Below are 62,233 nucleotides of genomic sequence, written 5' to 3'. Positions count from 1 at the left end.
AATCCTCCTAGAGAGGCAACCCCTACGAAGGTGATAGGTAAAATCCCTTATCATCATGGAATCACAGGATTGTTGAGGAGGGACCTCTGAAGGTCATCTACTCTAAATCCTCATCTATGATTTCCCTCTAGTGAGTAGACAGCTGGAAAATACTGGACAATGCACACACCTAGAAGTTTCTTAGCAAGGGTCAAAATTCATATTCCTTCCCAGCATTGTAAGAAAAACTTCAGGAAAAGAGGTACATGCAATGAGCCATGAAGGAGGAGGCCCCCTGCCTAGGCTGGCCTGTGATATTTTAGTAGTAGCTGTGGGAAAATGTGGGATTTGAATCCACCACATTTGGATTCAGATGTGTGCTCAGCTTATTAAGGTGAGGCATCTTTTGTTCTCTGTTCTAGGAGGCAGCATCTACAGGCAGTGATTGATGGGCCTGGGTAGCACCAGGAAGGCCTTTTTGAAGTGCCTGCTGCTGCTTTCCAGGAGCCCTGAATAGATCCCAAGGTGCCATTGCTACAGGACAGATGAGGCACCCTAAAAAAAAAAAAAAAAAGATTATATTTTCCTAAGGAGTTGAAGGGGGTTTAAAGGATTTTGGTCTTTTTTGGACCAGCATCCAAACACATTTTATGTGATGCTAGGTCTGAACTTGAGAGCAGTTGTTAAAAACATGTTGATACATTTTACTCTAGTTCTGTTCCAAAATAATTGTGTGGGCTCTAAAAATGCAGTATCTAGAATCAGAGCAGCTGTAACATCATCTGTATCATGAGCTCCATGCCCATATTCATTTAAGAAACCCATCTATTTTGCCTTAAGAATGTTTATGGTCACATGTGTGTGGTACTGAGCTAGCCTGGGAATCCTGCTGCTAGGACTGGACTGTATGCAGAATCAAAAATTTGTTAGCTCCTCACTACTGGACTTCACACATCTTCGAGTTTCAAGGTATTTATTTCTGCATTAGAAAACACAGGTCAGCCAGATTCCTCTTTCCTCTCTAAGGTCTTTCTGCTCCAGTTTATTTCAAACACTGTGGGATGGTGTTTGCTGCCATTACAGGACTGGCACCAACATGCTGGTCCAGCTGAGGTGAGATCCAAACTGCTTATGTGACAATTTTACTTCACCACAAGACAAGCAGAGGCTAATTGCACAGGGCAGATATACAGCCTGTGCTGCTCTCCTCAGAACCTGCACATGGAAAACAGGATTTGATTTACTTATTTCTAGGTATCAAGTGATAAACCTTGTTTCAAATGATGTAAGAAATTTTGCTAATTCTGTATTTTGGCAGTGTGTTCCTTCCTCAGAAGTTACAGACAGAGTGTCATGCAGGAGGAGTTAAAAAAATACCGGTAGTTAATGACTGTGAATGTAACTGCTCCACCTTTTCTTTCCATGACGCAACATTCCGAGAGAGACTGTTGCATAAGAAAGTAATCAGAGGCAGGTTAAATTACAAGGATATTACAATCTTCTCAATAAAGTAATGCTCTCCTAACATGGCTTCTATGAGTAGATTTGTTGTAGGCATTGGACACTGTTTACCATTCCTCTGCACTTTTCTGATTGGGTGTTTAGGATGGTTTTCTTCAGGGTGTAGTTTCTTGTTTGTTGGTTTGTTGTTTTTTTTTTTGTTTGTTTGCTTTCTTGTTTGCTGGGTTTTTTTTCCCCTGTGCAGCCTTTTCTCTGATTGAAAATATGTTCACATTTTGCTGACCAAATGTAGTTGTGGGATCAAATACTACTGCTTTTTAAAGTTTTTTATGGCTTTTAAATGCTTGCAATAAAGTTGAGAACTCTTAACATTTAAGTATCTATGCCTAGCTGAAATTATTTATAAATTCAGGAGCAGATTCTATTTGCAAGATCTGCATTCATGAAAAAAGGGAAAAATAATATCAAATATAGTACTGCTTATTAGAGCTAATTACATGGAAGATATATAAAATATAAATAAAATTATACTCATATCTGCATTTATATGTGCATGTGTGTTTGTGTGTAAATGTATTGATACTAAATATATATAAAAGGAAAAGATGCTGTTAGTCATTGAAGAAACAGTAAATTTGTTCTCTACTAAACTATTAGCATTTGAGAATAATCAAAACCAGGGTATAGATAGTTGAAGAGGGTATGGGAGACAGTGATACTGTGATTTCCAAAGGATTGTCAATACTGAAAATGTTCATCAGATCTTTTCAGTGGTATGTATATCTTGCATTTAAAAAAATTGTCAAATGCTGAGAAAGTTAACTGAAATAATTTCACTGAGACAAAGAAATCTGACATCTTCCTCATTATGCCAATGTGTCCAGTTTGTTTCTGTACCAGTGAGCAACCATTAGTTTGCTAATAAAAAATTCCACTCTTCTCAAAGCTTTCCAAAGAAGTGTCCACATTTGCCATTCCTGAACGCTCCTGTATGCATCTTCCCAGTTTAAAATGCCATTTAAATCCTTTTAGAAGTTTTATAATATCACCAATTTGTCCTATTACTTTTTTTTTTTTTTTTTTTTTTTTTTTTTCATTTGGAATACTCTGAAAATGAACATGTTGTACCTATTTCTTGATACTGTTAAATGAGTTGTATGGTTCAATAATACTATCTTTGAAATAATGAGAAGGCTCTTTCTAGGGAAAAAAAAAAAAAATTGATGCCTGGCTGCTGCATGCTCTAAGCACAGCAATTCGCTCTCTTAACCCCACATACTGATGCTATTCCACTTTGGAAGTGCTAAAATCCAGGCTGTAGGCTGGGGAGGGTTTCTTGTGCAGCTGAATGTCATACCCTTTATCTCTGGAGTGCAAAGGCAGAATTTAACAGCTGTCGTCCTTTTGACTCTAAATTTAGGGTGTCTTTGATTCAGAGGCTTTCTTCTAACAGCCTCACTGACTGTTCTACCAAACATGCATCTTCTTTAAGGAGCAGTGGGAAGGATGGGCTTTCCCATGATATGTCTTACTAATGAATAAATAAATGATTTTCTTTAATTTCTTACCTGATTGTTTTGTGCTGACTTTCCCAAGGATGGGATTAGGTGAAGAAGATTTATTTTTACAGATGAATCACAGGAACAATGAACTGGACTAGTTTTTATTGAGAACAAACCACACATAACATTCTGTGTAAAATCTAAAGCCAAACTCAACCAAATCAAGTGGAAAACCTAAGTTCACGCCAGCTGCCTTTTGGTCATAGAGCCAAGCAGCTGAGATAAGCACTGAAAGATTCCACAAGCATTTAGGAACCTTCTGCAGTGAAAATATAGTGACATGAGAGATGCAAGCAATGGCTAATTGACTTCAGTGGGTAAGCTGGATAAAGAGAAGTAATTAATGGAAAACTGAGTAGAGATAAACAAAACACAAGCCAGTGATAAAATGGAATTAACCAATTATTGAAATTTGTCTTTCTGAATCCTAACAGAAAGTTATATATAGTCTATAAAAATTACCATGTATTCTAGGTTAATTTTTTTTCTAGTTAGCAAATGCTTACTATTTAAGTCCTGCATACATGGTATCAGTGTACAGACAATTCATTGACAGACCACTGAAGAAATTCACAAACTACCTTTCAGTGCAATTCAAACTGCAAAACACCTTCTTTGTATTGGGGCTACTTCAGCTGCCAGGAACACTTCCCTGGCTCTGGTGGGATACATACAGCATCACTCAAGACAGAGTCAGCTTTGAGGTTTGTAGAGAATCTAAGGTAGTTTTTTACACCTTTGCTAAGGGATTGATCCTTGTAGCTGGTGATGGTGAGGAAACATTGGCTGCATTTATTTGTATTTGGCAGGTGGGTTCTTGGGATAAGGAGGTGAAACAAGAGGGTGTCAGAAATAAGATACAGATGAGAAAGGGGCTATAGGATGAACAGCTCCCTATACCACATATTAATGCTGTTCCAGCTACTGTCATCAACTGGCCTTCGTCACTGCCACAGGATGGCATTCTGTAAGCATCCCAGAAGATATTTCTGGACTCCTGCTTCAGATCTGAGTCCTCTTAGAAAAGTTCTTATCAAGGGCCTAAATGTGACCAGCAATACCTATTCAAACCAGCTCATGTCGGTGAAAGGGGAAGCAGAGTTTAGGCTGGGCTTAACTGAGGATAAGGTGGAAGTTTATTTCCTTCAAGACAGAGCACAGCCTCGACACATTTTTTGCTTGCTTCAGAACTACTGGAGAAACATTGTAACTGTTTTTTAAAAATGAAACTTCTTCAGGGAAAAAATCCACAACGCGCCAGCGTTTTTGAAAGCAGCCCTTGTTCACCACACTTGTGCCATTAATCTAGTGGCAAAGACTGAGTTGGAAATGTAGCTTAGCAGGACTGGGTCAGTCTTTACCTTGCCCTTTGCAAACAGAGGTTACACCTCTATGCTTCAAAGGTTGTCAGAGTTGTAAATATGGGCTGCAGCACTAAAGGAATCACTTCAGCCTCCAAGTTCAACACTTGAACTCATGGAAAAGCATTAGAAAATATGTTTATCACATCTGCCATGATCTATCAAACTCTGCTTTCAAAGGAAAATTCTCGTTGTTGTTGATGGCACTGTAAGGTTAAAACTGGAGGCGTTCTTTTAGTCATTAACTTTTTTTGCCCCCGAAGTTAAACATTTAAATCAGTATTTCTGTATTCATGGCTGTGACAGGTGCTAAACTTGAGAACAGTGGCTACTTTTGACAGCCAGCGTGGGGACACAGCCCCAGAAATCATTCAATGACTAAGTGTCCTGGTGCAGAGTGAGCTAAAGAGGGGATTTACTGTTTAAACATTAAACATGTTGCTTAGCTATTAAACAATTAGATTGTTCTAAGCCTTAAGAGAAGGAGGCCAGCCTGTAATCTCAAATTCTAGATTTTCAGCAAATCTGCTGAAATCTGCCCAACACTGTAATTTTTCAGTCATATTCAGACCACCTGAAACAGAAATAATAAAAAGAAACAGTACAACCACTCTCTGGGCAACTCCTCTTGATTTTGCCTGTCTTATGAGCAGAAGGGCACTTTACTTTGAAGTAAAAGCAGAAATTAACTACATGGGTTATTAGTCTTCCTGGATTATATATGTCCCTCTGGAGCAAGAAACATCACTTAGATCTCCTGCAGTAGTTTATGACAGGTCCCTTTTTTGTTCTTTGGGATGATATTTAATTCTGATGCCCTGAAGTGCTGCTAAAATCTCTCTGTTATTTGATATGAGGCACAAAAATCTCTCCAGAGCTTCTTGGCTTAATCTGCTAGAGATGCTTACTCATGGTGAGCAGAGTGCTGTGTACACACCTGCTGGCTGGGGAAAGCTTTAGGAAAAGCCTTCAGGAGAGTGTTCACATGGTTGCAATTACTCTGATACTCAGATTAGCCCTGGCTTTGGGGAGGTGGTTGCCTGTAATGCACAGAAGCAGCAACACGGTGCTCCCTCAGGGCTTCACCCTGGAATAACTGTGACTGGTGCTGTGACTGATGCCGAGTGTGGAGACCCCAGAAAAGCAGAGTTCATCACTCTGAATTCAGCACTTCCTTTATGGGGCTGCTTCTGAAGATTGAAAAAATGGCTGTGCTCCTTCCCTCATGTTCTATAGCCAGGCAATCTGCTGCTTCCACCATTCCTGGAGTCCTGGAATATTTGGTGGCTGAGGGTACCTGTCCCCTTTCTCAACTCTTTCCAATTAAATAAAACAAGTAGTGCAGACACAACAGCTAACAGAGCAAGGGCCTTAAAATGGCTAACCAAAGCTCAGACCTGCAGAGCTAAATTGCTGCAATTAAAGTGCCCACATGAGTATGGTATAATGCCTCTGGTGGACTTGGTTTATGGGGGCGGTTGCTAAGCAGTCCTGGAAAGGTCTATGGAAAAACACATCCTCAATGGAATATTGATTTCAGATAATAAATCATTTGATAGTTGAGATAGTCATTCACTAATTAATGGATTTAGAGACAGAGTTATTCAGCCAAGGCCCTGATGACACAGCCCTTATAAAAACAGTCAAACCCCTAATGGAATAGGTTTTGAGAAATGATTGTTAACATAATGCATGTAAGTGAGCAACCAGAGAAAACCATTCTCCATCAAGCACGTTTGTATTTTATAGTCCTTAAATCTTCAATGAGGCTACTTCTACACAAGTTAAAAAAAAATAAAAATCCATGTCCCCTCTGTGGTGTATGTTTTCACTTAACTCCTGGAACATAACATTGCATGTACTAGAGGCACAGGCTTTCCTTGTGTAATTGTGATTCCCATACAGCTGCAAATGTCAAGAGGAACCACCTCTTTGCCTGATACAGCCAAGAAACTTCCTTCCTTTTTCTAATGGAAATACTAGATTTTTAAACAAATTTATTTTAGTAACACACTAATGTATTTCAGGAAGGTGGTCTGTGTTTAAGACTCCTGTGCCTTAGGGGAAAATACTTTTGGGGAAAACTGGAAAAATCTTGGGCTGTTTTGGAGAACTTACTACTAAGAAGAATGGTGAAATTAATACTTGTATTCTGAACAATGAGCACAGATTTTATAATACTGCAATATGGACTGTGTCAGGGAAAGCTTAAGAAGTATGCAAGAGTAAGCTTCTCTGCACTGGGCTAATTTCCATCAAAATAAAACATCAGCAGTTGATTGAAATTGTTGAAATTGTCTGTTGAAATGAAAATTACAGACATATATTTATTGATGTATTTTTGATTTTCGCTCCAGCCATTTTGATTTTTGATCATATCTAACAGAGAAGACCTATAACATTTCTTGTAGGGAATCCAGTTACTTAAATAGTCATGTTAACATTCCAGAATGCTTCTCTGGTGTCCAAGAAAGGTCAGAACATCAGGCATGAAAATATGACTTCATGCTTTTTTAGGGAATCCCTAGAATATGAAGCTAAATTTATGACACAGTGAAAATACTAATTTTTTTCCAAATTACTTATTTTTCTTTTTATTGTGGAAGCAAAAATTTTGTAATGGCAATAGATTGATCTTTCTTACTAAAAAGATAAAGCTGGATTAATAAACACAGACAACATACAATCTCGGAACTCAAAGCCATGCTTAACAATAAGAAAATCCCAGTGCCTGCTCCAACAAAAGTAAAACTAAACTGTCCTAACACCTGTATGAACCGCTCAAGCTGCTGCAGCCTCGTGTGGTGTATCTGCCAGTGCCTCCCTTTCCCAGGCAGCGCTCTGTGGGTACCCTGGGCAGTCCCTCGCTCTGGTAGCAATTTCCAGTGATAATCAATAAACGGATTAAAAGGTAAGCAAACTGAATCATGTGAGTTAGCATCTTGATGTATGAAGTCGCATGCACTTTGTCACGTGAAATGCTGTTAGCGCCGTGTCTGCTGGAACAGACGATGCCTGCGAGCGGCATTAGGGAGATGAAAGTGGCCCGGGCGCAGCTGGCAGGGCACAGCGCCGGGGGCACTGCGGGAAGCTCCCCTGGGGATCAGCTGCGATCAGCAGGTGCGGCGTACGTGCTTGCTGTTTGTGCTGTCGCTGAAATGGTGCGGAGCGACCTGACAGAAGATTGTTCTCAAGTGGAAGCAGATGCATTGAGCTGTCAGGCGCAGAGCCATGACGAGACAGCGCGGCGCCAGGAACACACCTTCACTTCTCCTCAACAGCCCTCCCGGAGCCCCCTCCCTTCCCTTCTTGGGCAGCACTGAAGCTCTGGGGTGTTTTTCTCTGTGCGGTGAGGTGCCCAGTCATGGCTTCAGGAGAAGCTGCTTCTTGCTCAGATACCTGCAGGGCTGGGCACAGTGCGAGGGGCAGAGGAGGGGAGCGAAGCTGCTGCTGCTCTCACACAGCCTGCCTGGGTGAGGCACAGCTAATAGGAATATCATACCCCACTCTGCTGTCTTAGGCAAAGCTCTCCCTGGATTCAAAGACCTCCCACCCATGGTGAAACCCTCAGCATCTGTGGGACCAGGGCTGGTGGCGATGAAAAGCGGCATGTGTCAAAATATCGACAGAATCTTCACAAGCACTTCAGTACCTCGTACCATGCTGAGCCCCACTGCAACCATTTCAGCTAGGTCCAGAGTCAAATAGGGTCCACTCCCCTGCTGCATCACTCTGTTCCGTAAAGGCAATTCCCATTCAAATGGTGGACATTCTTACCTACACAATCCATCCATTAAATATATTACTTTGGTGTAATAATATACTATCGTCTCTAAAGATTAATCTCAATTCCCATTTTCTTTATTTTCTCAGTGTTTTGGGGTCTGTGTCAATGTGTTATTTCCCTTTTACTGGCAGGTAAGTCTCCAGGTTCAAGATTAATGACATCTTCCCCCCAGTTTTTTTTATTCCCATTTACCAGCTTCTCATTTTCTTAATATAAAAAGAGAGTTAGCTTATTAACCAGGCCCAGAGCAGTGTCAGAGGTAGAAGGATTTATGCTGTCTGTGCCCTTTTGAGTTGAGGAGAGTAAGAGGACAAATAATGGCAAATATCTGGATGGTGCCCCAAGGAAGTGTCTGTTTTCCCCATGTGTGGGTGAAAGAACATGACCTGGGTGCTGAAGCATCTCTCTGTCCCTGCCAGAACTCAGCAGCCGTGTTCTGTCAGCCTTCACTGCCTGTAATGAACAGGGCAGCAATGAGGAACATTTTCCATGAGAAGGGACCTTCCTCCACTTCTGTATGACTCAGTCTTTTCCCACTCAAAGTCTTCCTTCCCCTCTTATGGCAAAGTCAAATTCCTCGGCCTCTCACAAATTTCCAAACATTGGTCTGGCGGCTGGTGCACCTGCAGGGCTGTTGCACAATGGCTCAGTTGCCTGTTCTACAGTGTATTTTGGCTGTGTTATCCAATGGGGGTATGAATTCCAGCACAGAGCAGAATCATGAGGTGGTATTAGAGAAAAGGGCTGATGTGACAGCTTGCTCTTGCCGATGCTTGACACTACTGAAGCTAGGTCTCAGTTCAGTGCAGCATCCTGCAGGTAGATAACTAGAAAGGATCCTAGGAGAGCAGGTATTGATGCTCTCATAACTGTATTTTTCAGAAAGGTTTTCTTCATCTACAGAAAAGGTCATAAAATGAGGCATGCAAGTACCATTACAGATCTTGTAATTTTAGACTGAATTAAATTTATTATTTATAATTAATGGTGCTATCAACTTCACCTGAGGGTTAGACTTCTCTTCTTGTGGATAGTCTGACTGGGACAAGGAGATTCAAAAATGAAAGGGCATTTTCTTTTTGTATTCCTTTTCCATATAAAGGAAATGTCCTCAGAATTGGCAATATTTATGTGTTTCTCCAATATCAGGGAATCTAATAAAACAAATAAAAGAAGACATGAAGATATTGCATTGAGCTAGAGAGTTAGATGGTGTGTATACTGGTTTGATATTAAAACATGTTTTCCTGACTGAATTGTAAATAAATAAAAACATTTTTTTTATTAATATCATGTCTTAAAATTTGTCATTAAAACCACAGGCTTAGTGCCCTTTTCCCAGGTTCTGAAGATAAATGACAACTGCAGATACTCAGCTAAGTGATTCTGAACTTTAACACCCTACAGAAACAGTAGCCACTGACAAATTTGTGGAAAAAATAAATCCTGCTTCCTGCTTTGGTTTTATTGGAAGGCAAGAAAGACATGCTTTGCTATAGAGGCATGCAGAATGGTCTGCTCTGAAGATTTTATGAGTTTGAGCTTTGGAATACTGTCTTACTCATAAGTGGTAAAGTCATGAGTAAATCACAGGTGAGATTCCATTCTTTCAGGAAATACAGAAACCTGGTGCTCAGCAGAATCTGATGAAATCCGATCCCAGTGCTTTCAGAAACGGGATTTTGCCAGTCATATGTTCAATATTTGCAACACACACTGACATATACATAAATGTATTATCAGTCGTATATTTATATACACAAATATTAGAATATATGTATGAGAAATCATATATGCTTACACAGTGTGCAGTTTTAACTGCCTGAATTAATAGAATATGTATCTCTTAATTAACAGAAATGGGATTGTGTCTGTCACGTGTTTGAGAGGGGGAAATGTATAGAAAATATATATTATTTTATACATTACATATATAATATACAACCATATAGAATAGAATATAAAATCTATATTCTATATCAGGCATATACATACATACTTGTATACAGTGTGTATCCTTTTAACTCTCCAAATTAGCGGAGTTTTAATTAGTGTGAAGAGAATGCTGTCTTTCATATATGTGGCAGAAACACCTTTTCTGTATTTGGTAATAGCAAAATATATATATTCATACACGCACATAGCTATGTAAAAATTACTTTAATTTTATATGTAATATATATTATATACATACACATATATATAACATATACATTCAACGCACACGCACATGTATATATACAGACATATATACACACATTTTCACGTATGTGTATAGATGTACATGCATGCATATAAAGTCCCTAAATTGCTTTTAGATACATGTATTTAAAGACTATATATGTATCCACAGGCGTATCCATACAGAGTGTGCAAACACTTTAGTGTATATAAATACATATGCGTGTATTTATATGCCTGCACACACATCCCTCTCCCAGAGCAATGTGCAGTTAAAGGAACGCCCCCCGGCTCTGCCTACACCTGTGCAGCCCCGTTCATCCCCGCAGGTGACGGGTGGCAGGGGCACAGGAGCAGGCTCCGGCCCGGGCCCGGGGGCGGCTCTGCCGGGCGGGGGCGGCCCCGGGGGCGGCCCGGGGGGAGCGGAGCGCCGCGGGCAGCCGGCGGCGGCCGGGGCCGGCCCGGCACGGGGCAGGAGGCGGGGCGGCGGCGCGGCAGGTGTCGGCGGTGCGGGGATGGTGGCGGCGGGCGGAGCGGGGCTGTAGGGCAGCAGGGCAGCGCAGCGGGGACGCCATGGGCAGCCGCGGCCCCCCGCGCCCCGCCGCGCCTCTGCCGCCCGCGCTGCCCGCGCTGCTGCCCGTGCTGGCGGCGCTGCTGCCCGCGCTGCTGCCCGTGCTGGCGGCGCTGGCGGCCGGCGCGGCGGAGGCGCGGGCCACCTCGGAGGGGCAGCTGCCCGGCGCCGCGGCGATGGGCACCGGCACCCCGCCGAGCCCCAGCGGCACCGCTTTCGAGGAGACGCGGCTCCACGTCTTCACCCTGGACTACCCCCACGTGCAAATCCCCTTCGAGATCACCCTGTGGATCCTGCTGGCCTCCCTCGCCAAGATCGGTGAGCGGGGCCGGGGGGCGACCCTCCCTCCCTGCCCGAACCTGGGGCGCGGGGGGCGCGGGGCGGACGGAGCGGGGCTGACGCTCCTCCGCCGAGCGGGATGCCCGGGCGGGATTCGGCTGGAAGAAGTCGGGGTCCTCTCAGATAGGAAAGGTGCGGAGGAGGAAAGAGACGGGCAAAGCCCGGGCTAGGAGGACCGTAAAAACCGGGAGTTCAGCCGCTGCGTGACTGACTTTTTCTTGATCGCTGCGCTGTCATTTGAGCACGGTCTTCTTTTTCTTAAAATAACGCCGGGTATAATGACGGTCTCAAAGCAGAACAACGGATCGATGAAAAGCGAATATTTATGAGGGAAGAGTATGCCTCCTCCTTACTCTGCTTTTCCACCGTTCACTTACCTCCCGAGAAATATATAAAGACAGCACTGTGAGACTAAGGAAGGCCACCTCTTCCCTCATGTGGAAAACATTTGCATTGCATAGTTTCACTGAGTTTTGTACAGCTTATATGTCATGTTTTTAAGCTAGCTTCTATGTACCAAACAGAAATGAGGACAGCGTAATAATCTAAAGAATGTCAGGTAATGGTGTGCTAGATAGCTATTTAAAATCCAGTAAATCTCTGCTGAATTATGAACTTTGTATCTTCTTACATAGAAGATAATGTAAGGGCTAAAGCTCTGGGAGCAAAATAAATAAGTTTACCCACGCTACAGTTGTTTCATTCAGAACTCTGACTTTGCAGCACAGAGTATCATAAAAAATACCATCGTGCTCATTCTGATAAAACATTTTTATCAAAGTTAAAACTTTTAACCTCTGCTTGTGACACTTAAATAGACTGTGTCACAATTTGGTTAGTGATCGGGTAATTAGGACTCTGAAAAACCAAAAATTTGTACTCACCTCCTGCCATGTCTAACAATGTAGTTGGGGGCCTGATCCTTGACCCAAGTAACTTGGTGTGCTATCATTACTTCCTGCAGAAATCCTGTGTTGCAGCCATTAAGCAGGCATGCACCCTGATGCAAGTGTCTTAATGCATTAAAGGCGCATGCTTGGTCTGAAGTATGCATCTAGGTGTTTGCAGAATCAGGACATATCTTCGAATATGATGCACTTAAATATATCACGAACTGTAATAATCAGGAAATGGGGAGTTTGGTAGAGAATTTAGCCTGCTGAGTACTGAAAATTGCTCTGGCTGCTGAGTTTAGATAAAGCAAGAACTCTTGAATGAGCTAAACCTGTTGAAAAAGTTTCTGTTTTATTAAAGTTTTTTATTAAAAGGGAAGCCACTTGAAACATGTAAACATATACAGACACAATAATATATAATTTCTGTAAAACTATACATTATGACTATCATGGTATTTTGCTAGTCCATAGGCATCTAAAAAGTTTTTTTTTTTTTTTATAAAAAAGTTGCCTGACTGCTTTAATTTTCCAGTCTGATTCTAGCAAGTAAGCAAGCAAACAGCTTGAACAGGTGAAGAAACAGCAAACAGGTGAAGAAAAGCACCTACAATTCTAAAATCCTTTCAGTTACACCAAATGAAAGCAAGCGTGGCTAATCTAGGGCATGCTGTTGTCAGTGCGTGTGCGCGGAGCAATGAGGGCCAGATCCAGGAGTGGCCCTAGGTGTGGCAGTGCTCAGCTTCACCACACCTATCTGCAGGCGCCCTGACTCCAGGACTGGAATTAGGAACATCCAGTTCTTGCTCCTGGAGCTCTGTCTGTGCTTATCCAGTGGGTGCATCAGGTAAACCTTCCCAGGTCAGGCTCCCATTACTCCTAAGTCACATTCCACATCAAATTTTCACTGGTTTATGCCTTCTTTTCTATTGAAGGTAGCCCAGATTGGCAGTTTTGAGCCACCAATATACCTGAATGATGCTCTGCCACATCCTACTGGTTAATAGGAGTGAGCCATGTGTCTTGATTCAAAAGGATGGTGATGGGTTTCCCAGCCCATCTCACGGCCTGTGGCCCTAAGAGGAGCCCTCTGAGAGAGGAGGCTCTCTGACGCCTTCCTTTCCTCATCATTTCCTGCTGGGCAGCACAGGCATCATGCCCCTGACATGCCAGGCCCTGTGAAATCCACCTCAAGACTCCTGCACTGCCCAGGAAACTTCGGTGTTTAATCTGGCATCAGAAATTCCTTTCTGGGGCTAGGCACTGAATGCTTACACTTGGCACTGCCAAGTTTCAAACCTTCATGAACCGATCCCTAAGGTCTTTTCAGCCATGAGGAGCTGAGAAGATAGGGTCCTGTGTAATAACAGCTCTCTCAGTGTGTGAAAGATCCCAAAGAATACTCAACTGCAGCACCTGGTAATGAATCTCTTAAAAAATATGTTTTCACAGAAGTGCATTTTCACCAGAGCTGAACTGTTCCAGCACTTGCTAATTTTTATAGGGAATTTACCTGAAAGGTTTGTCTGATCCTGCCTGTGACCATGTCACTGTAAGCTTGGTTTAGAGGGAGCAAGAAAGACAGCTTAAGAAAGGAAACATGAGGCTGTCAAGCAGAACTTGAAAACTTTGACCAAGGACATTTTCACAAGGACTTTAGGAACATGGTGCTTTTAATTCCAGTATAGGAATATATGAGCACAGTTTGAAATCTAATAGATTGCTTTGAGTGGAATTATTTTATGACTACCTCTACTTATTTTGTGTGTTGGTACTGGAGGTGTGTTACTCACATGCTGATGGACTCCATGAGTATATTAGATGGGACCATTGCACCTGAATATGCTGGAGTCTCTAAGCAGTGACACTAATCTACATAATCCCCATTTGCTTAACTTTCATTCTCCTAAAACTCCAAAATATTGTGTAACTGATCCAGATTCCCATTATTTCTATGTTTAATCAGAAATGCACAATGAGAAGTGTTTCTTCTAGCAATTGAGTGGATACCCTTCCAGCCCCGCTCTCCTGAAAAAAGGTTTAAGCTGTTCAGAGGTACTCAGTGGCATTTCTAGCATCAGAAAGCACTGGAATTCACCCAGAAAAAGAAGGAAACTGTGATTCTAAGGACTTTCATCTTGAAACATACTGAACTTGACTTTAGATAAGTGTCTTACTGCCATTTTTGACATGATATATGAAGGATGCTTATTCAACAAGCATCTTCCATGCTGTTGAAGCTGAGTCACTGCATAACATGCAGCCCAAGGACAGGGTCAGAGGAGAAGAAAGTAGCTGTAGTCTTGCATTCAGCATGAAAGTCTCAGTATTCCTGTACTGCAGGGGATCTGCTCCCAGGGTGATCCTGACCCTGTGAATCCATCAGAGCAGGGAAGACATTCCTCACTGGACAGGGCATCTGCTACTGATTTGACATGAACTGGATTCTAAATCCTAGCTCTCTGCCTTAAAATCAGGAGCCATAGCCTGTCCATAATCACCCTTGAACACTTTTCATATAGGCAGGAAGTCTTCCAGGAGTTTTGATGCTGTTTACATGAATAAAAAGCATATTTAACTTAGTGGGAGGCTTTTCATTACCTTTAAGAATGTGGTGGTATCTCAAATCTCTGAGAGGCTATGAACTTTCCAGAGTAATTTCTAAAGAAGAAAAGATTTAACTTTTTATTTTATTCACAGTAGACATTTCATTGCCATTGTATTACAACTGGTTGGGATTTTCTTTTATTTTTTTTTGTCAAAAGCTGCATTTACAAAATTTTCCTTCTCTTGAATTTTTTATTGAGGAAATGATCTAAAATTTAATTTGATGGGTTTAAAACCTACTTACTCAGGGGAAGCTTCCTGACCATTGTATTGGAATTGTATTTTTGCCACTGCAGAAACTAAGGTGAATCATAAAATGTTTATATGGAAGCGGCTGAAAGGTGAAGAGTCAAGTCTCCAACTGCAAATCCTTGGTTTTTTCAGGATCATTACCTGTACTGCCAATGTAGGACATTGGTGATTTTGGTTTTGAAGAATGGCAATGAGTTTGACAGTCCTTCTAATGAATCACATAGGCTCTTTCTAATTAAAGCAGTCTGTGTTCATTCCATAAGGAAAAAAAAATGCAGCTTGAGCTGCTTGCTTTTAAAAGTAGCTTTAATAGTTACAGAATATATAAGTAAAAGATCCATAGATTAAAACAACTTTCCTCTTGCTCCTTCTTAGCCATTTGTTTTCCTAATTACAAGGTCAGGCTTTCTCTTAACAAGGAAAAAAAAAATCCATGGTGGAAGGGGAATTAACAAAATAGATGTTACAAGATACATAACTCTGAAAGTGGGAAACTGGATGTAAACTATACCAAGATAGCAGTAATTTAACTCTTTCAACTACAGGTGTGATTTTTACTGAAATAGTTCTACTGAAATAGACGCCCGTTATTACCACACCCAGTGTTTCCATGCAGCTCTCATTTAAAATAATTTAAATGCTTTTTAGTTAGGCAGGGATTGTGGGATCTTGTGGGTGTGGATCAATTTCTATATAATTATGTGGGCCAAATATAGATAAGGAGGAGTCTGGAAAAGATTGGCATCGCTGGGACCTGGAATGTGACCTTGGTGCATAAGGTTGATCATTCCATTAGATTGGCCAGAGTAAGTTCCTTCAAAACTTTTCCCATTCATTACCAGAATTGTCCTTAAAACAGCTATCTTCTATAAGTAATTGGAATGTTTAATTCAAAACTGCATGGCTTTGAGAGTTTTAGAAGGCTAAGTAACATTCAACCACTAAAACCTCATTTGGAACCTTTAAAAATTAATTTCTTCAGTACTTTGCACAGACTTTTATGAGAGAATCCTAACTACTACAATTCATATGATACAGAAGAACGAACATAATAATACAGGCTACAGCTTATTGTCACTTTATGGAAAACATGTTGATTCTTGTGAAATTTATTTGGAGGCTCCACTAAAAATAATAATTCTGTCTGTAAATTCTTCCTCCTGGTGCTAGGGGAAGTGATCATGGGCAATGGGGTGGAGGTCACATGTGCTAGTTCCCTTACTAGCTTTGAGACTTTAGAAGTAAAAATTAAATTAAAGTACTCTTTAAACTCCTTTGTGAAGCAGTCCAGAGAAAAAGCAGTGGTTAGTATGATGGTTTTTTCCTCTATCTAGATGTAATTTACCCTAGAGAAGTGTTTGGATTGTGTTTCTGGAGGATTCCACATTTTAATAAAAGCCCCACTGTTTTACAGAGAGAACCCTTGCACACAGTTGTTCCATCCAGCCTAGCTGTTGAGTGGAATGTCTAGCTTTTAATTTCTCTCTCCATCAAATCAGTTGAATTAACTATTCTAGCCAACATATTTGCCTTGACCCATTGTGGATGTCTAGTTCAGTCTTTGCAGTGAAAATGAAATTGCCCTGCAATTGCTGTTTGTTTAATATAGAAATGACAATAGCAGAATCCAGAATAATCTTATGGATTCTGTACAAGTAACCATTTCCCTTTCTTGTGTTTGAATTTCCTTTGAAGGCTTTCATCTCTATCACAAGTTGCCCTCAATAGTACCTGAAAGCTGTCTCCTTATTCTGGTTGGATTGCTTCTTGGTGGGATTATTTTTGGAGCAGAGGAGAAGTCCCCACCTGTAATGAACAGTGATGTGTTTTTCTTGTATCTGTTACCACCTATTGTACTCGACGCTGGATATTTTATGCCAACTCGTCTGTTCTTTGAGAACTTTGGTACCATATTCTGGTATGCTGTTGTGGGCACACTCTGGAATGCCATCGGCATTGGAATTTCCCTGTATGGAATTTGCCAGATCAGTGCATTTGGTTTGACTGATATCACTTTGCTGCAGAATTTGCTCTTTGGCAGCCTCATTTCAGCTGTGGATCCTGTGGCGGTGCTAGCCGTCTTTGAAAATATCCATGTCAATGAGCAGCTTTATATCCTGGTGTTTGGAGAGTCTTTGCTGAATGATGCTATAACTGTGGTAAGTTACTTGATAAATGATTAATTGATAAAAAAATGATGAATGATTGTTTACATGCCAGTCCATTGTATCTCTTTGTATCTGGTTATTACAGTTTGCTACTAGATGGAAGTCAAGGAGTGCTAGTGTGTCTAATCCTTTAAACTTTAGATTTAGAAACCACAGTAGTCTTACTATGTGAGAGTAATGGGAGCATACTTACTGTAGGGATTTTACTATTGGTCACTCTAGTTTCTGTATCTTTGTAATTCTATTGCTTCTATAATTTGAAACTATAGGTTTTCCTCACCTGTAGAAACGTTGCTGGACAGGAAAGGGAAAGGGCCAGTTGTGGTGTGTTAATGGGGAGGATGGAAAATCATGGAGACGGCACAAGACCTTACTGGGGTTAACATTTTGCATATGCCCATCCGCTTGGAACTGCCCTGGAACCACCAATACATGTATCCCAGGCTACAGATGAGATAAAACAGCCACCTGGAGGCAGTAATTTCTAATCATTAACTAGCTGAACTGGGGTTGTGGTGCTGACCTGAGAACTGCAATCTGCAAATTCCATTATCCTCCCCAGTGTCCCTCATATGTACCTGATGACACTGTCTAGGGTATTACTCCCATTTATCCATGCCTTGAAATCCTGCCCTTGCCAACTGTGTCCACACATTGCTTCCTGTTTTGTGTGACACAGAAGTACAGTTTTTCATATGCTGGAAAGATCAGAAAGATTAATGAATTGGGTCTGCACTTTCCTGTCTCTGTCCCTGGCTTCTTACTCCCAATTCTATGCAAAATTGTCTTGTTTTCCCCTTGGACTTTGCCTCACCTGTTTTTCCCTTTCCGTGGACTTCCCCTCCCCTGCTTAACACATGTCATAATTTATTCTGAGCCTTGGTATTGATAAATTCTTGTGTGTCTGTGGGAATACTATATTATTTTTTTCACTTACAGTGCATGCTCTACCTGAATCTGTTGCTATCCAGTCAGCTCAATCACATCTCCTCTTACAGGCTTGCCTTAAAGTCTAGCTTTTCTCCTTAGCTTACAATTGGAACTGCCTGCCAATGCCAAACTGGTACTTTAATCCAGTCCTGTAAATAAATAAGTGTGCACACTGAGATTCAAAAGGCTTAGCAGTTCAGTCATAGCTGGGTTTGTCTCTAGTCACTCTAATGGCCACTTGTGCTATGGATGCCTATTCATACTTTTTTTTTTTTTTTTTTTTTTTTTTTTTTTTTTTTTTCTGGGGGAAAAGGATCTGGTTATTTAAAACTTGTTATTTGGTGAGCTTTTACAACCAAAATCGCTTTTTTCAATGACAAAGTCAGCCACTGGGGCAGCAATTAATGCAGCATGATTTGCTAGGGAAACTCTGCATCCTGATCACTGGCATATTCATATGTGCTATTTCCCAAAGGCAAATTTCTCTAAACCACCATTTTTATAAGGGCTGGCATGGCAATTTAATGTGTTGCTTTCCTGTAGGCATCAATATTGCCTTCTCTGGAGATTTCCTTATGGCCTGCCTCCCTGGATGCCCTAACTGGGGGAAGATAATCTGAGCAGTCTGTAGGGACAGTCCAGTAATGCACTGGCCTTACATATATTTATGAAGGAGTGGAAGGAACGTAGAGTACCTTTGGTCTTACTTCCTATCGCTTAAAGGTAGCACTTGGACAGAGATCAAGTTGTTTCCACATGCAGAGATTTGGTCTGCTAATGGCTCCATGTTATGTTTTTGCACACCTGCAGTCATGTGATTATACCTAAAATGTGACCCAGGCTGTCACACAGATTCCTGGGGCTGTCCTCAGGGGACCTTGCCTTCCCTGCCCACAGCAGATGCTCGCCCTTGCCGGGCCACTCAGCCCTGTGCTTGGAGGAGGTGATGTTCTGTACTCTGCCTTCCCCTGCCTTTCTTTTACAGGGAGCTGACAAGATCACCAGTGTTTTCTCAGGAGTGTGAGTTCTGCTGCCTTTTTCAGGTTGTCTGCCATGCCTAATAGTTTTTATGATATGTCTGTGCATTTGAATATTCTTTTTCCCCCACTGTTGGAATTTGGGAACTTGAATTTGGCAGAGGACAATGTTTGATAATTGGATTCTTGATCAGAGTTGGTGCTTTACTGAAAAATTGAGTCAGATATAATGAGCAAAGTGGTAACAAATTATAAGATCACAGCTGAGTGTTAGCAGTTTAAACTCCAATTCTGGGCTTAAAATCAGAAAGAAGGACACAATATCATTATAATAATATTATGCCTATGTTAGAAAACATTACAACAGTACTTTGTACTCTGAATCTGCCGACATCATTATTTTAGAGTGCTTTAAAGTAATATTAGAATTAAAAACTTAACTGAGAACTGATGAAAATAAGCAATTAGTGTTTCAGAGATGCTCTGAGACAAGATTAAAAAGTGATAGTGACAATATTTCTTGGTGTGACCTTCAGTGAGTTCAGCTGACGGCTATTGAATAAATGAAAATCTAGAACTTCAAAAAATCCGTCTGTTCTCACACCAAATACATTAAAAATGTGACCAGAGTTGGTGTTTGGTGCACCTGGAAGTTTAGAGAAAGCTCAGTAAAACTGAACTGCTGTAGAGTAAAAGGAAAGTGAACCTGATTTTGATCTCATTTGCAACAGTGTAAATAAAAAACAATAGGAATGAGGTTAAAGTCCTGTTCGTGACATTCCATAGTTGTAGCTGCTGCTTAAACCATGGCTGAGGTACAAAGGAGAAAATTGCTTTTCTTCTTTCAAATAATTTATGGTGTTAGACTTGATATTTCTGAGGATGTCTCCATGTGGAGCAGCAGGCTCCATTGTATGTGCTGGGTGAATACTTTGCTGTGAAGATGAAGTGACATTATGGAAAGGCTTGGATAGATCAAAATGTTCTGCTTCTTTACAACAACCTTGCAGTTTTCTTACTTAGAGACTAGCCTGGTATATTTTATATAGTTACTTTTTTAAATATAAAAATGACTATTTAAAACTCTAATTAAATAAAACAATAAGCTTTCCTAATACGTACCAAGAGAGTATTCTGCCAGGTCAAGTTCTGTAGGTGTCTTAGAGAAAAACACAAATCTGGGATTGTCCCAAGTTTCAACAAATGACTCAGGGAAACTCTGCACACAACACAAGTCAAAAGTATTCTTCAGACTGTGATTAATGGAGTCCTGGGCGTCTGTGGAATGAGAGGTCCTTGTAAAGTGACCAGCAGAGGCACTCCTACTGTCAGTAGGTTTAATTCTGGTATACTTGTCTCCATGCAAATCCATAAGATCCGCAAATCAAAACAGGTGGAAAAACTGTGGAGCCTATGACATTGCTTTCCCGTCCTGCACACTACATAGTAACAAGGAATGGGGGAAAAAAAGACTGGGAGTCTGCCTCAGAGCAGCAAGGGGTTTGTCCAGAATGAAAAACAACACTTCTCCCAAGTGGACTCATCCTGAGAGCATCATTATTATCAAATAAATAGTTCATGATCCTGCTCTTACTGCATTTGATGCTTTGTAATGAAAATTGCTGGTGACCGTTCTAGGTTTGATTTAACCTTCTGTTTTCATGCTTGCTCTGGAATATATTTTCTCTTTTCTGTTTCAGTTCTTTCCTTTCACTTAGCCCAAAGGACCCATAATAAGCCTTGTCTTTGCATTAAAATTTTAGTTCTGTAAAACTTACCCAGTTTTGACTAAGAAGGGCTGAACAGCTTATGTTCTGTCCTGTGAGAGAGAACAAGACTGCAAACATGAGAAATCCTTCCACAGTCACTACTTGAACACCTACTTTATTGGCACAGTGCAAGTACTGATAAAACATTGTTCTCTCAAATGGCATTCCTGATAGAGAAACCTGTTTGGTGTACTAAGAAGTCCAGAAAGAAAGCAGATATTTAACTCCTGCAAGCTGTCTAAGATGACTGGGCTTTGCTGGCTTAGATCTGTGAACCCACTGTGATAGGAATAGGTGCCTGTGACCAAAGTTAGCTCTGTACAAGGGGACAGTGTAGCCACCCAGGTACTGCAGGGCTGGGAGCATACCTGCAACCCCAGGGAATGATTAAATCTCCCAAATGGATCTGCAGATGGGGCAACCCTTAAAAGATTCTTTAAGAGTAACTGATTCCATCGGTTTCTGTTTTGGAGAAACTAAAATACTGGATATTAGAGAAATGTGGAGTTTAGTTTGTTCTGTTTCCTGTATAAAACAAAAAGAGTCTCTGGCTAAGAAAATGTGATAATCTCATTGACCTAGTTTGTTTTGGAGGATGGTTAAAAATACTTTGAAAATTAAACTGGGAAAACACATGGCAACAGGTTTTTTAGTGGCAATGAAATCCAAATCTCTAGAAATACTCAATATTTTGAACAGTCTTTAAGCCATTGGGTTCCTAATGGTCAATAATTTTGAGAAAGAACACTGTCTTAGTGAATATCACATCTCTTTTACTCCTTGAGGTGGTCACTGTCCGTCCCCAGCCCCCTCTACATCCCCTCCTCCCCTAGCAGTTCAGATGAATCTGTGGTCTAGTTCAGTACTCTACCTCTCAGTGTCATGTAAAACAAACAGATTTGAAAATAACCTGATTTTTCACTGGTTATGAAACTGGGTTTATTTTTCTCCTTTTGTTTTATCTTTTTAGTCTGGGGAAAATCTGAGTTGGACATTTGTCGAGAAATCAGGAGCTCTGTAAATAAATGATTTTAAATAAGAATTAGGTAGATTTATGCTCTTGGCCCCCAGAGTAGCACAGGTTAAGAAATCTGTCCCATTTGCAAAAGTGGGAGTAATTATATTTATTTGTCTTTGTGTATCTCCCTGATATATATGGATCACAAGTAATATGCTAGACATAAATAACAGCATACCTAAAAAGCAAATTCAAGATAGATAGAGAAATTAAAAGTTCAGCATTTAAGAAGAGGAACATAATGACATGAAGGGAAATTAAGAATAGTTCAAAAAGATAATGTGCTTTCTTTTTCCTCATAGGTCCTGTACAATTTGTTCAAGTCTTTCTGCCAGATGCGCACAATTAAGGTTATTGACATATTCGCTGGGATTGCTAACTTCTTTATAGTGGGGATCGGTGGAGTATTGATTGGAATCCTTTTGGGATTTGTAGCAGCCTTTACCACCCGTTTCACCCATAAAATCCGAGTGATTGAGCCACTCTTTGTCTTCCTGTACAGTTACTTGTCATACATAACAGCTGAAATGTTTCATCTCTCGGGCATCATGGCGTAAGTACCCCAAACTTCAGTAATCATAGCATCCAAGTAAGAATGCCAAAGGAAATTGGAGAGAGGATCAAATTTTGCAAACCTTGCCATGTGGCATTGTTCCACAGTGCATGGCAGAGTTGCTGGCTTGAGGATTTCCGGCCTCTTCCCTCCCGCTTCCACCCCATTCTCTCAGCTTGCCACCACACCAGCTGTGTCACTAAAACTGCTCATGGCATCTCATCATAAGCAGTATCTTTGAAATGTTCCAAGTTAAAAATATTCACTTGTATTTTCAGTGGGCTTATTTTTAACCCAGGTCACTTTGGTGACCTGTGTCCTAATGTGACCCTTCAGCTAGTCATAAGGGCATGGGTGAGGAGTGGCCCATGGTGATGTAGGGGCAGTGGTGGCAGGGAGGGAGTGGCAGTGGTAGCAGGGAACTTCATGAGCTGCCTTCATTTCTGATGCCAATATATTGTGAAACTGTGTTTAACAGTTAGTCATGTGAGCAGCCAGTAGGTACCATTCAATGAAGACAATGGATGTATATAAATATCATTAAGGCAAACTTCTGCTGGATTAGAGGCACGAAAAGGATTGGGTGAATGTAAAATTTGCAGTCTAATGGTAATATAATCCTATAGTTTAGTATCTTGATATGTGTGCCTGTGTGTTACAATGTTCTCTGTATACATCATCATGTATAAAATAATATTTTTCTTCCCACTTCCAACAGATATAAATATTTTCACTTCTGGTTTTCCACTCCTTGGCTTCAGTAAAAAAAGAGCACAGCCTCTCTCTTCACTCTGTTTATACTATAACAACTTCAACATTAAAAAGAGCCTTTATGACATTCGATATAATTAAATGTTTTGCTCTGGTTCCAAGCAATATTTTTAAAGTCAACTTTCTTTAATGAATTTTTATTGTTCTAGTGGCAAATATGAGTCATTCAGTCATGAGGAGCAGAGCTTTTTGTGTAAGCTGAGATGTAACTGCTGAGTGTCACTAATACTCGATAATACCTCACCTGATTATTATCTTTCAGGCAAATGAAGATAGGTTTAATATCACAGTCATGCCAGTATAAAGTTTTCTGGGGCTGGGAAGCAATTTACAAGGAAATTTATGGGTGATGATTTCAGTAGTATAAAAATATGCCATGAAACAACAGGGGATGGAACTTTAATGTAAGTAAAAAACTAAAGATTGCAGGGGTTTCTTTCTCTGATATGAGCCTAAATAAAGCAACATATGCATCCACTTTGACCGAGTTCATAAATGTGCCATCTCTTTTCATAGCTTCTATTCATAGCATTTGTGTGGTTTCTAGTTTCCTCCACCTCTTAAGCCAAATGTCCTTGACATCCTATGATCAAATACTTAAAGGGTTTCTAAACCAAAAGCGTGTGGCTAAACTGTACATGGAAAAAATTGTGGCAGTGTTTATGAAAATACTGATTTGGACCTGCTGCATCCAGGACCCAATGGAAAGGGCATGGTGGATCTGCTGGTGGGTCAGTGGACCCACCACACGCCAGTGCCTGCCACCAGCACACCAGTGCTTCCCACAGCACTACCAACCTATTCATTTTCGTTTGTGCAGTGGCCTCTGAATGGGTGCAGAACAGAAGAGTGAACACAAAGTAGTTTTGCCCTCAAGCAGCGTGATAGAAAATGAGTTGTCTTTAAAATGTTTTATCTGTTTTTGTCTCTAAGCATAATTTATAATAGCTGACAGAACTGTGTACAGCAGTAACATCCCAGCTGGGAGGGAAGGGCTATCTGCTGCCATGTAGGGTCTCAGCTGCTATAAGCCACAAAACTCATCCCCTTCCAGCAGTGCTGCTGACAGCCTTGGAGCTCCTGTGATCTCTGCATCCCCTTGGATTAAATCCCCCATTCTTGTTACATTTCTTTGGCCTTGGAACTACAGAAAGTAATTTGCTCTGTGTCACAGTGCAAAAACACACACCAGTGTGGAGTTCCCTGTTGTTTTTTGCAGCTACTGACTCATGTAAGGATTGCTTGAGTCCGATTTACAAGTCAGCCCTCCTTTGAGCAGGTAGTTGGAGCAAATGACTTTGGAATGTCCCTTACAACTGAGATTATTTATTATTTGCTTCTGTGGCCATTTACAGTTCAGCCTATGAGGAATAATTGCCTGGTCTCCCCTTTTTTACCCATATCCACATTAGTTTGTTAAACTACTGGTTCCCCCTTCTTTCATTACCAGGTTTATAAAGATACTCAGTGAGACCTTGTAGTTACATGCTGTACCATACTTTAGGGGAAGGACATGAGCAGGAACATACAGTGTTACCAAATAAATAAGATACTTACACAGATTGCCTCATTCCTGAGCAAGTAGGAATTCACTGCCAGAGGAATAGAAGGGAATGAAAGGCACTTGTCCCTCTTCTGATAAGTTTGTGTACTCATTCTAAGGACAACTCATTCTGGAAATGTCCGTATATAACCCCTGCACAGGTTACTTGGCTGAAATAGTGAAGGGACTGAACCATGTCCCTGTGAGCTGCAGTGAGAAAATCCTCTTCAGAAGGAAAGAGTTTCTACTGTAACTAGAGCTGGGCATGAATGAGGATCACAGATGTAAAATGTACAGACCTGAATCTGGACTTTTTTTGCTTGTTTCCATTTCTAATTATAATGGTGCATTTTCTCCTTGCTAATTTCTCATAAAGGCTGTGAAGTAGCAGAACTTTTAATACTTTTTTTTTGTTTTTTGTTTTTTTTTTAACAATGAATTAGCTGGCAGAAAGGAGCAAGCATTGAAACTACTGTAAATTTAGTAGGTCAAGGAAACTTGAGGATTGAACCCAGTGGCCTAGTTTATTGCAGTCCTGACAGAAACAGTACTGTTTATACAGTGAGACTTTTATTCTTCAGAAGTACAGAATGTTGCAGGTTAATTGCAATGAAATGTTTTTCCCTTCTCCTTCTTGACCAAGACAGCTACTCAGGTCACAGAATTGGAAGCCAGAATTAATGCATGTGGATAAGAAATGTAAAATAAAACATATCTAAGCTTTGGCTTTGATTATTGTGACAGTAAAAATGGAGTTTGTGAAGAGCTTACTCTAATAATGTACATGAAGTCTTGTATACAGACATTGATTTTATATTAAATTCTAGCACTATATCCCCACACAATTTTCAAATGAAGGAGACTTCAACTTTTTTTCTAATGTAAATAAATACTCTAAAGAGATACCTGATTCAAAGTGAGCAGTGATTAGCTGTGGAATATTACTTACCTGAAGAGTAACATATCATGTGCATCTCAATTTCTTATAGCATTGAACCAGCTCCTCAATTGCTTGAGACTAATTGAATGAATGCAAAATGTGACTGAAAATAAGAGTGTTGTCCCTTTAAATTCTAGTGGTTAAGCATGTTTTAAGTTACAGCTTACAAGGATTCTGATTAATCTGGTGACAGATTCTTATCAGACATCTATTTACAGCGTCTCCATTACCTCAGGTTCCAAAAACAAACCATGTCCAGCCCATGATTCCCCATTCCCCTCGCTGCAGGGCTTTCCTAAATTACTATAATCATGAAAACGATTTTATTTTAAGAAGGTAATAAAGAGTACTGTGTGTTTTGTTGTGCCTTTGATGCAGACCTGACTGTCCTAATGCTTCAGGGCACTAAGCTGCTGCTTCAGGACTCTAAAATGACCGTGGGCCTAGAAATGGCTGTTTTCCAGCCCGCCCACTGCCTTCTTGCTCTTTGGCGTTTGCTGCCCCTGCACTTGCCAGCTCCACTGAGTGTGCCATTGGCTGGAGTAGCTGGGCTGCATCAGACTTGTTACGCTTGTGCAGATAAGCAGTGTACACACGGGAGAGCTGTCAGCGCAGAGAAGAGATGGTTTGCCACTGAGTGTGAGGCTTTTGGAGGGTCAAAGTGCTAAGCAGATTTGAGAAGATTTGCACATGTACTTTTGTGGTTGATCGTCAGAACTGTGTGCAATCTGAGGAACCTGGGAGTGTTTGACAGCTTCTGGGCTTGAGTGTATGTCCTGACCAAGTTGCTGCTTCTTGTCAGAAGAAAATCCATGTGGTATGGCAGGTCCTGTCCCACTTTCTTGCTCAGGCACATAATGTGGGATCTGTTGTAAGTCCCCAGTCTGGGCGACTGTAAGATCAGAAAAATGAGGAAAGCTGTGAGAAGCATCATCAGTTTGTCAGTATTGGCAAAAAATTCAGGACCCCTGTTATCCTAACCACGTACCCAAACTACAAATGTTACCTTAACTACTGAGTGTTTCAGGGAGAAAGCTTACATGTTCATGAAATCTACTTTATATCTTCCACCGTTTATCCGTGCAACCAGGATGAGCTCTGCTCCCCAGGCAGCATGCTACCTGTGGACCACAGAGGATTGTTCTGCTCAGGACTGTGCTGAAAACAGCTGACAGTGAGGAGAGGGCTGACAATTATATCGGTACTAAATGTAGATGGGGGTGTAGGATAGTCTTAGTGAGGTTTTTCTCTTTCTTAGACTTGGAGTTTGCTTAGGGTTAGAGCTAGTCTTTGCATGTCAATAGACATTTTATTTTGTGCTGACTAGATCCTTCCCCATCAAGTATAGGTGGACAAAAATGCAGGGTGAAGGTCAGGTTAAATGCACTATTCTGCCTATATTTGTAAGACACTGTCTGCCCCATCAGACTGCATCTGTCCCCATATCACATCCTCTTTCTTGGATTTTATTCACTCTGATGTATGTTCAGGGTCTCTGCTGCTTGGGAGAGGTCAGTAGAGTACACTGTGTCCTCTCCCAGTGCCCACATGTCCTCCCAGACTTGTCCCTCGAAAGTATTGTTGCCCAGCCTCTTTGGGGATGTAGATGTGGCTCCATGTAAGAGAACAAAACTTCTAGACAAAACTAACTTTAAATAATCAAGGGAAATGTGTTCAGTCTGCCAGTGACTACAACCTGAGCTTCTGCTATGGAATCCCTCTTGCAAAATGCAAAGAGAATTCACTGTATGAAGGTCCTTTTGAAGTTACTGCTGCTTCTGGGATTCCTCCTGCTTTGAGAATTTTTTTTAAAATCCCTTATTTAGGAGAAAGAACCCAGGCATGTGTGTTCATAATATCTGTGAGGTTTTTCTGAGCTCTGCCCCAGTCTGCCTTTCCATGTACATTCACATTCAGGGATGTTTGCTTCAGAGTGGTTCAGAGATGGGGCTCTTGTCTTAGAGGCAGGACATGCTTAGCAGAAGAGTTTCTGCAGTGAAATCTCCCCAAAACTTGGGAGATTTCAAGAGAAATTTTCAGAGATGCTAGCTAACCTGCCCTTCTCCCCCATGAGAGAGAGAAGTGTAGTGATTTCAGCATTGAGAAATATCCCTTGTGTTAGCAAATAATTATATCTGAAAACCTCGTGTAACTGGAATAAATAACCTTAGACAAGTTGGCTATATTCAGAAAGACAATGTAAATGCATCTCTGTTTAGGTTTAGTGTCTGTTTGGGTTTGTTTAGTTTTGACTGAAACCCCATACATGGATGTGTATAATATTTTTAACTGGGAAATCAGAGCAGATATTGTTGCCTGAGAGAGTAGAACCAGGAATGACAGCTGTTTCACAATGTACCTTTCCTTAGTTGTCTTCCCTGATAGTTATTAGACAGCCCAGACTGTCCTTCCCTACACTGAGACACCACCTTAAAGTTATCCTCCAGCCAGCTCTGCTAACTACACTTAAACTTGTAAATGTGTAGCTGAGTGGTCCTCAGCCATCCCTGCACTGTAGTAATGCCATTCTTTGCTTTTCCTGAGGATTAACAAACTGTTTACTAACACAGAAAATGGACCTGTAGATGCATTTGCAGTAAGCCCTTTCTTTTCTCTCATGTGTCAGCTGAGATGTCCATTTCATTCATTTGTAGATGCTTTAAATGTGCAGCAGCAGCTGTGTGATTTCTGGTGGTGTTTTCCTCCTATTCAGCCTTATCTGCAGGCAGAGCAGGCTTAAACTGGTGAAGGATGACAAATTGTCTGTAGCCTTGCTGCTTACTTTGCTTGGAAAGAGGAGCTGGCTACTGTCACTGCCATTGAGGTGGGACAGCTGCTGGTAGGGAAGGAGGGAAGTCCTGCCCTGCCCCAGGATATGCATTTTCCACCCTGTCTGACATCCCTTAGCAGCAAGAGATGCACCAGCTCTTGTTTTCCAAGGCTGCACCTGTCTCTTCTCATCTCTGCCCCTTGCAAAACAGAGTTGGAATAATTTCACACATTATTATGTGAAAAAACTTGCCATACACTGATGTCTTCTCAGAAAACTTCTCATTGCAGAAAAAAACAACATTGTGCCCAAAATTGTAGGTTCACCAAGCCTGTAAATTAGAGATTTTTTATGGAATAAATTATGCTTTGCATTTTAAAGAGAACTATAGAAAATGAATAATATTATGTAGATATAAGAGAGGCTAAAAAAACCCCAAGACAATGAAATATGGGATAATATTTGCCTTTCAGGATTACATCTTGTGCCATGACCATGAATAAATATGTGGAGGAAAATGTTTCTCAGAAATCCTACACAACGATAAAATACTTCATGAAGATGCTGAGCAGTGTCAGTGAGACTTTAATCTTCATCTTCATGGGTGTGTCTACGGTTGGGAAGAACCATGAGTGGAACTGGGCCTTTGTTAGCTTCACCCTCCTCTTCTGTTTAATCTGGAGGGCACTGGGTAAGCAAGTCTCAGACTATGGGTCAGTATTCTTTGCAAGGGAAATATTTTATCTCTTTTCATGTAGAAAATGCCAAAACTTAGACAGAGACCCATTAGTTTCTAGCATGGTTTTTGTATTAGTAACATGCCCTATATCACAGGGTCAGCTTCCACCTTTCCCTGAAATGGAGCCTAAAAATCAGTTTTGCCCTGATCCTGCCCACCTAAAGCAAGAGGCAGTCTGCTTGTTAATCACAACACATATATTTAAGTATACACTTATTTACAAATAAGCAAATTTTGGTAAAAAGAATTGGCAGTCATACAGTAATTAAAAAGGTCGTGTTTGTTTGTTTGATTGTTTGCTTGTAGGATTTTTTGTGGGTTTTTTGTTGCTTTATTTTTTTTTTGCTTTTGTTTTGTTTTTAATGTATGTTTACTAGCTTTGTGATTTTCACAGTCATTGACATGAATAATATCAAACCAGGAAATGCTGTAATTGAAGTGTAAAAAAAAAAAAACCCTGTAAGAAACTGATATCCCTCCTGAATTTACAGTAGTGGCTCTTTTTCTTTTACCTAGAGAGCTAAGTGCAGGGCAGGCTGGTAGGTCTTAAATTTGCTCCTCTCCCCAGCTTCATCTCTAATAATGATTCAGTCCCTGCATGTGTAAAGGTGGGTCATGCTCTAACCCATGTCCAGCTCCCAAATCTCCTTTCAGAGCAGAAACCTGGGCTTTTTTCCTACTGCACCTGCAACCCCACAATCAATACTTTATACTGAAAAGCAGCCAAACAGCCTGCTTGCCACCCAGCTCTGGAACCGCGTGCTTGCTCCCTTCACCTGCCTTTATAACTTTACTCCAATCTGCCACATTCCTGGAACGTTTTTCCAAGGTACACCAGCATGCACTGGTGTCTTCTCCCCATATCCCAGGTCCTGCATCCCTCCTGTCTGTATGAGTAAAATTGAGTGAACAGGAGTTTGCAGGGCTCAAAGGACAGATTGATGGAGGGGGCAGACCAGTTTTCAAAATCACCTCAAATTCTGCTAAAAAGCAAGTAGGGATCTTGGTCTATACTGACAAAGGGAATTATTGCTGTTCTAGAGGTGTAGACTAGCAGATAGCTGTCTTGTGGTGATCTATTAGCTGCTTCAGGTCCTAAATCCAGCTGACCTGAGGTGCTTAGCTCACTAAGTATGTTCAAAATGATGTTCTTAAGGCTTTTTAATGTAATATGGTATTTCAAGCTGCTAAGTAGTGTTTAATTTCTACAATAATATATATTGAAGAAGCAAATAAAAGGTAAGAAGAAAATTGAAATGTTTTTAAACAAATATTGGCATCATGTGTAAGCTGTGTAATTTAAGTTTCCTTTTTTCCCCTTCCTCTCTGTATTTCTGTTTCTTTCCCTCAGGTGTTTTTGTTCTGACTCAGATCATTAATGTATTCCGGACAATACCTCTCACTTTTAAGGACCAATTTATTATCGCCTATGGAGGTCTCAGAGGAGCAATTTGTTTTTCACTTGTATTTCTGCTTCCTCCTGCTGTGTTTCCCAGGAAGAAATTGTTCATCACTGCAGTTATCGTGGTGATATTCTTTACCGTTTTCATTCAGGTAGTACCTTCTTCTCCTGAACTTCTTTCTCAGACAGGTCGTAAATAAGCCATGGGTAGAAAAACAAATGTTCTAACTTACTGTAAGGAACATACTTGAAGGTACTCACCATAGTCAGAGTAGAAAAAATTGTTATGCATACCACAGGCAGGTAGCAAAAATATGCCAGAGATTAAGTACTTATGCTAACATATAAGTAGTATTAAGTATTTAGGACTAGTGAGGTTGGAGTAGAGACAAAAGATAATCTGGGTACAGTTTCAGCACTAATTCCTTTCTCTAGAATGTTTAAACTTGTGTGTTTACTCAGGAGTTGTGTTGGATATAGTGCACAGTAAGCTAAAGACACTGAGGGTTCAGACAGGTGAACTGGAGTCTGGGTGTGAGGAAGTGATGCTGCAAACCAGCTGGACATCCCTGAAAAAGCACCAGGTGTGTGTTAGGACATGAAGAACTTGTTTCTGATGACCACCTGGACATGGAGGCCTGGTCAAGGGTGACCAAGAGACTGAAACCTGCAAAATGTAGAGGAGGCCAAGCCCATCAAATAAACATATCAGACTAGTCATTATCCAGAGCAGTGAGAGAGATGTGAGTGGCTGTTAATGAAATTTCAGGTCTGTGGAAAAAAATACAGAATTTTGTTGCTCTGCCTTTTACATGGAAAAAGGTGCATGTGTGAAACAAGTATCTGTGCTCATGCTTTGGAAAATGAGCAAGGTGGAGGTCAGTTTGTTGACTTTAAGTGTGAAAACTAGTTTTGAAGGAGAGAATAATTTAAAATATGGAGATAAATGGAATGTGCTATGAGATGCAACATGATTTATCAAAGAAAAATCTGGTATCATTCTTTCAGGAGGCAATTTATTTTCTAGAGTAAACTCATTTAACTGGACTATTGTAAAATCTTTGGGGAGGGGGCTACACAGAAGATTGTTAGTATAACTACTCATTAAACTGAGATTTAGATTGACAACAGGATGACTGTAAAATGAATGAGGAAGGAGCTTAGTGTTCCTCCTTTAAATAGAAATAGAAGCAAATGGTCCTTTGGTTCTCTAGTCCTACCCTGTGCTCAAAGCAAGGCCACCCTCAAGTTGGATCACGTTACTCAGGGCCATGTCAAGCTGAGTTCTGAATAAATTGATGGATGGAGATACCTCAGCCTCTCTGGGCACCTGCTCGAGTGTCCAACCACCCTGGCCAGATAATAGGCTAACGAGCTATTATTAAAGGAATTCCTCAAGGATAAGTTAATACTCTTGTTCATTGGCCATGGCACATAAATGCAGGAGTTTTTGTTGCTTGTTTCTTGATGACAGATTTTGAAAAGTGTTCTCAGGGTGACAATGAGATAGAGTATCCTGTAGAAAGAACTGAGAGCCAATATGAAAGGAACAGAATGAAACTGAACAGTAATGTGTGCAAACGTGTTCTTGCAAGGATTTTCTTATTAGGAATTTCTTTCGTGAAATGGGAACCTTTGATTTGGGAAAAAATAGAAAGGGGAAGAAATGCAGGTGTACTAGTTGGTAATGGGGTGGATTTTAAGTCAACAATACAGTGGGGACAGAAGAAAGGCAAATCTGATCGTAGGACACAGTGAGACAGGTATTTCCATTAGAGCATAGTGGCACGTTCTGGAGTGATCATGGTAAGCCTGTCATGTGAAAGGAGACCAGGATGCCTTGGCCTTAGCAAGATGAAGGAGAAGACGGACTATAATTACTGTTTATATGAGGGAGTGAACATTGTTTAAACTAAAAAGACAAATGATGGCACAAGAACAAAGTGGTACGCAGTGACCATGATGAAATTAAGAAGCAGCTTTCTATTTATTGGAACAATAAGGTTCGGGATGAGTGTTCCATTATGAGCAATGGGGCAAAGAAACCTAACTACTTTTAAGATAAATCTTGATTCATTTATGAAAAGAAATGTGACCTGGGTGTCTGGGATAGTGGGGACTGATCTCAACACCAGAGGAGATTCATTCCTTTCCCCTGTGCCAGTGTGTCTGTACAAGTAAACAAATTATCTTAATTCTTCCACAAACAATTGTTGAAAACCATTGTATCATTTAGGGATAGCCAAACCTTTTTGTTCTTTCTCTGAGAATGGCCAGGGAAGGACACATATTTACAAAAACCCTTATTTTCATGATCTTAGATATCAATGATATAACTGTTTCCATATCTTTGAATATCTATTTTGGAAATAATCACCAGAAATGAGGACTTTGCATGTTTGTTTTGAAACTGCAGGGGATCAATTTATTAATTCATGTTTCTCTAACACATAACAAAACTGAAAAAAAAAAAAAAAGGTTTAAAATTACTGTGGATGGGGTATGTGATGTATTCCTGATAGGTTCTGTTAGGCTGACCCTCTTGGACCTCTCGGTTCTAGGGTGACCCTTTCTTCCTCCTGTTGCATTAATGGAGTCTGAGCTGACAAGGACCTCATAGCTAAGTGCAAAACATGCTAATCAAAAGAATGAATTCACTTTTATAATTATTGTGTTCTTTTTTTCTTCACAGGGAATAACAATTCGCCCACTAGTGGAGTTTCTTGATGTCAAAAGGTCAAATAAGAAGCAGCCTGCTGTCAGTGAAGAGATTTATAACAGGGTATGTTGCAGCCTCAGTATCATAGGTGAAAGCCTTGTATAGATGAAATTCCTAGTCACATTCAGACAGACATTCAGCATCAGTATTATGGAGAAGTTGTACTGCATTTCTTTTTGATAGCTGTTATAAGCACAATAATTGTAAAGTTTATATTTAACTTTCGGCAATTACCGAAATTAGTGTTACGTATAATTATTTTGGAATCTCTCACTGTTTTAATTGTTCAGATCCAGAAGTAAATTATCTTTCTGTAGTTTATTTCACACATGAGATATATGTTTTTTTTTATAATTTGGCTCCATCAGGAAACCTTTGGCTTTATTTAATTGTATTATACTGCATTTGATTTAATCTAGTTAAACAAATGCAAACTTCTCTTAAACACACTCTTAAACTTACTTAACTTCTACATCATCAGTCTTTTTATGGATATATGTTCGGTATCTGTGTGTCTCCAATTGTTGCAGATTATTAGCCATGCATCTTCTCAAACGTATTTCTCCTTGCAGCATACCTAAGGCAAGTGGTTTGAAATTTCCAAAGTGAGGAATAGTAAGGGCCACATTTGGGAAAAAAGCCAATCTAGGCATCTGAAAGTGTCCTTTTAGAGCTTATCCTTTGGACATGTCTAGCGGGGTTTTCCCCTGAGAGACCCCTACGATGGTTCCTGAATTAAAGGCAAACATGCCGCCTCTGGGATCAAGTGAGACCTTAGCTGAACTGATTCAGTTTTTCATAACTGATAATAGACTCAGGAAGAGTGTGTTTCTAATATTAGGTGGGTAGGATGCTTTAAGATGATACAAATTCCTGAAACAGGAGCTCAGGACCTAGTGCTAGCTCTCAGTTCTGTGTGTGCATCCTGAGGAGCTGGCGCTGATGTAGGAAGCTTCTGTCCACTGAGATTCTCTTCTCCATAACGTCATACTTGCCTCACTGTCAGGCCTGGGGAAGTTCCAGGCATAGCAATGAGTGGCTAGGGAATTTCAAATGAGTGAAAATATGGGAAGAGCCTTTAGTTTCAGACAGGAGCTGAGCAAGATTGACACTGAGGAAATTAGCAGCTAGCTTCTGTCCTTTTGTGGCTGTGAGCTAAGGAAGATTCGGGGGAAAGAAACAGATTCTGTCTTTGAGCTTGGTTTGGGCTGCTTTTGGTAAAACTGAAGCATTATCCTGAGTTGTGACTAGATGTTTCTCTTTTAAACTAAGTTGGAAACTAATTAGTCTAAGGACATGCCAAGTGAAGTCTTTAAGTTTATGTAATGAACCAATGTTTTCCTTTAGTTCTTTGACCACGTGAAGACTGGAATTGAAGATGTGTGTGGACACTGGGGTCACAACTTTTGGAGAGATAAGTAAGAGTTGCATTTGAAACTCTTTGTTATACAAGAGAGGCTGAAACGGCTCTGCAGCAACAAACAAAGGCTGTCGGGCATCATATTTCATTTTCAGCATTTGTTCTTGAAAATGTATGGTTGTTTTTAGAACATGTGGGTTTCAAAGGGAAACTAGAAAAACAATGTCTTTTACTAAACCACAAGCAAGTACAACAGAGTGTCCTGCTGGGAAGAAAGGCAGCTCTCTGATCCCAGGGTGAAGTATGGTACCTTCTGAGGGTGCATGTTTCTGACTGTTGCAGAGCATTTCCTGTGTGTCTGCTGAGCCTTTCATCCCACTCAGCTGTCTTCCTGCAAACTGTATTTCTTAGGGCAGTTAAGTGATGGGTTAGTTTCCTATTTGAAGGTAAACATAAAAAAGCTACTGGATTTCTTCTAGAAAGATCAAGGCAGCAGCTGGCATGAGATACATGAGAGATCCTAATGGCAGGCAGCTCTACAGGTCTTGATGGTATTACTTAAGACTTAGTATCAGTTAAGAAGATTACCCCTGGCATTACCTGAATAATTCAAATTTTTACTTTATCTGCTGAATCATCATCATTAGGTTGGATCTAATTCCTTTCACACCCAAATTCTTTAGACCCTAAGCATGGTCACTGCTCACCACCCTCTAGTCTCCGCTCCAAGAAGAATTTAATTGTTTTTTATAAAGAGAGAATAGCACCAGCAGGAATGGCTGAGGAGAGCCCTCTCCAAGTGACTTGGGGACAACACAGTGAGGACAATTTCCTGACAGATGCATGACATGGGTACAACTTCTGTTTACTCAGTCTGGTTCTTCTCCAGTCTGTGTGAGATCTTTAATGAAAAGGGTGCAGAGCAAAGGAGAGTCCCACCTCTTCATGACCTTCATACCCAAATTCAAGAATAATTTCAGAATGTCTGGAGGGCAAAATATTTTCTGACAAACAAAATCAACACCAGCTGTAATCAATATTTTTTCGCTAAGCATCTAAGGGGGTGCAGTTGCTTTAGCGAAAGGAAGAACTTCTAAAGTTTTACAAAAGCAGGCTAAAATTTCAAAGAAAAAGCAGTTGATGTAAATTTTGGCCTTTTATTTGTTATTACAGTAAATATTTAATGTTCTCTTTGCCTTGGTGAAAACAGAGAATTAAAAATAATATTTTCTAAGAACATAGAATACCTAAAAGCTTAAAATTGCTTCTAGGGAGACTGCCCATTAACATATTACCTAAAACACAGCTTAAGTCTATCTATCTGAAGTAAAGCTGAAATTGACCCTTTCTTAGGTTACTCAGCATTAGGTTGTTAACATGAACAGACACATTCCCTGACAATAAAGTCCTTTAAAATTTCATTAACTGCAATATATTGGCTTTCCTTGACTATGCACAGTAAAAATTAACTGGTTGGGCTGGTTTGCCTCACGTACAGGTTTAAAAAGTTCGACAATAAATACCTGCGAAGACTTCTAATCCGTGAGAACCAGCCCAAATCCAGCATTGTTTCTTTATACAAGAAGCTAGAAATCAAGCATGCCATTGAGATGGCAGAGAGTGGAATGATAAGCAAGGTCCCATCATCGGTGTCTCTCAGGTAAGCAAGGGATACCAGCATGGACAAGTGTCTCAGCTGGGTCACACACTTTATTCACAGCCTGGGCTGTCGGCAGGTTAATCACTTTGACTTAGGGTACTGCGTGTCCTAATGTCACCAGAACAGTAAGAGGATGTGAAACAAGAGCCTTTTGCCTGTAGCTTCAGGTGAAGTGCTGTGTTCTTCCGGGCTGTGCAGTTTCACTGGGACAGCTGCTCACTGGAACATTGATCTGCCGTGTAGGGCGGAGGTGGACTTGAACATGTGCCTGCCTGTCTTCTGAGAATAGCTCACAAGGGAACCCTGAAAGGCATTTTGAGTAGTACCTAAGTACAATGGACAAATTATTGTAATTTTTATCACATCTTGTTTTCTTACCACTGATTCAAATTAAATCAAGATTTCATTTCTGCATGTTACATCTTCACCTATTATGTGGTTGTTTTGAAATGTTGTTTCCACCTCTAACAAAGGAAATAATTCAAATGTCATTCCTGACCATAAAAATATAAACATTCTCTCTCTCTTTCTCTCCCTTTCTCACCTTCCTTCTCCCCTATTTTCCTTTTTTTTTTTTCATTCTTCCACAGTGACTATCATGAAGGAAAGATAAAGCCCCTTTCTCCCACTGAAATGGAAAACATGCGAGAAATATTAACAAAGAATCTCTACCAAATACGACATCGAGTAAGGATGAACTTTTGCCTACATAAATATCCCACTGCTCTTGTAATATACTGATTATCTTCCTAACACATCTTTGAGCTAGTACATCTGCTCCACCACATAATAGCAAATAATGCTCTTATTTACTTCTGTTGCCTTGAATCTATATCTTGTCATATGTACAGTAGCATATTCGCATTCCTTTGTGTAAATACTTACTCGATCTTGTACAGTTGATAAGGCTTAATGTTTTTGTCTTATTACCTCTAAGGTACCTGCAGCATTAAAATAGGATCATAGGTACCAATTCAAGCCAACATTGTCTGCTTGTATCAGTATATTGGTCACTGCATGATATGGGATTAGATTTTTTATTTGCCTCCAGTTGTAAAGTTGTTTGTATTAAGAGCAGAGATGATGAACTGGAAAAACAGTGAAATAGAAGCAAAAGGATATTTCACATTTATCCTCCTGTGGCTAAGTAGTTTGAATGCCTGAGCCCTTGGAAAACATTCAAAAATTGAGCAAGCTTCAGATTGCTGGAGGTAAAAATGACTTCCCTCTAGGGGACTCATCACTTTCAAATGTGTGTCCTCTACTGACATACTAACCAAGCTACTACAGTGTGGGGGTAAACATGGTAGTAAGCCAGCTTCTTCCATTTTGTCTTTCATTATAAATATCAGCAGGGTAAAAAAAAAAATGAACCAAAACCAAACCAAAAAAACCAAACAAAACAGGTGGCTGTGAAGCGGATGAATAAAAACATTCTTGGCATAATTATTGTTCTTATTAATCATCTGCAATATGACCTTGTTCACAAGGATTTATGATGCTTATTAAAGCCTATTTTTCCATGTTCATATAGTCCAACACATTTGACATCATGCTTTCCAGGCTGTGATCACTGCTTTTCTATTTCAGACAATGTCCTACAACCGACATAGCCTGGCTGCAGATGCAAGTGAAAAGCAGGCCAAGGAAATTCTGATCCGTCGCCGGCACAGCCTTAGGGAGAGCCTGAGGAAAACAAACAGCCTGTCAAGGGAAAGACCGGTACTTGCATTTTGTGGTGTTTTTTGGGGGTTTTTTTGTCTGTTGGTTTGTTGTTTTTTACTTAATTTTAATTTTTATTGAAAGCTACTCTTTGTAGCTAACTGTAATGCAGAAAAAAAAAAATCTTCTGAAATGCAGGAAAAATCCTGAATTTGGAAGACAACTGCACATGTAATATCACACACCGTGACACACAGGAGCCCCTTTAATTTGTGTTTACACCTTCAGCAAAGGTTCAGTCTTGCAGAATGTGATATGGGAGTGGGATCTGCTGCCATAATTTTACCTCAGAGAAGCTAGAAAGGGTCTGTACACAGTGTAGATAGGATCAGTAATCTCTGTCAGTATTTTGATGAAATGTGGATGATTAAAGGTTAAAAATGACTTTGAGATAGAAAAGCTACTTACAATAAGCTCCAATATATAGGGGAGGACTTTTGACCAATAAGTCAGAGCAAGCTCTTCACTTGAAAAATATTGTATGCTCTTTAGTATTCATAAAATACTAAATAATATAGTAATATATAATAAAATATTATAATAATAAATCAGGCTTTCAGATTTTGGCACTGGTTAGGAAAACTCCCTCCACTTACAAGGATTGCTGTGACATGATAATATTTGGCTTTTTGAGGGATTCCTGCAGTAGTAAACTTCCAACCATACTGGAATGGAACACCCTAATTAGGCAGGGAAACTTATCCTTTGGGTCATATCAGGTATCAAAGAAATTAGCCATCCTGTGTATATGTATTTTCATGTTATAGGAATAATTAATGACTGTTGTCTTCATTGATACAGTTGTCTTTCAGCAGTCCCAAAAGGGCTGTGTCTTATAGATGATCATTACCAGAGCTACTGTGGTGTTAATTATGACAGTAAGACTGTTCCTGAATGATTTTTTTTTCCCTCTCAACCATAGTTACATATATTATCTTTTTCATACAACTAAATTATTTACTGTGTGGAATAGTGAGGAGACTCAGAAGGACTTTTGGGGCAGGAAGAGAAAAAGGATGTCTGATAACTTTTTAAAACACACCGGCTATAATTTTAAGAATAATTATCCTTGGATAAATCCTCCACAGAGGGAAGAGGAGAAAGAAGAAAATAGTAAAAATCCGAAGAGGAAAAATCCTTAAGGGAAAATAAATTTCCTTACAGGTTCCCTTTGGGTCTGCCACAAGTAATGGTATGAGCAGAGGAGAGCTGTTAGACTGTAAAGATTTTAAAAATCTTTGTAGCAAATATAAGAAAGGATGTCCTTGAGAAACTTTTGAATTTAAAAAAAAAAACAACTTGTCCTGGAAAGTACCTCTCATGTTCCAGGAAGTATGAAGTGTGGTCTGTTCCCAGACCCTTTAAATCTTAGGCTGGGGAAAACAAGGATTTTATGCCCTGAACTGGTAAATGATCATGCTGGTGCCTGACTTCCTCATCAGCTGCAGTGTGACTAGTCAGCTGTATAAAGCCATTTATATGTATAAAGCACTTGCTGGATCAGAATACAGATTAGTTCTTGAGCACAAGCTTCAGTCTCACCCAAATTTTTTGCAGCTGAATAATAAAAAGTTTTAAACAAGTTTTAAACACAGAGCTGCATGAAGTGCCATGCTTGCAGCATTTTCCTTCCTTAGGAAAACCTGCGCAGCCAAGGATGAGATTAGAGACCATACATTTATTAACCCTGATCTCAGAGGGCATATCACTAGGCTTTCATTTGATTAAACTGCTTGAGATTATTCAGTCTTTACCTTAGTTAGCACAGACTTCAGCCAGCAATCATCACTGAGTGTGTAGTAAAAGATCACATATTAGCTAATCTGAAACTACTCGCCAGCCCTTTAGCTACATAAACCTGTTCAAGCCTCAGCTGTGTATCTTAACATGCATTATGCAGGTACACTAGGCTGCAGTGACTTAAAATGTTCTGGTTTTCTTTGTATGCAGGCTGCAGCAAATACTAAAAGATTCCTTTCACTTCCTAAGAACACTAAACTCCCAGAGAAACTACGCGTGAGAAATAAAACATCTTCCAGAGGTAATGAAATTTTTCTGCTTTTCTCTTACTGTGCTGCAGTCATTTTGCTTACATAGAAGGAAGGTTTTTCCAGGGATGATGTAGAGAAATCAGCAAATTAAAGCATTTAAAGCAGTGTGTCCTAAAGCAGAAATGTGAGTGTAGAGAAATGCCCTGGACAGCAGGGTTTTGTGGGGCTTTCTCATTTCCTATTTCATTCTGGAACAGTCCTCCCAGCACATCTCCTCATGTCAGCAAGCAGCAGCTGCACTTTTGCACCAGGAACACTGCCATGGCTTATTCTGCTCATCTTTATTCCATAATGTCCAGATATCTCTCCTGGATTATGACCTATTTGGTTCTTTTCTCTCTGGGGTCAGGGTAGAGGACACTGCTCCGAGAACCAGACCAGAGAGGGTAATGTGGACAGTAGATCTAGTTTATTGTTTTCATTAAGAACTCAAAATGCTGTGGTGTACAACCAAATTGCAATTTTTTTTTTCCCCCTGCCTAAACTCACAAAGGTTTTATATGGTAGTCCTTAAATTCTAACAACAACAAAAAAAAATCTGTTGGAGCACAAATATTTGATGTGAAAACTTTCACAAATTCTATATATTACTTTTGATTGTTACTGGTTTCATTATCATGCTTACATTATACTTGGGAGCACTTTCTTTATGGCAAGCTGTCATCAAGTTCTCTTGCTGGGAAGAAGAAATCTCTGCAGAGTTGCTAAAATTTCTTGATCTCCACCCCAATTAGTTTTCCACTATCCTCAGTTAATTTAACAATGGACTGTGTTTTTGTCTGTTAATGATATCTTTGCTCTCCTGAGTGTAGGATGCCTTTTATTCTGTAGTTAATCTGCAGAGGTCACCTACTGTCACCTAGAATTAAAGAGAAAATATGCCTCCAGATTATTCAATTGTCAAAAAATATATTATTTGACATATTTAGAAGGGAAAAGCCTGAAAACACAGTCTGATGAAGACCTTCCTTGATATATAATTATCTGGGTGAATGGACAATTACATGGTGATATGTTTTTTGACCCCTTCCTCACCTTTTTAAAAGAAATAACATGAAGGTTACTAATCTAAGTTGCTCTTATGACAGTTGCACAATACACAGTTGTTTACTTTGATCTATTTAAAACATCATATCTGATTTAAGTCTAAGAAAAAATCTGAGGCATTCATAAACTATTGTTAAAATTTTTATCAAATGACTCAAGTGTGCAAGTTTTGATGAAGATGTTAATTCTTTTTAAAGAAGTTTGTTGGCGAAAAATATATGCACACGTGCACATCCAGACAATCTCCAGCTTGGTTTACCTGGCAAGGATCATTTAAGGGCATTCCCTAAACAACTATGCCAGCTTTCCCTAGAGCATATTCTACCCTGCTGTGAGTGAGAGGATGAGTCTGCAGCACTTGCAACCTATAAGATTTGCCCTGTTGAATCTGTTTCATGTCCTACATTCAGCCTTATTAAGGATTGGATATTTCTACCCATTGACATTGAGAGATCCTCTGCCTGGTAGAGTATTGATGCTCCTTTTCCAAAGTCAAGTTTCTGCAGCCCCTGTACATGTTGTGCTCTGGAAATTCCTCTAGGTTTAGATTGCATGACATGTGAGGCTGAGAAATCTAATTTTGGTCTCCTGCTTGGATATAAGCACAGACTAGACCCTAAGCTCAGAGAGAGGAAGTTTTTTTCTATCTAGAGAAGTGGAAATTTCCCAGAACTGGGGAAATGTCACTTCAATCAGGTGAGCTCTTGGCAATCAAGAAGCAGCTGAGTGAGGCCTTTCTATAAATCACACTTTCGAGGATAGAGATATTTTTAAGTTAAATCTATCCCCTATTTTGGCACAGTTAAGAGGCTGTTACTGGGGCTAAGAAAGCACTGAATATAGAAAAACATGGGGAAACTTTATTCTGTGGCTGCAAGGGCTCAGTGTGCTGTTACTCAAATATTCCTGAAACAGTTATATTCTACACCTAAAACTATACTTTTGTTTCCAATTAACAGTGGGTGACAGCAGTGACTCTGATTTGGATGCTGCTACCACAGTGCTCAATCTAAGGCCCAGAGCAGGGAAAATCTTGAGAGAGCAGAGACTGAGACAACAGAGGCCACTACCTGAGTTTAGGGTGGAGTGGAAGAATGAAGTTGACGGGAGCCAGGACGGACGAGGAGAGCAGCAGGACCCAAGCACCTTGCCTCAGCCATCCATTGGGTTCAGGCAGCCACTGCTGACGAGACCAAGATTTGGCACTTTGAGCAGGGAAGATCTGACTGCAGACCATGGGTCAGCAAGACCCATGCCACCACCACGGTTGGTTAGGCAGGCATCGCAAGGGGACAGGCAGAGAAATAAGCCTGAGAACCAGCCTTACTGAACATAGCCAAAGGAGAACTGTTGATAATAAACCATGGACATATTGAATTAGGATTCTCAACTATCTGATCAGACTATGGGATCCATCAAAATAACAAAACAAGCCTCAATCTGGGTTTAACCACTTCCATTTGAGTTAAATCAACTCCATTAACTAAGTAAAAGGAATGCTGGAGCAACTGCAAAATTAAAGACATTAAAAAAAAATCTCTTTTATAAATAACTTATGGAAATGCTTTAATTTAATTATGTTATTTCCACTGTTAAAATAGTATTGAAATGTGCCTTATGACATCATCTCTCATGGAACCAAGTCATGAAGGTTCAATACCCAGTTTTCCATTGAAATAATGGTTGAAAGTCCAGTGATGAATGGATTCTTAAAAAATACCCCAAACTTGTGTATCATTTCAGATTTTATTTATAATCAATAATACTCATTTTAACCAGAGCTTCAACATGAATAACACTGACAACTGCACAATGCACCTATCATATAGACTTCTAAAGAAGAATAAATGTATTCCTGAAGCCTAGTTTGTTTGAAGACCTCTGATGCAGAAAAAGAGGAAGAAGAGAAGAAACAAGCTGCAGGGGCAGGATTGCAATTACAGCTTGTAAAAAGGACTTGCAACAAAGACCTGAATAGCTTGAATTTTTACTTTCTGAATTTTTGGCAATACCTTTAGTACCTTTGAAAGGTACTAAGGATCACCAAAGAAAAACTGAATCACCTTGCCTTTCACTTATGTCAGCAAGAACTGAGAGCACTTAGCAGGACACCAGAAGGCCTAAAACCAGAAAACTTCAAGTGGATAAATAATGTTCTGAATCAAAACTGCTTTTTTGCACCTTAGTTACTTGGTTGCAATGTAATGCAAACACACCAGTAGAATAGTTGCAGAGCACTGCAGGTAGGCAGAGCAAGCAGTCTCCTGTTTGAGTCAGGGACCACTGAGACTCAAGAAAGCTCATTCAACTCATGCTTGTGACCCTGGTTAATTTGTTTTACTTTTTTTTTCCTCATCTGTAAAAGGGGAAAGATAATCTTTACTTTGTCTGAGCTATGCACTCCAAGGAACAAAAATGTTCCATCTAATTTGCTTCTACAGAAAAGTAGCACAGTGGGGCCCTGGAATCAGCTGAAGTCACTGTGCACCTTAATAACATGGACTTCTTGATCCTAGCATCAATGGCTGCCTTTTGAGGGCGTATGGGAAGGGAGGGTACATTAAAATAAATGATACTTAACTGTACCTCTCAGGAATTTGCACTTTCTGTCCTACTTAATCTAAGTACTGAGCTTGCTTTAGCACAGATACACATTTCAGTACAATGCAGAAATAAATTTTCTTTCTACTTGTTACAAAATGGATAACTTTCATTGAAGAATGTACACTGTGAAATCATAACTTTTCTCTTTCATTAGCACATTTCTAAATCTGTGGGCAATAAGATTAATTTTTTTTATTTAAGCTTGATTTGAAAGAACTATTAAAAAATCAGAGTTTCCTTTTAAATCCACAAAGTAGATTTCTTTCAAATGTTCATGGGTGGGGGCTGATAAATGGGGATGTAAGAGTTCCCTTCTTCTACCAGGATTTCCAAAATATTTATTTCATGTATGTATTTGAAATATAAAACCTTCCTAAACTTTTTCCTTAGTACAGGTCCTTTAGACTTTTTCCTCTGTTCCAGCTGTGAAAAATTCTGCTGTGTGGCAAATGCAAAGTCTAAGCTGCAGAGGAATGGCTGTGTGAACTCTATAAATCTCAGCCAAATGTTCATGGCTATTCTCAACACATGATTATTGTGTAAACCAATAAATACTTAGCTGTCCTTTAATGATCATCTCCTGGTTGGAAATAAAATTGGGTTCAAGCAAAGCCAGCAAGTTTTAAAAAAATTTCAATTCGTCTTTCAACAGAAAAGTACTTTCATCTGTAAAATTGTCAGGGAGTGCTATGTCACTGCATTGTTTGGATCACGTTTGAGTAAGAAGAAAGCCTCCAGTTTTGATTTCAGTTTTGAGACAACATCCTCCTTACGGATCAGACTGTTTAGATTAGCTGTTTTATATTAAGCCGATCTGAAATCTAGCCCAATAAATAAATAAATGTGAAATGTTGCACATCAACATTTAGTTTACTCTCCATGGAGTTTTCTTGTTTGTGTGCTGGTAATGACCAAGCACTTGGCTTCTATCTGGGGAGAGTTGCCTTTCATTTTTTTCCCAAACAGTTGTTATTTTTTATGGCACAATTTTAAATAATGAATGCAGGTTTCAGGAACACTACTGCTATGCTGGTTGCCCATTAATGCAGGGCATGTTCACATTATTTGTGCTTAAAGTGGTGCCCCATAGTACAAACACATCAAATTGAAGGTCGTTTTTATGAAATATGGTCTTAAGCTCTTGATGCTCCAAAACATGATAATATATTTCTACCTTTCCAAAGCACTTTGAAATCCATAGAATTCAAGCATCAAGGCACATCTCCAGCATGGTCACACTGAGCAGAATTGCAAATCTCCTGGGACTTTGTGTCCTTGTGAGTTCCCTCTGCCTTCCTCACTTCTGCTATTCTTCCTACCCTTTTCAGGCTCTTTTCCACCGCTGCTGAATCAGACCCTTGCCATGTCTGGGAACTGATTTCTGGGTCCTCTCCTTTTCAGTAGCAATGACAGCAGCAGGTGACACAGGCATTGTTCCAGTTAGCCCTTATCATTCAACTCTTACTCTGGTTTGGGTCAGAGGTTTACCTTTGTCCTTTTTTCTTTTCTTTTCCTGCAAAGGAAAAACAAGTGAGAACTTTTTTGAGCCAGCAGAAGAGACACATGCTTCATGTTGTATCAGTGTCTGCTGGAGAATGAAATGCCCAATAAATCTGTCCTCGAGCACCATCTGATGGGGAAAGTCATGTATTGACTGAGGACAACGTTCTTGCTTTATCAAGGAAACCAGGTCTTCAGCAGTGACTGGGAAATTTGCCAAAGCCACATAGAAATATTTTGTTACCAGATGGACTCCCCAGTACACTGTAGTATAGATATTTTAGTGCATTTTTGATGAAGAAAGCCCAGTTTTAGGAGAACATGAAAATACAGTTCCGCTCTGAATTAGGGTTTTCAGGATTTCCCCTTCAGTTTCTGAGAGGCCTATAAAATGAAATAGGATAAGAAAGTAGGTATAACAAGGCCTGGAGGAGATAGACACCCAGTTACCTTTTTTAGGCAGATACTTGAAAAAAACCCCAAGAATAATTTGCCAAAATAACTAAAATTTTAAGGGCAGTCCTACTTTGCACTAAAGTATAATGCAAATCCCACTGAAACCAGTTCAACAAAAGAAAACCTTGCTGCATAACAATTTAAAATTTTGAGAATATCCTTCTGTACTAAAGCCACATAGAAATCACATGGAAAAACAAAGTCAAAATTTTTGCCAAAATAACATGCCTGTTGTTATGAAGGGTATCTTGGGCTCTCTGGAAGCAAACACACTACATACACCCTGCACCAACTTTTTCAAGAGCTGCCAAGTCCACCAATTCCAGACATCAGCTGACATTCTAAGAAATGTTTTATCTGGTCACCATTTCCAGAATGGTCCAAGTTGTGTCAACATCCTCCAGCCCCTGAAGAAAAGATGAAAGATTTTGAAATTGGATGTTGGAATGATTTTTGTACCACAAGAGCTCTGATCCAATAAAAATATCCTTGTTAATGTGCATAAATATGAAAACCTAATTGCCACAGCTTTTGTTTCAAAAAGTAATTTTTTGCCACAAAAAGGAAAAGAAATTCTAAATACTTCAGCTTACTTAATTTTTCATCTCTGAGACCTCCTATTTATTAGGTATTTGACAGAATGGAAGACTGGTTCTTACTCTGTAGCACAGCTCAAAAAAACAGTTCTTTGGTGCTGAGATAAAAAATAATTAAAATTTTGAATTAGTTTATCTTTGTAAATTAAAACAGAAGTTTTTCAAGACTTCCCTTTAAAATAAGCTGTATACTCCTGCATTTCTAAAAGCAGTCTGACCTCAATTACAATCATTTGATTCTCAAAGTTCAGGCTTCAGTACACTCTCACAAGATTCATGACCTTACAAGATTCATGATCAGCTCTTTGTGAATTAATCTTCAATAGTATAGCAATAACAACGCAGGCAAGTCTTTGGTTTCCAAATGCCGAAGTGCCAGGCTATAAAGCATCATTTACCCAAGGGTATCCTACAACACTTGTAACCATATTGGCACTGTCAGCACCCACAGAGGTTCCCAGGAGCAGGAATGTAATGGCACTACAGAGAACCTGAATTAATGAGCAAGCCAAATCATAAACAGTGCTTGTCCTATTTTGTTGCTGCATTATCTGCTCAGTAATCAACTTGCACTCGGAAGATGAGAATGGTACTGACCTCTGTGATGGTGCTGCAGAAGAAAGAAAACTAGACAAGAAATGGAAGTCTGCAGAACTGGTGAATTGGGTTTGCATGGCAATGTTTTGGTAGCAGGGGGGGATAGTTGTGGCTCCTCTGAGAAGCTGCCAGAAGCTTTCCCTTTGTCTGACCAAGCCCATACCAGCTGGCTCCAAGATGGACCCACTGCTGGCCAAGGCCGGGACAATCAGTGTCTAACAACATAATCAAAAAGGAAAAAATAAGTTCTTTCACAGAAGCAGTTGTGGCCAGAGAGGAGACAAGTGAAACAACCCTGCAGACACCAAGGTCAGTGCAGGAGGGGAGGAAGCACTCCAGGCAGTGGAGCAGAGATACCCCTGCAGATTGTGCTGAAGACCATGGTGAGGCAGCTGTGCCCTGCAGTCCTTGGAGGTCCACAGGGAGCAGATATCCACCTGCAGCCTCTGGAGGACCCCATGTCACAGCAGGTGGATGTCCAAAAGAGGCTGTGAGCTCATGGGAAGCCCACACAGGAGCAGGCTCCTGGCAGGACCTGGACCCATGGAGAGAGGAGCCCACTGTAGAGCAGGTTTGCTGGCAGGACCTGTGACTTGGTGGGGAACTCGCACTGGAGCAGTCTGTTCCTGAAGGACTGCACCCTGTGGAAAGGGACCCACGCTGGAGTGGTTAGTGAAGAACTGCAGCCCATGGGAAGGACTCACATCATAGAAGTCCATGGAGGACTACCTCCTGTGGGAGGGACACCACGCTGGAGCAGGGGAAGGACTCCTCTTTGAGCAGCATCAGAAACAATGTGTGATGAACTGACCGTCTCACTCATCTCCCTGCACTGCAGCAGGGGAGGAGGTAGAGCCTGGGAAGGAGGGAGGGGTAGCAGGAAGGTATTTTTAGAATTTATTTTAATTCTTATTGTCCTGCTCTGATTTTGATTGGTAATAAATTCAATTATCTCCCCAAGTTGAGTCTATTTTTCTCATTACAGTTATCAATGAGCAATCTCTCCCTGACCTAACTTGAGTCTTTGTTAGATTTTCTCTCCTTTCCCCTGTCCAGTTCCAGAGGGGTGTGGCTTTGGTGGGTACCTGGTGTGCAGCCAGGGTCTACCCCCCACAATTGCTGTGTTTATAAAGGATCTCTTCAAAAGTGCACAGCCTACCCCAACAGGAAAAAAGATCCCTTTGCTTCATCATTTAAAAGCAACAAAATGTATATACAGCCTCTTCTACATGAGCTGATCAAAAACCATCAGAGAAGTCTCTTACCAAAGGGAAAATTTTGAAGGGCAAAGACTAAAAAAACCCAATAAACCAAACTAAAACCTAACCCTTCCTACAGGCCCAGGAAAACCAACCCAAAATAAAGTAACAGTAAGCAAGAGAAAAATCTTAATTTGCAGTGGTTTGCTGGCAGAAATTGTTTTCCTTTAGTCCATATTCAGATCTGGTTTGTTACAGTCTCCTACAGAAGATGCTACAACTGGATTCAAGAAACAGCTGAGTAATTCAGTAGTTTGCCCACGACACAGTAGCCAAAATTAGCTGCAACTGCTCCTCCCTCAACTTAAAAGGGGGAATCACATCTCCTCTGTATCTGCAGGAATGTCATTGACTGTTCACTCTCTGAACTTGCATGGTTATAGCAACTAAGAGGCAACACAAAGGGTGCAAATGTGGTCTCCAGGCACCAGGAACACTAGCTTTAAGGACTTCATCTCAAAATTGCAGAATTCTCCATTTTATATGATTTCTTCTTTTTCATTCACTGCCAAGCCACTTCTTGATTGAATCCTTGGTTCCTGCACCCTTTATGAGAAAAGTAGAAAAGTTCAAATTATTTTAACCACGGCTTGAGGAAAAAAAGTAAAGCATCCACACTTCATATTGACTTGAACATTTCTATTTTGTGCTGTGGCTTCAGCAGAGGAAGATGGGAAAAAAAACACAGCGACATGATGTATGTGGAATGTCACTTTATTTTATTTCTAGTCCTCAAGGAAAAAAAAAAATAGTGCAATTTTTCTGTACCTGTACAGAAAAGAAATGTTTCTGTGGCACTTCAGGAATCATTTTGTCCTCCAAGAAGTAAAAATCTTCTGTAAAATGTGTTGCAATGTGTCCTCAAGACCACAGGCTTCCACAGATTTCTCAACTGTGAGGCTTTTATAACCAATATTCAGTAGGGTATGCATTAGGATAGATCTTCACAAAGATTAAATCAGTGCAGCAATTTAGAAGGGTAAATGTTATGTTACATCATATAATCAACAAGTATTGGAAAAATTACTAAATCACTCATATATATTAATTTTTGAAGCTTTTTTTTCAACTCTTTTCCTTAACCCCTTGCTAGAGATGCAAAACAGAACTCCCTTACTTACAGAAGCATGGTTTTAGGTCAAGAAAAAAAACCAAAAAACAACAACAACAACAACAACAAAAAAACTTAAAAGATGGAAAGAAAGAAAATAAGAAAATTAGAGCAATAATGTTTTGGGCATCTACCGAGAAAGGCAAGAGAAGAGTCTTGAAAATGCCTCAAGTTCCTAGGGAGAAATGAAACACATAATACTGTAATAAAGAACTCTGAGGATATGTATTGAAATCACAGTAGGAATAAGACACTGATTATGTCAATAAATAAAATGAAAACAATTCAGAGTTCCATATATGAATTCCTATGGTGCTGCCACTGGAAACACCGAGGTTTCAAAAAGTATTTGAATGCTAGTAGGCAGTGGAAAAAGGTAAAGAAGAAAATGAAAATAAAAAATGTGAGCACCATTCATGACTCACCTGAAGCAGGAAGAGTGTTTGCACTGATGTGTTCCAGGAGATAACTAAATTGTATAAACCCCCCCCGCCAACCAAACACTCACATAGCTGACTTGGTACCTTCATCAAGTAATATAATGAAGATCATAGAGAACATTATCAGAGCAAAATACACTTCTCCCATGTTTCATATGAAATATAAACAATGCTGACTGGCAAGTAATGAGCTTGAACAGTAAATAGCATAGGAATGCTACAATTCTGTTCAGCTAAGCCATGCACACAGATGAGGACTAAAACACCAACAAACCCGTATTTCTATTGTCACCAAAGTGTCATTTATGCCTGAGATGAGACAGGATGCATTAATCCAGATCCTTGAACTACTGCTAGATGCTAGACACTTTTTACAGTCATTTGAGAGAATTAAGAAGGAAATTTTTCTTAAAATGAGGGTAGAAAGTTGCACATGAAATACAAATAAAGAAATTATGACATAGTTCCTCAGTAGAAACTATTACTAAACAGAAGCCACCAGTTCAAATTTTGATTAAAACTTCAGCCTCAGTCTGAATGGTCTTGTATTAATCTCAGATTAGGTCTCCTAGTACATGAAGTTAGCACATACCCAATTCTGTTACTTGGGGAAGACCAGGAATCAGCAGGGGTTGTATGATTACCCCAAAGTGCCTAACCATGGTCTGCAGAAAGTTTTGTGGACAAAATATGCTACACAAAAATCACATAAGCAAACGTCCTATTATATAAACTACTGTCACAAAAGACAAAAGGAAACAGACCACAGCATAAGAAATTAAGGCCAAACATAGCACAAATTCTCCCTCTGATTAAATAACAAAAATTCACCTTTGATTACCCTTTTTTAACCACCTTTCAATCTAAACACTGTTTCAAAAATGAGCTACACGCAGGATTTGTGCGTTTCCTGACATTCTTTTTTTCCCCTCCAGAAAGGTTAAAAATCCATTAAAAAAATTACAACCAGAACAATATAGCAACATCTGCCCCTCTCAGAAATGTCCTAGTGGTACCTGCTAGAACAACATCTGTCTAGACTTAAATCCCTGCAGCAGAAATACATATATAGACTTGCTAACATGGTAACATGATGTGCTTTAAAAATCATGTAATTATTTTACAAGCCTGGCAGATGAAAATACATCTGTGCAATCCAAAATTTTGACTACTGATCTTTTAACTTCACACTTCCACGACTACAGTATTTTTGTTTGTTTGCATTCATTATCACAATAGCAACTAATGCTAGTCCCACAGCTAGACTTGGAGGGCCACAAGGACTGAACTCCTGAGCAATTCCAGAAAGGAGTGGGGCAATAATACGTCCCACTGATGTCACTGACTGTCCAACACCTAGGAGCGTACCGCTGGCCTCATTCCCACCAACGGTCAGTTCCAGATCAATGATACAGGTACGGCCTATAGTAGTGGAGAAGGCCAAGAACGTGGAGGACAAAATGACCATCCATATGCTCAGTGCTGAAGCATACAGGAGAATCAGCACGCAGGTAAAAGTGCTGGAGTGCAACAAAAGTCTGTAAGTGTTGTGATGATAGAGTCTCGTTATTGGTCCGAGCAGACAACCAGCCAGGACTCCAAGGGCACTGCTATAGCTCATTAGGTATCCAGCAAACAAAGGTTTCACCCCAAATCTCTCCTCCAAGGCCAGAGTAAAATTACTATAGTACAGCAGGATAGCAACAGACATCAGGAACCGCACTAAAAATACATCCCACAAATTAGAGCACGCAATTCCCTTAATCTTCTTCAGCACTGTTGCAACTTGGATCCATGGAGACTGGAAAAGACTACTGTTTGCCACAGCTCTACTAGTTGCTGATTTCAAGTGAAGGTCATGATTTGATTTTGCTGAGAAACAGTTTGTTCCTTTGTCTTGGTAATGGCCCCTATTGCTAGTGTTTTCTTCACTCCAGGGTAACATCCAGACAAGACCTATATAGATCAAGAAATTAGTTGATTTCATTCAATTGCATCAACTTTACACGGAAGACATTAGTTTGATTGTAACAATTAAAAAAAAAATACTTCAACATACTTGTCCTTAAAAAATTTGCAAATATTAAGTCTAGTGTTATTCATAGTATGGGTTCAATTTTAAATGCACTTAAAGCAAGAAAAGAAAGCACTGAAATGCCACGCTCACACCATATAAACAAATCTCATGGCTAAAGCCAAAATTCTGATTTCTAGTCTTTGTCTTCGGGCACGTCAAAAACTCCTATTTGTGTCTGAATGTAAAAGAGATATATGCAAAACAAAGGAGAAGCACCTGGAGGATAACTGTTTAAAAATTCCCATCCTTCCACACAAGTTCAAATTCAAACAGTAGTACTGGCATACAAAGCATTTATACCATAGATGATAAACACACTGTGAATTCAAGGTATTACACATGGCTTAAAAGGACAAAATGAGGAATGAAGAGACCCAAGATGCAAAATGTGACATGCAACTTACCACCATTCAGAAGGAAGATAGAGGCACAGATGAAGGATGTTTGGTAAAAGCCACCTTCGAACTCTGCAAGGTAGCCACCAACAACAGGTCCCAGAATGAAGCCCACACTGGAGGCTGCATTGAAGCGCCCCATTACTAAAGGGCGATCCCTCTCTGAAACCAGGTCAGACAGCAGGGCTTTGGAGATGGAAAGTGTGTGTTTGAAAATACCTGCAACAAAATATAAACAAATCAACAAACATGTATTTTTAAAAAAAAAAGACAGAAGCTATCTCCACAACAATGGTCCAAATAACAATGGTCCAAAATGGTATGATTTATATTTTTAAAGTTCCATTAATCACAGATTTTTTTCAGTGCTAGAGTGAGCAGCCTTGTGGGTTTTAGATGCCTGGTGGGTTAAACCTCAGCATTTCAAATTATTTTCAGGAAAAAAATCATGAGAATTCTTGCTCTGTAGAGACTTTTCCAACAGTAAGTTTCAGTTGCTGCTACTAGGTGATGATGCTATGCAGCCATCCATCCATAAACCATGATTTCTCCCGTAGTAATTCTCAGGCTGAAACTACACAGAATTTAAACTGCAAAATGCCAAGTGTTTACATACCTACAGGGACTCTAGAAACAGCAAACAGGAACACTGTGGTGGAATTTCCAAGGAGGAAGTAACCCAGTGCACTGAGAAGAATACAAGCAAGCAGGGAATACCGTCTTCCTACTATATCACTCCAACAGCCCTTTCACAAAGGAGGAAACAAAGATTAACTTTTTATAATAGTAAGCTATGTGCAGTGATCAATCAATACGTCTACATTAAATTGAGAAAAGAGGTCAAAGGACTGTCAATGAAAGCCTAATAATCTTATTACACAGCATTCCTAAGTGCTCAAAATCTGCAAGTCACAAGCAGAGTTCTGCCTGGCTACCTGCCAAAACGGTGATTCCACTTAATGTTGTGTATAGAGCCTTTTTTAATTAAAAAAATCTCCCTTTTAGAAAGACAGTCCTGCAATAAATACCACAAAACATTATCAGTAGAAGCCTTCTAACAGCCTTACCATAACCAACCCCAAATATTTGCTTGCTCACTAAGGCTGCTATGTATTAAACACTTGTTTAAGGTCCTAAAAACAATAATCTTGGCTATGAAGAATTTGTCATCTGAGCACAGACAGGTAAGAAGTAGTTTGCAGAGGGCAAACAGAAAACTTGCATTTATCATGTTTATAAATCAGCTTGATTCCCAAGAGGAAATATCTTTTTAAGAAAGTAGACAATGGTTTTGCACTTCATAGAAAATGCCACAAAATTATAGCAGGAAATTATCCCAGGTGTCCTGCATAACAAACCCTGAAACAGTTCTTTCATGAAACTTTCTCATAATCTGTTCTCTTCAAAACTAGAAAACTAGTGCCAGGGTAACATTAGGATATTAAAAAATCAATAGCTAATAGAAAACCAACCAAACAGCAAAGATGCAATGATTAATTTATACCATACAATAAATTACAAGGAACTGCTCATTAAGGGAAAGCAAACCAGATCACAGAAGAGCTGACTCATGAGAGTCATGAGACTTATGACTCATCAGACTGCTTTTTGGATAGGCTACTGCTCTACTACCACCAACACTAGAGGAGACAACCCTGTGTAACTCAGTACTGTATCTGAGCCCAAATCTGTATTCCAGTTTTTGTCTAAAAACTGTATTCTGTTTGGGTCTGAAAAACCTCTCAATTCCCCATAAACAAAACTGCCGTTTCTCACACAAACTGAAAATTGGTTCCTCCAACAAAAATGCTTCCATGAACACTTTATGCATTTTCAAAATGTCAAGAAATGCCATTATTAACCCCACCCTTTTTCCCCCCTACAATCCACAGAATTACCAATGTGCTCTGGAATGCAATGTTAGAACTCACCACAAATGTGCTGGAAAATAGCTGCATTACACCGTAGAGAGATCCTAAAACAAACAAAATAGCAGTGTTAAAAATTAAGCTTTTTTTTTTTAATGAAAGCTTCACAAAATTTTAAATTATGAAAAATGGGAAATCATGAGAATAGTTTACTAGAAGAATGGGAAGAGGGAGCAAGACAAACCAAGGGTGGAGTTTAGCATTTAATAAAGGAAATATTTTCAGAGAATGACAAAATAAAAAAGTGCTGAAAAGTTGTAACACTATGTAAATTATATTGCTTTGTATGGTGTACTGAACAAAACAGATCTTGGCATTTATAACTGCTTTCTCAAAATCAGGAGAGAATTTCCCTACTGGAAAGGACTTTCCACTTGGTGCTTCAGTTTACTACAAGGCATCACTTAAGCCCTGAAGAAAACACAGATCCTACTTTTTCATTTTGGAGGCTAGGAGTTTAGCAGCATTTAGTGATAGAAGAGAAGGAACAAAGAGAAGCAGAGAGAAACATCTGTCAGACTTTCATTTATAAGAATACACCTGAAACCTATCTTTTTTCTAATGTTAAAAATCAAAGCAGACTGTTGAAATGAAAACATATTTCTGACTAGCTGCTGATTAAAGTAATACTGTCAACTCAGTGTAGCAGAATTATTTCACACAAAGTGTTAAATAAAAAAGCAAAGTAATAAAAACTGAATAACAGCTTCCATGTCTGGGAATAAAAAATATATTGTATCACTCCAAACCATAAATAATACCATAAAAGGTACTTTAGAGCCACAGAACTTATCTTAGCATTAAATACTTTAAGATAAAATTCCAAATCTTCAGAATTTACTTGTAAACACTTGTAAAAGTGAATAAATATTTTGCCAAGACAGCTGTAAGGATTTTAATCAAACTGGGAACAATCATGGACATTGGAAAGCTTTGGAGAAGCAGCTGCAGAAGTACTATTTGCAAAGTGTAAATAGCAATAAAACTACAAGGAACACCTCTGGCTCCCTAAATTGCTAAGCTGTGAATTCTTGGATGCTGAAAAAGTAGCTGTACAAATGCTTCTGCAAGACTTCCTTGCACTTTCCAATTGTGTTCTTTCCCAAGCACGTGTTTTGGCTACTGTCAGTGCCTGAGTTTGGACAGGTCTCTGGGTCTAACACAGTATGGCTGCCCTTACAGTTTTACTTGGAAATTGTCTTTACTTTTTATTATGCTATTAGCAAGGAAGAATTATGCTACAATGTCCAATTTGCAGTTAGGCAAAATCCAGGCCTGATCTTACTCTTTTGTAAATCAAGTACTGCAACTCACCTATGATTCCAGCCACAGTATGACTTGCTCCTAGAGATTTGATATGAAGATTCATTAAAGGAACAACCATGCTCACTCCAAATAAGTCCTGAAACCAAGACAGGAAAAGTTTTAGTAACTTACACAAAAAGACAATAGAAACATGGCTTAATAACAGTCAACATTAGAAATAAATTTTTTAAAAAAATGAATTTTCTCCATATCAACACAAGGTTAAAAGAAAATTTTTCATATTACAAAACGCATGAACTGAAAGATAAAGTATTGCCTTACAAAGGAGTTAAACCTATGAAAACATCAATTCTCTCCCCCACTCTAGATAAAATCCAAAAAAGAAGATATATATATTTCAACATTAAGTATTCCCTTAATATATATTAAACTTCACTTTAACAAGAAAAGTACTCCATACCAGTACTTTAAATTCAAAGTGGTCTAATTTCAATCACTTAAAAATACTTTTCATTTGCGCAAAGAATGTATATTTTGAAAAACAGTATTTTAACCCAACCACAGTGGGAAAGAAGATACAATAGATCTAAACCTACTTTCAGCCTGCCTTTGTGTATAGCTTAAGAAATGTGACAAGACAGAAACTTGAAAAAAAAAAAAAGAATGAAGGCAAAGCATAATTGAAAAACATTTTGTAAGAGGAGGGTAAAGGACACTGCCCATCCTGAGAAGTACAAGGATCTCCTACTCGTTCCTTTTGCTTTATTACTTTTTGTTAAACTTACCACATTGACCCAGTAGTTCTTTCAGTACTACTACAATCTGGCACAGCATCCAGAGTCCCTTGGAGATCTATTGGAGCAAGATCACCTTTCATCACTGACTGCTTGAACTGAACTAGACTACCTCAAGGACTGATTAACTGTACCAATGTGTGTCACTAAGTGAATTCTCACAGTCTGTCATTAATTATTTTTTGATGGCTGAAATTGAGGCTTACAAGGTTAGAATCATTAAATACATTAGCATGAACAGCATGAACACTTGCAAATATCTTCAGCAATATAACCTTAGGTGTCATCTGTGAACCTGAAGAGAGGTTCAGTGACCTTGTTCAGGTCATCAATGGAGACATTAAAAAGTCCAAGTCTCAGACTATACCCTGGCAGTACTCGACTGTCACATGCAAGCAGGTAGAGCAAGACCCCCTAGCCACTATCCTCTGATGGGTAGTTATGTCTCATTCCACCTGCAATTCCTTTGGCGGAGTGATAGCTGTATTTATTTGTCCGGCCACAGGAAATTCGCATCACCACACCTTCTAAAGGACTCGGTTGATTTTCTTGTGTGCTCAGTGTCAATAAGCTATTTCGGGGCTGGAGAACCACAGCGTTTAAAAGCCAGTTAAACGGAGCAAAGTTCTCATGCATGTTTCCCTGGGATATTTGCTCCAGGACACAAACCAACTGGGTTGTTTCTATTGCCCAAACTAAAAGTAGGTATGACACTATCTTGACATTTCACAGTGAAAAACTGTAGTAATTTTGTATTCATTTCCCAAATCGTCACTTTAAATTTCAAATTAATTAAATGGCACTTTCCTGAGGCTCAGGAATCTCTACAGAATATGAACTTTTTAAAAAGTCTGTTCTTTCAAAAACAGACTTTAAAAAACAAAACAAACAAACAAAAAAAGAACAAAACAAACAAACCCTTGATTTTAGGGACTTTTTTGGGGTAAATTTACAGGAACCACGGGTATTTCAAGGAAACAGGGAGCAGCTCTCTTATGAGCACCAAGGCAAGACTCAGATTCTCGGGTGCTGCGCTATTCCATGGCACTCACAGGATAAAAATCCGACCCGTGTATCGAACTGCGGGCTGTTTACACGGGTAAAACAGCACAGCCGCTACACACCACCAGCGGCACAAACACTGCCGTTCCCAAGGAGCAGCTGCAGCGATGCACCCCCGAACCCAGCAGCCTTGGCCTGGAAAGGAGCAGATTCCCGCTCCCGGCGCGGCCGCCCGCCGCAGGCCGCGCGGGGCGGGCCCCACGGCCGCCGCTTACCAGGAATCCCACCGCGTAGAGGCACCGCACGAAGCGGGCGGACGCGGCCGGGCTCCCCGCGACCCTCCGGCCTCCACCACCCTCATCCTCCTCCTCCTCCATGAGGGCGGCGGCGCCGGGCCTGCGCAGTGCCCGCGGCGCGGCGGAAACGGAGAGGCGGCGGCGGGGGAGAGCCTCGGGTGTGCTTCGCTTGGCCCGGTAGCCTTCGTGTGTCCTCTTTTCCGGGCGAAGATGAGGAAGAGTACGGCTCCCTGCCGAGCCGTCCGGATCCCTGCTTCCACCCTCCCACACACACCTCTGTAGGACTTTGCCCTTCCTGCCTCTTGCGTGTTTGTACGGGAAAAAATTCGTAACCCGTCCCCTTGCGGCCTGAGGCTTTGTGGAAGGCAGGAGTAGCCAGGTAGAGCCGAGGGGCTTTGGAAACAAATATGCCATAGGAGCTCGGTCATGGATCCCCTGCGCAGTTCTTGTGGTTGCTGTAGAAAGAAGGCTTTTTGTCCCTTGCACCTCCGAAGCTACCTATCCAAATGGAAAGCGGCCGTCTCCCAGCGCTGCTGCTGTTCCTCGGCCACCTGTCGGGCTCAGCCCGGGGCCTGCATCAAGTGTTTCTGGCAGCAGTGTTTTCCTGCCTTGTTCCTTGGCGTGTGGTGGTGGTACTGAGCCAGGGGAGAAGGGCATCCCTCTTTCTGCTTAGCAGGTTCACTGCTGCGCTGCGGTTTTGTTAAAAGTCGGGGATAGCTGGAATTGTTGACGACTAGTATGTTATAATGCATGTGCATCCAAAGCAGTGAAACTTCCTAAATCTTTCAGATGCACTGGTGGAAATGATTGTCACATGGAAAATGTGACCACCCAACTTTATGTTGGAATCAGAGGTGGTCTTTTATATAGTTGTTTGGTCAGGGATCAGTAAAACTTCTGAAGTTTTAAATACTTCTAAAAATGCACAAGGGAACAGGAGATGCTTTAATATATTTTTAATTATCAGTAAGAAGAAACTTCTGAAAAATGTTGTTGACTTACTTTTTAAAAGTTAGCATGAGTTATAAAGTTTGAGGAAGATCATTCAATAACTGACAATAGCATAACTTCAGTTCTATCTTCATGTTTTCAGAAGAAATAAATATCACAGGGTTGAGGATCTTTTACAGATTTATGTCACAAAAAAAGAAAAAGGGTTTTACTTACAATTATTAAAAATAAAGCTAAAAACCCTCAAAACACCAAAACTATAAAGAAGGACATATTTCTAGATAAGCAGCTTATTTATAAGATACGAAAGCAAAACTTAACTTAGTATCTGCATAGGGACAAAGATGTTATCAGAGTCTAGACAAGAATAACTCAGTTGTTTAATGTCCCGGTGGCTGTGATGTTTTCGTGTTGGGCTAACCAATATATCCTATTAATTTATCTCTTTGAGGCAACTTTGAATAACAAATTCTCTCAGCAAGGTTTTTAAAATTCTGGATACAACACTAATGGAGATCAGTTGCTCACAATTTCTCTGAAATCGACAAAATGGTGACAAGATGCTGAAATATTAGAGCATCCTGGGAATTGCTGCTACATTGTCTGCTCAATATTGTGCTAATTTTATCCTTGATCATTTTAACTGATAGAAGAAATGGAAAGTGCCTGAAAATTTATTAGAAGAATCTATTAAAGAGGTGGATGATTAAAAGAGGTTGCAAGGGGTAAGGTATTTTTCCTGTGGTCTAAGGGACATTGACTTCTATGCAAACACTGAGCCCAACTGAAATTTTTAAGGTTTTATGTGTTAGTCTCTGCCATAAGTCTCTGAAACCAGTTAGCTATTCTGTATTTTTCTCAGGTTCTGAAGATCAGAATGATCGAATATGATGGGGACAAAGTGTTGCACGCAGGAATATTGAATTCCCTGGCAATGAAAACCCTTAGGTTTTGTATGTTATTTCAAGCTATCTCCATGCACAATGACTTGTAAAGCAGAGAATAACTAAACTTTATGACATCAATGCAAGGTGTTCATGGAAAAAAGCAAGCAGAGAACACATAGGTGTCTCTTCCTTTAACAGATCTCTTACTGCTTTTTTCCTGGCAAACTTGATCATATTGTTAAAGAATTGTGAATATTACATGCTTACAAAATTTACATAATATATAAGAAAAAGGCATTAATAGATAGTGATGAACAAATATCTCTGTTACTTTTGCACTGAAGGCAGATGATTTCAGCTGCCTTATGGTTCCCACTCATGTTCTGTAATTGTGATTACAAATTTTAAGATAAAGGCTCCCAAATAAAGAAATCTTAAGATAAATGTTCTCAAATAAAGTGGTTTTATGACTGATAAGGGAATTGACTAGCAATTAAAGGAATGAAATACAATGAAGACCATTTATCAGAGTCCTGAGGAAAATAGACCTAGTCTAATATCTTTGGGAGCACAATTACACAGTTGGTTGATTAAAATGATATTATCAATATAGTACACTTACATTACTTTAAGGTGTTTGACTTGTTACTGGATGATTCTTAAAAACAAGGACACAATAGTTACTCAGAGTGGCCATACTCTTATTTCTATCTTTTTTTTTTCTGTGACCTGGAAGTAGCAATTTAATAAAAATTGTTAATTTTATGGATAATGCTAGAACCAGGAAGAATATGCAGACTATTGTCTGACATAATCAGGCTACTGTGTTTCCATTTTATGTAAGTAATATGAGTGTGAAGTGCATTATGCTAGAAACAAGGCATGAGGAGGTGCTTGTTGTGACAGTGATTATGAGATGAACTTGGTAGTCCTAGTACTCAACCAGTAAGTTTTTATTGCTATTTTTTGCCCCCCTAGAAAGTGCCCATCTTTTGATAAGAAATAGTGGAACCAGAAGTAAAAAAGTAAGAAAGCTTTATTATATTGGTATCTGTTTCTCACTTTGTATACTAATGCAGCATTGTATCTATGTCTGCTGCCCTAATTAAAAGTCAATTTTGCATAAATAGAGAGGGTTTACAAAGGAAGAAAGAGAGAGATTTTAATGGCAGAAGAAACATTTTTCCCAGTGTTTGGCTGCTGGAGATCAGATTATCTGCAGCCTTGTTGGGCTATTCTTGCCTCAAATTATGAACAGATGGAGAACTAGTCTGTGATAGAATGTCTGAGATTCAGAGTTGCTCATGAGGGAAAGGGGTGAGGAATCTTGAGCTTTTTAGTGAAAACATCTAAATATTTGGTGTCACCTGCCATGCAAGGGCTGCCAAGCTGCAGTCTGCAGCTACCCTTCCTCAGCCAGCACTGTGTCTGTGTGTGCTCCGAGCCCTGACATAGTGAAAGCACTGATGGAAGTCATCTGAAATCTAATAAATTTGTTTTAAAAAAGATCCCACCATTACTTCAGTAATGGAGAAATTTTTAAACCTTATAAATTCTTAAATAAAGTTTGTAAAATACTTATTTGAAACAGATCTAAGGCAACTACATTGATTTAATCCAGTAAATGGAATATATTCTTGAATTCCTGCATTACAAATAGGTAAGGTCAAGACCCTCAAATGTGCAATTTGTGATCAAATTTAGTGAGTCTAACAATGACTTATTTCATTCTGGTTTACTGCTTCAGATCATTAGGGTAACTTCAACAGTCATTTCAACTTTCCATATACAAATTGAGTGAAGTAGAAAAAGTTACAATCCAGTGGTCCAGAACATTTTAAGAGGTACTTGTAAATGAACTTGAGTTTGGAATCTGCTGTTAATCTTAAAGACATTTAAAGTGTAATCTGTCTGAAAAGATCTGCAAGTTTAAGGAATGTGGAAAGAAACCTTTTAATTGGTGCCACCCTCAAAGCTGTAAATGAATCAGGCTGGTATGTCAGAGAGACTAAGAAAGTATTTATGAAGCAGCTTGTTAAAGGAAGGAATTATTTCAGCCATTGGGTCTACTTCTTCCCTTCTGGAGTTTTTTCAGGGCAGCATAACTAAGGCCACATGACTTTTTTTGTTTTCTTCAATTAATGTTTAACAGATAAATATATTTGAGATGGTTTAGATATTATTGATCCTTCTCTAGAGCAGCAGGTGTCTGGGATGACTCCTGTTGACCTCAGTCTCTGTTGTGTATTGGAGTACACTTACATCACACACATCATTCCCCACTCTCTGTGCAGGACCCCGCCCAATCCCTCACCAAGTCTATGATTTTATTTATTTAATTACTTATTTGAAGGTCAGTGGCTCTGTAGAAGCTGGAAGGTCACAGAAGGACTGAAAGGCTAGTTCCTCAGGCTTCCTGAATAAATCCAAAAATATCAGAAAGTGCCTGTGTAGTAACTGGAAGGTGTTACAGCCTCAGAGTGAGATTCATAATAGCATCCTGCGAAAGGACCCATGTAAGGCAGCAACAAAAATGGTGAAGAGGACTCCAGCTTTTAATTTCTGAGTATTTATGCATAACTACTGTCATAGGAAGCTTCCTGGAATACCTCCTATAATTATGCAACTCATTCATTTCTGTGAAAATTGCACTCTGTGATTGTGTGACTTGTGGTCTGATCTTCTATAGTATTAAGAATAAAGTAGTCATATCTCAAACTAATTATTCCAGACCCTCTCTTGGTCTGAAACCTGAAGTCACCTTAAAGCTTAAAGATAAACTCCAGCCACACATTTATGGACCAGGTGTGTGCAGGTATGCTGTGTAAGGTGTCTGGCTGTTTGTCTGCCTGGTACTCTGCTGACAAGTGATTGTGTTGGTGCAGTAGCTAACATCTGCCCAGCTGGGGAAGATGGACAGCATGAGGATCAGAATCAGTGGG

The 62,233-nt window shown here is 39.9% G+C and overlaps 2 protein-coding genes across 2 annotated transcripts; one reads left to right on the top strand and one right to left on the bottom strand.

Annotated features, from left to right (window-relative positions):
* Positions 1 to 10,904: 10,904 nt before the first annotated feature.
* On the top strand, positions 10,905 to 44,600 carry SLC9A2 (solute carrier family 9 member A2). The gene is made up of 12 exons (XM_023918042.2): positions 10,905 to 11,220; positions 16,689 to 17,152; positions 22,158 to 22,408; positions 28,906 to 29,123; positions 30,523 to 30,725; positions 33,266 to 33,355; positions 34,640 to 34,710; positions 36,151 to 36,312; positions 36,903 to 36,999; positions 37,903 to 38,034; positions 39,985 to 40,075; positions 42,092 to 44,600. The coding sequence occupies exons 1-12, from the start codon at positions 10,905 to 10,907 to the stop codon at positions 42,460 to 42,462; spliced, it is 2,466 nt and encodes an 821-aa protein (XP_023773810.2). The 3' UTR covers positions 42,463 to 44,600.
* A 4,242-nt stretch (positions 44,601 to 48,842) lies between these two features.
* SLC67A2 (solute carrier family 67 member 2) lies at positions 48,843 to 58,231 on the bottom strand. The gene is made up of 6 exons (XM_086880377.1): positions 57,433 to 58,231; positions 55,410 to 55,497; positions 54,099 to 54,142; positions 52,784 to 52,913; positions 52,177 to 52,386; positions 48,843 to 51,651 (listed from the first exon to the last, which is right to left on the bottom strand). Exons 1-6 carry the CDS (start codon positions 57,865 to 57,867, stop codon positions 50,864 to 50,866), a joined length of 1,695 nt encoding a protein of 564 aa, XP_086736503.1. The 5' UTR covers positions 57,868 to 58,231; the 3' UTR covers positions 48,843 to 50,863.
* Between the last annotated feature and the right edge of the window lie 4,002 nt (positions 58,232 to 62,233).

This window comes from Cyanistes caeruleus, chromosome 3 (genome assembly GCF_971803275.1).
Source record: "Cyanistes caeruleus chromosome 3, bCyaCae1.hap1.1, whole genome shotgun sequence".
Lineage (NCBI taxonomy): Eukaryota > Metazoa > Chordata > Aves > Passeriformes > Paridae > Cyanistes > Cyanistes caeruleus.
This window is presented reverse-complemented; position numbering and strand designations above follow the sequence as displayed.

Bases quoted from the DNA above. Each gene is read 5' to 3' on its own strand.
- SLC9A2 (XM_023918042.2), top strand. From the start codon at position 10,905: ATGGGCAGCCGCGGCCCCCCGCGCCCCGCCGCGCCTCTGCCGCCCGCG. The intron at 29,124-30,522 runs GTAAGCAAGTCT...TCTTTCCCTCAG, and splicing joins TTTAATCTGGAGGGCACTGG to GTGTTTTTGTTCTGACTCAG. The intron at 33,356-34,639 runs GTATGTTGCAGC...GTTTTCCTTTAG, and splicing joins GTGAAGAGATTTATAACAGG to TTCTTTGACCACGTGAAGAC.
- SLC67A2 (XM_086880377.1), bottom strand. From the start codon at position 57,867: ATGGCATATTTGTTTCCAAAGCCCCTCGGCTCTACCTGGCTACTCCTG. The intron at 54,143-55,409 runs GTGAGTTGCAGT...TGTTTGTTTTAG, and splicing joins TACTGTGGCTGGAATCATAG to GATCTCTCTACGGTGTAATG. The intron at 52,914-54,098 runs GTGAGTTCTAAC...CCTTTGTGAAAG, and splicing joins TATTTTCCAGCACATTTGTG to GGCTGTTGGAGTGATATAGT.